Raw genomic sequence first — 60,948 nt, 5'->3', positions numbered from 1 at the left:
AGCTGCTGTATTATTTTTCCTGCAGATACTGATGCACCCACATCGGGTCCGAATATGTGTTTTCTTGCCGTCATGTACACATGGAAAGCATATACTGTTGGGTGTAAAAAGAGGAGGTGAGAGAATTCAAATGAAGAAAACGTGGGCTCTTTTCCTTTTGGAATAAGTTTGGATTTGATGATGTGGAATAGTCCCATATTGAAGAGTTTCAAGAAAGTTATAGGCTTTATAACCTATATGGAAACTCTTACACTTATTCCTAAGAACAAGAGGGTGGGATGACTACCACACACGTCTGCGCACGCGCGCCTACCCGCCAGTTCGGGTTCGGGTAATTGGCCCTTTAGGGATATATCCAATCAAGACCAATATACCTTTTTGCTTTAATTTTCTGTGATTATGGTCACGTCGTAGTCTGTGTTCGTTAACGGGTCTTGACTCTCCTCGGATTCCATAACGGGTCCCTTCCATGTTTTTGTAACCGTTCGTGGGTTATAAAAACGTGGTTAGGGCTGGAGTTATGCATATGTTGTAAACAAAGAAAGAAGAAGAAGTCTCTGATCCTGCGTTTTCTCTCTTCCTGCTGCTCTCTCTCTCTCTCTCGAGTTATCCCTAAAGGGGTTTTTCTGCAACAGCGGTTCAAATAGATTGTCTTTGAAGGACGATCCGTCGGAGTGCACCGATCCTGATCGTCGAGGCTATTGTATCATGAGGGAAGGACGTCGGACCTTGTTTGCACTGTATGTGGGGGCGAATCTTCTCTAAGGGGAGTACTTTCGTACGCCTTAGCCTTTTACATAATATTAACATGCTTTGGTTGTTTTTATTGTGTTCTATGCAACTGTTTGTTGTTTTGCTTTTGTCTGGATTTTGGTATGATGCGGAAACCGACATGTTTTCTCCCTGTTTATGTTTCGATCGACTGTCTATCATGAATATCATGTTTATACATGTTCTGATTTCGTTCATATTGTTGATTGTGAAACTGTGTGATCTGAAATATGATCCAACATATATTATATAATGTGTCTGCCTGCAATTATGTACACAGGAAGAATGCATAGGACAATGTTTTTTTTTTGTATTTACGCAGGAAAAATGCAACATTTTGTATTGGTTAGGCTTTTGAATTTTCCCTAGTACAATTAGATTTCTTTTGCATTCTACTTATGTTGTGGTGTTTACCCAGGAAAATCTATGCATAGTGTAGTATACTTGAATTTAGATAAAATCCCATGTCTGTTTGCAAATGGGTGTTACTTCCCCAAGCTGGTGGTCGTTAACCCTGTGATTAGAAATTACAGGTGATTCCAAATCACATGAACATGAGATGCAACCAACATGCTATGAGTCTGCAACCATTTGCGGCTGTAGGATTTGAGCTAGGGATGGCAGTGGACCGGGGGAAAGCGGGGCCCCGCCTCGCCCCATTTGGACCGAGGATGAAAGGTATGAAACGGGGATGGAGGCAGGGACGAAGGTTAAAATCCATCCTCGTCCGGGGGTGGAGGCGGGGATGGACGTGCACTTTTCCCCGCCCCGCCCCGTCCCCGCCATGATCTCCGCCTCATCCCCGCCCCAACCACTTTTCCCCTCAATATCCCCGCCCCGCCTCATCCCCGTTTGGACCGGGGATGGAGGACATGAAACGGGGATGAAGGCGGGGGTGGAGGATAAAATCCATCCCCGCCAGGGAGGCGGGGCAGGGGTGGAGGATAAAATTTTGAGTCGGGGCGGGGGTGGAGACCTTGTCCCCCGCCCCGCCCCACCCCACCCCACCCCACTGCCATCCCTAATTTGAGCAGATACAGGGATCTCAAGCCTGTTTCTCCCTTCATCCACATGGAAACTTTTCTTTTCCTGTTGGTAAAGCTTTGGTCTCTCCTACCCATCAATAGAGACACCAAGTTTAACTTACAGCAAAAGAATGTTTTCGTTGCTTTTGAACTCGTGATGTCCCATCAACTTGATGACTTTCACAAATGGTCTTTACCTTGATGAATGTACTATGTATAACAATCAAAATATTCTAGGAAGGATCAGGTGAGATAGGTTGCACAAGTTTAGTGTGTTGCTTCACTTGATTACCCTCCATCAAACTATGTGTTGATGCACTTATCCACTAAAAGGCATACTCTGACAATCAAACAAAAAGTGCAGCATTTTTAGTTTTACCACCAAAAAACAAAACTATGACTGTAAAAAGGTTGCGACAATATCTATGGTAACTAACCCGACTCCAAAATATGAGTGTTCCTACCTCCTCTGCTGCCTCTTGAAAGAAGAACCATAATCATCATCCCAAGCACCACTCTTGTAGCAAGAATCATTATCCTCCCATTTGTTATAGCGTAGATATCAACTTTCTTAAGCTCTGTTTCTTCTTTCACCACCCGCCTGAAGACTAAATATTGTTAATGACAATCTTGTGCTGTTATAAACCAATTTGAAAATCATATTTGGGGCAAAAACCAATTTGATATCCATATTTGGGTCAAAAATCTATATTCAGGGCAAAATCTAATTAGAAATCCATATTCGGGGCAAAAATCTAATTGAAGATCTATATTTGAGGCAAAAATACATATTAAGGGCAAATATCCAATTCGAGATTCATATTCGAAGCAAAAATTCATATTTAAGCCAAAAAATAAATTCAAGATCCATATTTAGGGCAAAAATCCAATTTGAGATCTTTATTTGGAGCAAAAATCCATATTCAGGACAAAAATCTCATTCAACATTCATATTGGGGGCAAAATTTCATATTTAGGGTAAAAATCCAATTCTAAATCTATATTCAGTGCAAAAAAACATGATTTTAAATATAATTTCATAATTAGATTTATATTCAGGCAAAAAATCATAATAAACTTGTTAAAACATGTAAAATGACGAAGGAATCAGGTCATATGATCCAAAACGAACTAATTCACTCAGTATCCATGATTGTAGTTGTTGGCACATCGTCATCAATTGAAAGATAACATTTGAGTAAGGTCCAAACAAACGTTGGACTTCGAAACAATTATTACCGAACGTTCAAAACGTGTGAGTGAACGACTTTTAACACCCTTGAAAGTCCTACTTCTACGTTGCAATGATATTGATAAAAAAATTGGTTTTTTCCCCAATAAAACTAAGTAGCTTACATTTATAACGTTGGGTTGAGTGAGAGAGAGATGTGTTTGACTTGTGACGCTGCGTATGATCGAGTGAACACCTACCAACGTGTCCTACGAAATTTACGCGAAAGATAAAAAATCGATATATAAAAATAAAAAGACTGTTTTTCTGAAGTTACAGCCGAGATGAAAAAGTTAATTTTCTTTTCAAAGTCTTGTTGATATTTGTTGCGGTGGCTTCTTTTCAAAGTCTCCCAATAAATCGGGGCGTTTTGATTTTTCATTTTTGTAAAACCCGAAGAAGTTGGAATCATCTGCACGCTTCTCGTCTCTATCCTCTTCTGCTCCCACTTTCGCTCCCTCGGAAAACCAGAGATCAAACGGCGGCCGGCACCCTTGCTCCCGAAGATCGACGGTCGACATGCGGAGGCCCTTTTTCAACGGCCAGTCATCGATCGCCGGTAGAGTTTTTCTCACTCCCATCCTTCTTCGCGAGTCACCGATCATGATCCTTCTCTCTCTTACTTCCTTCTTCGTGAATCTAAATGATTTCAACCCACCGTTCGTGTTTAGCAAAGAAATCGAGTTCTCTTTCTCTCTCTCTCCTAGTGCAGCAGATTGCCTTAGGAACTTTGTTCCTTCTTCTTTAATTTTTGAAACGAAGATTTGTTATGTAATTTGTAGATTATATTCACCGGTTGGTCTTATTTTTTATCTTCCCGCGACGAGGTTCCGTTCTCCGGTTCCAATTCGGGGCCCGGCGACGCTCCCGAACAGCCTCTACGCGCAGGGAGTCATCCGAGACCCCGGATTCCGCTTCTCCATTCGAGGAAGAGCTAGAGTCTCCCTCCTCCATTCCGTCTATTCTCCACTTCATCGGCCGGCCAAGGCCATCAGCACCGCCACCTCGGCGGCCGATCGCGACTATCCTTCTCTGACCGGCCTCGGCGGGGTTCGTCTGCATCTCAACCCCTCCCCCCCCCCACCACCACCACACACACACACACACACATTTTCGAGGTCTCCGTGATGATTCCGTTCGAGACTGTGATTTCCTTTTCCGTTGAAGCTGGACGGACTCGGCGGGGGCCGTGGCGATAACGCCGATGAAGCTTCCGTCCTCCTCCCCGGGAAATCGCTCCTATCGTCGTCGTGCTCGGAACGCTCCTCATAAGCAGCCGCGTCTGCACCTCGCCGTCGTGGTAGGTTCGTAATTTCCGCTTCTTCCTGGTCCCTTTCCCTGCGAGCGTTGTCTCGAAGCGTGGAAGAAACGAATCGACGGTGTGGATGGTCCTACAACGTTGGTAGCTATCTGGTAACGCTTAAGGGGACCTGGCAGGAGTATTTATGTAATTACACTATCTCCACTCTGACCAAAGTTTAGACTTGGTCTGTGATGACTGCTCGACACGTGCTCCGCTTTGTTGCCGTGCGGTGCGCACTTTCTCGTTTGAATCTGCGACTTGACTTGTTACTGCGAGTGCGAGGGTGTTTGGCTTTCCAAAATCTGACGGTCGTGGGATTTGGATTCTGACTGAACGATTTTGTTCTGCGTTGTGGCTGTTGGCCAGTTGTGTACAGCAACATGGTTTATGTAAACTACATAAGGCCGCTGAAGTTCTCAACCATTTGCAAAAATTGTTCATTATTTTTTCCTTTTTGCTCGTTGCATCTAACAGTCTCTTCTTTCATTTTTAATTTTATAAAATCTTTAATCACTCAATATTCTACACTATACTTTACGGAATACAACAACAACTACGCCTTCATCCCAAAACAATTGGGGTCGGCGATATGAACCAACAAAGAAAATCATTCTGGGTCTTCCACATGAATCCTTCTCCTCCAATCATTTATATCCAATGCCATGTCCTCGGTGAGGTTCAAAGCCTTCGTATCCTTTCCTATCATCTCCATCCAAGTCTTCCTAGGCCTACCCCGACCTCTTTTAACTAATATATTTTATCATTTCTCCATCCTTCTAACTGGAGCATCATTAGGCCTTCGCCGAATATGTCCAAACCACCGTAAACGATTCTCTCTCATCTTATTTTCAATGGGTGCAACACCTAGCTTCTTACGTATCTCCTTGTTCCGAATCTTATCTTTTATTGTATTTCCACACATCCATCTAAGCATACGCATCTCAGGTACACTCATTTTTTGAATATGATGTCTCTTGACAGCCCAACATTCCGTACCATATAGTAAAGCGGGCCTAATAGTCGTCCTATAAAACTTTCCTTTCAACTGCAATGACATTCTACGATCGCACAACACTCCAGTTGCACTTTTCCATTTCATCCACCCAACCTTTATCCTATGATTTACATCTCCATCAATTTCTCCATACTTTTGAATGATAGATCCCAAATATTTGAAACAATCATCCACCGGTATTTCTTGCTCACCAAGCTTCACTACACTCCCATCACTACTTCGTTGCTTACTAAACCGACATTCCATATATTCTGTCTTACTCTTACTCAACTTAAAACCTCTTGCTTCCAATGTTGTCTCCATAATTCTAACTTAGCATTAACCCTAGCTCTAGACTCATCAATCAAAACAATATCATCAGCAAACAACATACACCACTGCACATTTTCTTGAATTGATCTCGTAAGCTCATCCATCACTATAGCAAATAGGAAAGGGCTTAAAGCAAATCCTTGATGTAACCCAACCGTTATAGAAAATTTGGTTGTCACCCCTCCACAAGTGTGGACATTGGTTACTACTCCTTCATACATATCCTTAATTATACTAATGTACTTGAGAAAAACACCTTTCTTCATCATTGTCTACCAGAGAACGTTCCTAGGTACTCTATCGTATGCCTTCTCCAAATCAATAAAAACCATATGCAAATCTTTGTTCCTCTCTCTATTTCTCTCAATAAGTTGTCTAAGAAGATGTATAGCTTTCATAGTTGATCTTCTAGGCATAAAACCAAATTGATTCTCCGATATCATGACAACCTTCCTCAACCTAGACTCAATCACCCTCTCCCAAAGTTTCATAGTATAACTCATGAGTTTTATACCACGATAGTTTGTGCAATCTTGTATATCACCCTTATTCTTATATAGAGGCACCAAAGTACTCTTCCTCCACTCATTAGGCATCTTATTTGTTCATCAAATCTTGTTAAAAAGATTTGTCAACCATTCTAAACCTTTCTCTCCCAAGCATTTTCAAGCCTCGATAGGTATAACATCTGGGCCAACTGCTCTTCTTGATTTCATTTTCTTCAAAGCCTCTGCAATTTCTTTCTTTTGAATCTTGCGCATGAAGTCACGATTCATCTCATGAAAAGGAATGGACAAGTCTCCAAGATCCTGAGCATGACTTCCATTAAATAGCTTATCAAAATAATCTTTCCATCTCTCCTTAATCTCCTCATCTTTGACTAAAACCCTTTGTGTTTCATCTTTGATACATTTAATCATACCGAGATCCCTCGATTTCCTATCTCTCATCTTTGCAAGCCTATAAATATCCTTTTCGCCCTCTTTGGTATTCAACTTGTCATAAACCTCCTTATATACCTTATTCCTCACGTTTCAAACTACTTTTTTAGCTTCCTTTTTTGCTATCATATACTTCTCCAAATTCTCATTATCACGACTCTTACTTAGATTTCTATAACACTCTCTTTTAACCTTAATAGCTAATTTGACATCCTCGTTCCACCATGATGTATCCTTACCTAGCGGTGCACCGCCTTTAGACTCACCCAATACCCTTTTAACCACCTTTCTCATGCCACCCGCTATCTTATTCCACATTGATTCTGAATCCTCCTTGAGACATCAATCAACTTTCTTAACTACCTGCTCTACAAACATTCTTTGTTTAGCTCCTTTCAGTGCCCACCACTTAATTCTAGGATCTATCCTATGTCTATCCATTTTGCGGCATTGTCTAATTCTAAGATCTAAAATTAAGACTCTATGTTGTGTAACTACACTTTCTCCCGGTATAACCTTACAATCGATGCAACAACCCCTATCTCTCTTTCTAAGTAGGAAAAAATCTATCTGACTCGTATTAACCCCACTTTTAAATGTTACTAGGTGAGACTCCCTCTTCCTAAACCAAGTGTTTGCTAAGATCATATCATAGGACAAACTAAAATCTAAAATCCTTTCTCCACTTTCGTTTCTTTCTCCTATACCATAGCCTCCATGGATACTCTCAAATCCATTCCTACTAATGCCTACATGTCCATTAAGGTCACCGTCGATGAAAAGCTTTTCACCATAAGATATCCCTTGTACTACTCCATCTAAATCTTCCCAAAATTGACGCTTAATGGAATCGTCTAAACCTACTTGAGATGCATAAACACTAATAATATTAATAATATCCGTAACTAATACTAATTTAATAAGTAAAATCCTATCATACTTCCTACGGACCTCAACTACATTATCTATAAACTCACGACTCATAACAATCTCTACTCCATTCCTATTTCTATTTATTCCTATATACCAAATCTTATATCATCGAGGTTCTATCACTTTTGTCTTCTCACCTATCCATTTGGTCTCTTGTAGACATAAAATATCAATCTTTCTCCTACACATAACATCTACTAACTCTACCAACTTACCAGTTAAAGACCCTATATTCCAAGTGGCTAACCTAATTTTATGGTCTTGGACTAACTTCTTTACCCCCACCCATCCAACAAAGTGAGGGAACCCTTGCCTATTTGTCACCACACCCGGACGTCGGTGTCACGCATCGCTTCCGGGCGACGACCTAGCAACTCTTGCCCATTTATCACTTCCTCCGGGCCTATAGAGTAGAGCGCGTCGCTCAGTAGAGAACACCCCAACAAAATTCTCATATTGGTTCATATTCATAGGGTATGACTAAGTTTTTATGCTGGCTGTCACTGGCCTACCGCAACCCTCCTCCTTTATTTGGGCTTGGGACCGCAACCCTCCTACTTTACGGAATGATAGATATATAAAATATGTATATTACACTTACTATACATGGAATGCTATACTATATTGCACTATACGGTACTATACTATACTTCACCGAGTATAAATTATGTATATTAAACTATATTAATTATACTATATGAAATGCTAGATATATAAAATGTATACTGTATTTCTAACGACATGAGCTGAGCCAAGCCAAGTGAAACACTTTCACAAGCAGCTCTGGTTCAGATAAGCATTAAATGAGCGAGTTGAGTTATTAATAAGATCTAATTCAAATCTAAATTTTGTTTTTTATTCTTTAATTTTTCTTTTTGTTTTTAGCTCATGTTGGGTTTATGTCTCAAAATTGTGCGGGTTGCACCTTACTTGTCCACCTATTACATTCATTTCCCTAAGTTTAGTGTTAGGCTATGTCACACGGACTCGGCTAGGGAGGCGCCGCACCCGAGTCGACACGCCCCGACACGGGTGCGGCTTCGGACTCGGCCCAGACTCGGTCAACACCAAGTCAGACTCGGTCAAAGAGTCGAGGCCGAGTCCGTCCACATTTTGGACTCGGTCAACTTTGACCGAGTCAAAAAATGTCTATTTTTAAGATGAAAAACAAAACAAAAATCATTTTTTACATAACTTTTTAAAAATATATATATATATATATAACCAGACTGCAATGCAGTTGCACAGTCACATACTGTGCAACTGCAACTGCACAGTCTGTGACTGTGCACAGTCTGTGCAACTGCAACTGCACAGTCTATGCAACTGCAGTCCATTTGATTGGGGATGTGTGATCTTTAATGGGAAGCGTGATTCCTCCAACGAAGGGTGAGCTGCCTACTAGAAAGTTGCTTCTCAGTGTTCAGGACCAATACTTAGTAGTTGTATATGCATAATTTTATATTCTTGAAATATCTTTCAATTTATCAATTTAAAGGAATATAAATACAATACAACCAGGATTTAGCCAGAGCAAAGGTAACTGAAACATGAATGTGCCCTCTTCCTGTAAGATGTATATTTTCATATGCAAGTCATATTTTCTCTACTGAAAAACTTGATATTTTTATATATTCATGTATTGATAAATGACAATGAAATTGCTAATAAATTTTTTCTGTTGCTATGTTATTGCTTCTATATATATATATATATATATATATATAGCCGAGTCCCTGTGTCCAAATTTTTTGAAATTGCGCCGCACCCGTGTCGCACCCGCACCCGCACCCATGTGACATAGGTGTTAGGTAAACCACACTCTTTTCAAAATTGTTTAGTACTGGATTGAAGTCTTTTTGGACTCTGGTCTTACTCTTTTTGTTCGTTGACCATGCCCAACCAATAACCCTGGTTGTCTAGTCTAGCCGTTTGGGCCATTTAGACTCACTTATTGCTAGCGGTTGACCATTTATTCCTGTCAGGCTTGGGCCTATATAAACCCAATTCTCTCCCCTCATTTCCATCATTAGCTCTTCTCTTCTCTCTTGCTCTCTTCCTCCTATGCTTTGACTTAGTCAAAGCCTTCTTTGGTTCAAGTCAAAGAGGCTATCCAAGAGGTCCATATCAAGTCAACTCGATCTCACCCAGTGCAGAGCGTAAGCCAACCGTCGCGACTTGGCAAAGCTCAATTGTTTCTTGTGAGCGACGTTGCACGTAGCCCATTGCACCACGGGTTTGATCTTAAGTGAGGCAACTATCACTTTAAAGACAGTGCATCCAACGCGTGCTGCCGGGCCTACCTTCAATCCAACTCAGTTACCAAAACCACTAATTTTCCAACACTTCCTTTCTTGCATCATCAAAACGTTAGATAGTTCTTTTTTCTCGCTAGGGAATGGATTATATTTGAATTTGGATTCGAATTAATGTTAGAGATCGGTTGAAATTGGTATAATGCATCTTTCTCTTTAGCACATCAAAGTCACTTGCTGTCATTGCTTCTCATGCTGCTATCAGTCTTGCAGCTGTTAAAGAAAGTGGTCCTCATATATTGAAGAGATAAAAGACTGAGATTTGTTGCAAGCTTGATAAAGAAGTGCATGAGAAAGTTCTTCCATTTGGCAAAGATGCATCTATAGCACGAAGAATCTTCATGAGTTTGGTTTTATAAGTTTTGGTGTATTATGATATATATATATATATATATATATATATATATATATATATATATATATATATATATATATATATATGAGATTTCACTGGTATCCTTAGACATGTAATTTTCCTTTATTGTTCACCGTTATTGACAATGATCTCTTAGGGTAATTCATAGGCTATCTTGGATTAGAACTGCAATATCTTCTACATGTGAAAGATGTAAAACACCTTAAATACTACTTTAGATATTTAATGGCAGCTTGGTATATTGTCAAATGGTCACATCATCAATAAGAATGGTTGACATGACACCATTATAAGGAAATAAGAAGAGTTAAAAGAAGACTATTCAAGACTTGAAGGTGTTTGAAATGTATAAATATATTTATTTAATTATTTAGTTCAGATATGAAAGTCTAGATATCCGTGTGTTATGACCCTAGTTCTAAGAGGTGTATCCAAAAAGGAATAAGATCAAAACGTGCCCGGATTTTGGCTCTATGTTTGAAATGAATGCATTCGGGCCACAAATCAAAATAGCATGATGGATCGGATATTTCGAGATTGGAAGCTGTGACTGAGAATTATAAGGTAACCAAGTTTATGGCTCTAGACAGAACGAGGTGAAACATGACTTGTAAAGTAGACCCTATGTAATTGGGATAAGGCACGACAATGATGATGATGATATTATTGTTAAAATATGTATATATATATAATTTTGTTGTAATAAGTAATGGCCATCAGGAGCATTTTAGTTTTTTTACTTTTTTTGTATATAGGTTGTCCTATACGGACATTTTTGTATTTATTTTTGTATTTTATATTTTTTGGAATTGCCTTGGTTTTGAGGGGCTCTTTTAGTTAGGTTATTTTTGGACTAGTCAACATAGAGTTGACTAGTCAATAGAGCTGTTGGAACATTCCAACAACTCTATTTCTAGCTATTGGACTGTTCCAACAGCTCTATTGAGGCTACCTCCTTCGTATAAATAGGGGTGAAAAATCCCATTTGTTTCCAATGCCTTTTTAAGCATTCTAACTCATTTTTGAGTTTTATTATGAATAAAATATTATTATTTTTTGTTGTTGTTGTTGCTCTTGTACATTAGTGCAATCTATTGCCTATGTTGGCTCTTTGTTTTGTCCCTTAGTGGACTTGTGTATATGCACTTTGTGTTTATGTTCTTGTAAGCCCTTGGAGGCTCTTGTTGTGTATTTTCGCATACTTCATTACAATTTGATGGTAATAAAAAGCAACACTGTATCAACATTGGACTGAAGGCAACATTTAGCGACCTTGGTGCCTACTTAGGTGGAAGTATCAGTCTGCAAGCTATGACAATTAAAAGAAAACTGCTGGTCAAGAAGAACACAAAGTTTGAGGGGTAAGATTCTTGCCTCCAAGGCCTTACAAGAACATAAACACAAAGTGCACGTACACAAGTCCACTGAGGGACAAAACAAAGAGCCAACATAGACAATACAAACAGCCACTATGGGCAATACATTGCACTAATGCACAAGAGCATGAACAACAATATAAATAATAATATTTTATTCATAATAAAACTCACAAAGGAGTTTGAAAACAAATGGGGGTTTAACCCCTATTTATACACAAGAGGTACTACTCAATAGAATTGTTGGAACAGTCCAACAGCTAGAAATAGAGTTGTTGGACTGTTCCAACAACTCTATTGAGTAGTCAACTCTATGTTGACTAGTCCAAAAATAACCTAACTAAAAGCGCCCCTCAAAACCAAGGCAATTATAAAAAATATAAAAACAAAAATAAATACAAAACTGTCCCTATAGGACAAACCTATATACAAAAAGTAAAAAGACTAAAATGCCCCTGATGGGCATTACTTATTACAACAAAATTATATATATTCATTATATTACGAATATATACATATTTTAACAATTATCAGATGCTCAAAGCTATGGTGATTCTTGGGAACTTCATCTAGCTCTAAAGTCCATAAGATCATCCACTTTCTTGGGAACTTCATCTAGCCCTAAAGTCCATAGGATCATCCACTTTCATTCTGGTTTACATTTATTGATGCCTTGGGTGTTTGAGTATCAATCCACATCTGGCTGCATGATGTGCATGCACAGGGAATTTAGCAGTTCAACTTTGCATCTTGTGGGGCGCCCATTCTCCTTAGAGGTGCAACATCTGAAAAAACGATGTAAAAAATAGAACTAGCTCATGATTCAAATCCACATCTGTTTTTTTGTAGATTATATTTGCCTTGTTTCTCTTCAGGTTAGCCATCTATTCTTTTATCATTTACAACCCTTAGATGGGAGTGCATTATCTCTGTGCTTTTGTGTTCTATTTTCTTGCTCATAGCAAGTTGATTATATCAATTCGGTCAAATGACTCAAATCTCTTGTATTCTATGTCCTTCCAACTAGCAAGGCGTGTATTTCAATTTAGACAATGTCCTTCACCTAATGTTGAGGATTGCTCCTGCACTAAAAGAAAAACACTCATATGTTGTAACTGTCATTAGCTCTTTGTCATTTGTGCCACTTCTCACCTTTTGTCTATGTGTTTGTGATGTTGTTAATATTATATAAATGAACGGCACCTGATTGGAGACAAACTTGCATTTTGTGGACTTAGGTAGTTGGTTTTGGCAGTGCAAGAGGAAAAGCCTGTTCCTTTTGATTTCTATGTACATCTTTGCTGTTTGTCTTCCTTTTCATTGGTTCTGTCAAATAATATTTCCATTGTGAAGTATCATAATTTTGATTTGGTTTTATATTGTTTTTTGATTTATTTTAGAAGATTTCGTCTGGTGTCTTCTTTGAAAATGCAACATTCTAAAAAAAATGGTTTCCTTACCGTTTTTCCCATTAGAACTATTTCATTTGGTCTTTCAGTTAGATGTTTTGCTTCTCAATTCCTTTATGTTGTTTGTTCATGCTTATCTCCTAAACTATGTTAATTTCATATGATTCATGCAGATGCTCCCAAGGATAATCAGGGCCTGTTTTCTGGAATTGGGTTGCCAGCCATAGATGTCTCTGTTGCATTTCCTCAGGCAACTGCTGCATCTTCTTTTCCTCCTGTTGGTATGATCATAAGATGCCATTGACACCTGAATATGTTTACATTGTCGTATTTGTTCTTGATAGTTGTTATTTATGGATACTGGATTGTGTAAAATGGTGGCTTCTACTTGTTTGTTAAATGACCATGAGATTTAGTCCAAAACATTCAAAAGATTGCTTTAGAGTCATCTGTGTGCGTCTCTAACATGTTCTTCCTTGTCTGTCATGACACTTGCAGCCTCAGACTACTATCATCTGGATGATCTGTTGACAGATGAGGAGAAAACCATCCGAAGAAGAGTGAGAGAGGTGATGGAAAAAGAGATAGCCCCTGTAATGGCTGAGGTATCATACTTGTAGTGGTCTTCTTTCATGAGAATGTGTGTTTGGGATTTCTTTTGCTGTTTCTGTAAGTTTTCTTTTGAGTGTGTTTACTTCAACTGAAACATGCTTGCTTGGCAAGCTGTATATGCATCTTTATTTGTTTGTGTTTCCCTGTTGTTTTTTATCTATTTATTGGGTTGAACACATGTTGCAGTACTGGGAAAAGGCAGAGTTTCCTTTAGATAAGATTCCTAAGCTTGGTATGCTCAAGGTTGCTGGGGGAACAATAAAGGTGCCCTATTTTGTTATTGTTAGTTTCTTACTTTCATCACAGGATGTTTGGTTGTTAGTTATATAATCCTTTATAGTGTTCAGGGATATGGGTGTCCAGGGATTTCACTCACTGGAAGTGCAATAGCCACTGCAGAAATTGCGAGAGTTGATGCAAGCTGTTCTACATTTATATTGGTGCACTCTTCCCTTGCCATGCTTACAATTGGTAAGCCACTTGATCCTAACTCAATATATTGAATTTCCATCAATTCTTACTGTTCAGTGTCATGCTGATTTTTTGTTGCTCTTTGAAATTGTTGCGAATTAGCTCTCTGTGGCTCAGAGGCTCAGAAGCAGAAATATCTACCTTCCTTGGCAGATCTTCAAACTGTTGCTTGCTGGGTAGGCCTTTTTCCTTTATGCTGTTGACATATATCTGAACATTAGTTCTTAAATTCAAATACTAAATTTACTGTTTCATGGCATCACATATTCTAAAGATCAGAGGTGTAATGTTGTGCTGATGCCCACAGGCTTTGACCGAGCCGGACTATGGAAGCGATGCTAGTTCCTTGAGAACGACGGCGACACAGGTCTTCTGTATCTACCATGCCAGTGCATTATTAGTCCTTATGACAAGAAGCACACACATGCCTGATTCTGGACATGCTGGTTTTTAGCATGTTGCTTTTACAAATGGCGGATTCCACCTAATTTTTTTTTGTTCAAGTTTGACCTGAATCCTTGTTTCACATAATGTTTGGATGTGTTTTTGGTCTGAATTGATGACCTTAATTAGCTTTTGTTTGAAATTCTGAGATACAGGTGCCTGGAGGTTGGATACTTGATGGCCAGAAGCGCTGGATAGGAAATAGCACATTTGCAGATGTATTGGTTGTTTTTGCTAGGAACACGACCACTAACCAAATCAATGGGTATGTTGTTCCCTGCACACACATGCTAAAACATGATTATATATATAGGTACTTTTGGTCTTTTCTCTGTTGTAATAGGGACAACCTAGTAGGGGCTGTTTTGTCTTTTTTATTTTTTATTTTTTATTATTTCAGTCAATATGTATCGGGCAGTCCAACTATCATTGGACTGCTCCCAATGGTCATAAATATGACCGTTGGAGGCAGCCCAATGACTAGTTGGGCTGCCTCCCTTAGCTCCTTCTTGGCTCTATAAATAGGGCCATTCTCCATGTTGTTATGTATGTTTTTCAAAGCATATTTGTTATGTTATTCAATAAAATTTATATTTTTTTATCTTGTGCCTCTTGTGTGATTTGTATTTAGTAATTGTCTCCATTGTGAGATTGTATTTGACCCATTAGTGGTCTTTATGTATTTATGCTCTCTTGGAGCCCTTGGTGGCATTTGATTATATTTGTTATTACTTCATTTCATGGTATCAAAGTCACGGGCTGGGCTCATGTAATTAAAGAATTATCTTGATCTAGCTCTCTTGGTGAGAATCTTCTTCAAGTCATCTTCTTCATCATAAACATGGCTGAGGGGGAATCTTCCGTCATTTCCTTCAAGCTCACTGAGAACAACTACTTGATGTGGTCAATCGCTATGAAAAATCACATCAAAATGTAAAAATTATGGGGTTTTGTTAGTGGATCCACTACCAAACCTCAATTAAAGCTAACGAGGAAAGGAGGAGGTCAATTGAAGGCACTCTCCAATGAAGAGAAAAAATAAGTTCTAAAGGAATATCAAGACAAGTTGTAAGATTGGGAGGCAACCAATGCCCAAATACTCTCATGGTTCATGAACACCATGGATAACCACCAATATCATTAGATTCAAAAAGGTATGTGATGCATGGGTATTCCTAAAGTGCATATTTTTCAAAGAGACATGGCTCATTTATACCAATGTTGTAAGTATTGTATTGTATGATACATATCGTTACTATGGAAAACAACGATATGATACCAGGTTTATCGTATGATACACCTTTGGAGCACTTTAAAAAGGGCCGAATCATAATTTATTCTTTTTGAGTTTTAAAGACCTTGAGAGCTGACTCCCTCATTTGTGTAGAGGCCATTAAAAGGGTATCCACGCACCCTAAGAGTCGTGAGAGCGATTTGGGGGCCGATCCGTGCGCAAGGGTGAGGGATTTTAAAAAACTTGGTTATTTAATAACACTTAAGTATTCATAAATTGGTTACTTTGTTTTTGTTTATTTAATATGAAAGTATGAGTCTTGTGGCATGTTCTTAATTGCAAGATATTTAATATTTTTCATTGTTTTTGTGAGATAGTTGATGTTTGATGATGTCTTATACAATTCATAGAGACATAAATGCTTCATATGTGATTTTATGGTTGTATTTTGTGCAATTCATTATTTTTTCATGTGTTATGTTTTTTTAGAATTTTTGAAAAAATTTTATTCAAAAATTATGATTTTTTATTATACGATACAATACGATACGATATCTTGTTTTGGGCCTGACTGATGCAGGTAATGATACAATACTTACAACCTTGGTTTATGCTATGTCCAAGAAAAAGTGCGTACTACCAAGCAAGGTGATAAAAGTGTTGAGACTATTATGGTCTCTTATCCCCATATAGGATAAATTAGCTATGCTAAAACCCAAGTGGGAAGGTCCAACAATAAAAATGAGACAAAAACAAGTTGATAGAAAAAGTATTTTTTCCTTGTATGGGCTTAGGCAAGAATTTAGGCAATTAAGGTCATCTCTTCTTCATAGAACTACTGTACCTCCTATAATTGAGGCTCTTGCCGAAGTATGTCAAGAGAAAACTAGGCTTAGACTGCACAAGACTAATGATCAGGTTTTTGCCATTTCAAGGCCTGTGAACCATGTGAGAACATATAAACCTCCTCACTTTGAGAAAAAATTTAATGGAGGAGATTTTGAGAAAAAATACAGTGGAGGAAGAAAGATACATTTGTCATTTTATAATGAATCAGGGCATATAAAATCGGAATGCCCAAAACTCAAAAGAAAGGCGGCCATAATGAGTGAAGAGTCTTCCAAACGAGAAGAATCAAGCAAAAGAGGCAACCTTAAAGACTTGACGATCATTCAACTAACAGAGGCCGTTTCACAATACCTAAAAGTCACCCCATCTACATCCGGTGCCGCCGTGTCTACCTCTTGCCCTCCAGGTAAGTCATCTTGAATTTTAGATTCAGGAGCATCATTTCATATGACACCTAATGAGTCCTTATTGATTGCACAAATTCATATTTTTCATGTGTGTCAACCGCCGATGAAACTTCTCTAAATGTGAAAAGTGTAGGAATTTTGAAAAACTTTTCAAAAGATTCAAAAAGTTTTTTTGTTCCAAATGTTAGTCATTACAAAACCTAATTTAAACATTTTTTTGGTTTCTCAAATTTTCGATTATGGGTGTGAGGTCTTCTTCTCATGTAAGTTTTGTTGGGTGCAAGATCTCCAGTCAGAGAAGCTGATTGGGCAAGGCCATAGAAGAGTAGACCTCTACTATATGGATTCTTTGTGTCTTCCTAAAGAATATTTTTGTAACTATGCCAAAGAAATAGACTTACATATTTGGCATAAAAGATTAGGACACCCAAGTATATCCAAATGATCTCTTTCTCCGTTTTTGGAAAAATATTATAATGAAAAAGTCTTTGTTTGTAATGATTGTTTACTTAAAAAAAGACTTTGTTCGCCGAAGCCGCTCTCACTGCGGTTTATGTGATAAATAAAATGCCTTCTCAAAATTTAGAAAACAAGTCTCTAATTGAAAAGCTTTTCAAAATTAGTCTGGACTTGAAAAGATTAAGGTTTTTGGATGCAAGTGCTTTGTTCTTCTTAAAAAACATGATAAACTCTCCCTCAAAGCCATTGAATGTGTATTTTTTGGATATGCCGATAACCAAAAAGGCTATTGATGTTGACTTAAAAATAATAAACTTTATGTCTTTAGGAATGTTACTTTCCTTGAAAAAGAAAAAGGATTTGATCTTCAAGAATCTAAGGAGGAATGCGATTATGCTTTCTTGTATGATTTATTGCCCAAACAAAATGTTGTAGTTGATAATTCTATTGAGAATGTTGATGATGATTGTAGTGTTGACGAAGAACCGAGTAATGAACCAAGAGATGGTAGGGAACCTACTCATGAACTTATACATTACTCTAGGTACTCGATAAATAGTCAATCACTTAAAATAGAGAAACCTAGTCTTAGGATATCCAAACGCATATCTAGACTACCAAATAAGTTTATCTCTTATGAATCCTTCTCTCCTAACTATAGGACATGCCTTTTACCCATTACATTCATATCATGAGCCTTCAAGCTATAAGGAAGCCAAAGACATAAAAGGATGGGTTGATGCAATGAACTTAGAAGTAAAAGCATTACATAAAGCTAGTACTTGAGAAATTCAACCTCTTCCTAAGGGAAAAAAGACTATAGGATGCAAGTGGGTTTTTAAAATTAAAACAAAGAGTAACGGATCACTAGAAAGATATAAGGCTAAGTTAGTTGCAAAAGAGTACTCTCGAGAATATGATATAAATTATAAGGAGACATTTGCCCCAGTAGCTCATATGACCACTGTTAGGACCTTAGTTGTTGTAGCATCCATTAGGAGTTAGCCCATATACCAATTAGATGTTAAATGTATCTTTTTAAATGGTAATTTGAATGAAGAAGTGAATCCTCTCCCTGGTCTAACTATTGAGAAATGTATGGTTCTCTGCATTTTGTAAAGTTGTATATCAGCTTAAACAAGCCCTTAAAGCATGATATGATCGGTTCAGTAGAACTATGTTAAATATTGGTTTTAAATAATGTTATATTATCGCTGCTCTTTTTGTAAGGTCTCCAGGTTCCACGCTTGTTATTCTACTCTTGTATGTTGATGATATGATCATCACTGAGAGTGATAAGAAATGAGTTGAAGAAATTAAATTTATGTTTAAGAATCTTTTTAATATGACTGACCTTGGTTTCGTAAGATATTTTTTAGGTATTGAAGTAGCCTATTCACAAAGAGGATACATCTTATCTTAAATGAAGTTTGTAGTTGATATTATTGCCCATTCAGGAAACACAAATGAAAATCATGTTGACACTCCATAAGTGACCAATGCTAAAAGGAGAGCTGAAGATGGAGTCTTGTTAGATGATCCAACACCTTATAGACAACTTATTGGATCACTAACATATTTTTATATTACTAGACCAGATATTGCGCATGCAGTTCATACTGCAAGTCAATTTTAGCATGTGCCAACTTCGGTCCATATGAGTGGTGTGTTGAGAATACTCTGATACATTAAAAATACTATATCTAAAGGGTTTTTCTTATCTTCTTTCTCATCATTAAATATCTTTGCATATATTGAACATGACTGGGGAGGAGATCCCAATAAGCGACACTCAATTATGGGTTTTTGTGTGTTCTTAGGTGATTCCCTTATATCTTGGAGATGTAAAAAACAATAGAAGGTGTCATCCTCCACGGAAGCTGAATATGGGGCGATGACTACAACAACAACTGAGGTCATGTAGTTAAGGTCTTTGCTTAAAGATATAGGGATTGATGTTTGAGAATCTTCAAAACCATATTGTGATAATAAAAGTGTTGTATATATTGTCAACAATCATACATTTCATGAACTGATGAAGCACATTGAGATGGATTGTCACTACGTTCGGGAAGAATACTTGAAGGGGACTATTGATTTACCATATGTATCGTCGGATCACATATTTATTCACAAAAATACTTTCTTTACCACAATTTTTTTCTCCTTAACAAAATTTTTGTAATCTCACCACAAGTTTGAGGGGGAGTGTTAAAATATGATTATATGTATATATCTATATATCTATATGTATATATATTAAAGGCATTTTGGTCTTTTTCTGATGTAATAGGGACAGCCTAGTAGGGGCTGTTTTGTATTTTTGTCTTTTTTATTCATTTTATTTATTTATTTTATTATTTCAGTCAATATGACTGTTGGGGCAGTCCAACTAGCTGTTGGACTGCTCCCAACGGTCATATGACCATTGGCCATTCTCCATGTTATGTATGCTTTTCAAAGCATATTTGTGATCCAATACACTTTATATTTTTTATATTGTGCCTCTTGTGTGATTTGTATTTGGTGATTGTCTCCATTGTGAGATTGTATTTAACCCATTGGTGGTCTTTGTGTATTTATGCTTTTTTGTAGCCCTTTGTGGCATTTGATTGTGTTTGTTATTACTTATTTCAACACATTATGTTTGTTTTTTTGGTCTTCTTGTTTTAGGGTTGCTTCCCTGTTGGTTCATAACTTCATGTGCTCCCTTAAATCTAGTAGTGTGAAGTCTCAATTTAGTTTAAACATGATACTAGTGTTACTTATATGTCTAATGAATTATTTTCTCTGATTTAGAGTGATGGTATGGAATAGGCTTGTTATAAATTCCTTTGATGGACTGTTATAACTATTTCAGGTTTATTGTAAAAAAGGGTGCTCCTGGACTGAAGGCAACAAAAATTGAAAACAAGATTGGTTTAAGGATGGTGCAGAATGGTGATATTCAGTTCATGAGAGTCTTTGTCCCAGATGAGGACAAGTTGTCTGGTGTCAATTCTTTTGAGGACACAAGTAAGGTATTGCATTGATTGAGAAAGTTTTGACTTGCTACTTTTGTAAAGGGAACTTTACTGTCCAATTCAGATGTTCATTCAAGTCTTTTACAGTCCCCAAGTGTTTCTGGTTATGAGCTGGCAGCATGTGGTATTTTGGAATCTTGAACCCCAATTACATAGTAAAGCTTCAGATTTTCTGTTCCATCCAGTTGAGTTCTCAGATGCCCATAACGTTGATATAGAAGTGTCCTGCACTTGGTCTTTGGAAATTTAAATGGACTGATGGAGTAAAGCTTCAAGGTTTCCATTCGTTAAGGTTGTGTTCCCAAATGCTTCAGATGTAGGTTGATTCCTACATATGAAAACAGGGACAGATGTGAATTGTCTTGAAAATCCAACTCATGGTCCCTATCCTTACAATTGGTACTGCTGTCAGATGTGCACATATGTGTATTTAATTGTGCATTAATTCATTGCAACAGACAAGCATGTTACATTTGGAAGTTTGAATGGACTGACATAATATAGGGTTGAGATTCCAAGTGTTTATAATATAGGTAACAGACAAGCATGTTACCTATATTACATGGACATTTCTAGGCACCCAAAGTATTGGTGTGAGACATGGCTGGACACGCCATGGATACATGATTTTTGATGTGCCAGTGTCTCGTGTATGGGTGTCTGACACAGGGACAAGAAGTATCAGACACTTGGAGATGAGGCATCCAGTTTATGACACATGGTGTCCGATGCTTGGGCACTAAGTTTCCATTTCATGACACCTAGTGTCCGACACTTGGACATGAAGTGTCCAGTTTTATACCGTAGAGACCAAGTTTTAGATACAAAGTGCCCAATTCAGGAAATGAAGTGTCCAACGCCTTGGACACAAAGTGTCCAGTTTAGGACACTTTTAGGTGTTATGGACACGAAGTGTTCAACATAACACTTTTTAGGTATCTTGGATGTCCAGTTTGTTAGACATGAAGTATCCAACTAGGACACTTTTAAATGTCTTGGGTACAAACTGCCTAGTTTAGGATACACTTAGATGTCTTGGAAACAAAGTGTCCTATTTAGGATGTATTCATGTTCATGTAAATCATCAATGATAAAGTCAAATGAAATTGGATATACATTTTATATTTGATTTGACACACTTTTTTGTATTTTTTTGCTTTTCCGTCTCTCTCTCTCTCTCTCTATATATATATATATATGTATGTATATATTCGTTATGTTCATGGGTAAGGAACCCCTTAGTTGGAACTCATAGAGGGAAGTTGCTTTGACCAAATCTGATAACATGGATATGTTCAGCATGGTAAAAATAGTAGGAATTGACACTTAGATTATATTTTTTCAACGTAAATAAATTTTTTTAGGGTAGAAAATTCCATATATAATAGGCTGTTGATGTTTCAACCCTTGGAAAATCTGACATGCACGGTCTGTAAGGTCAGATGTGCAAAAAATAAAAAATTAGTGTTTTTAACTAGAGGGTTCCTTACCCATGAGGGTAGCGAAAATGATCCCATATATATATATATAATGTCTAGTTTAATACTCGCCGTGTCTGACACTGTCACCCGTGTCAGTATCCAAGTAACATAGTCCTAGTTATTGGATCTTGGATATCAATCTCTGACCCAAACCAACCCAATCCAATTTCCTGCTAACCTGCTGTTCAATATGCATATATAATTTCAACTCTGCAATCATCCATTGCATGCATGTGCGTGTTGTCACCTGAGAATGTGTTTGCCTTTGTATGGTCTTTCTTGAATGTAAAAAATGGAAAACGAACCCATAACAAACCAAATGTTGAATTTGAAAAGCTGTAAAGCATGTTTTTTTGGGCGGTTATCTCTCTTTTGTGAACCTTTTGTTTCATAACAGTCTAGAGTCTCTAGATTGTTAGTATTTGGTAGTATTAGACAATTAGATTACCTTATATTTCCACACTTCTGGTCATAAAAGTTGCATGGAAAGTGGGCTCATTTAGTGTAAGGTTGACTATTTTTTAAACAGTAGATGAAAGAATCTAGTATTTCACTGGACTAAATATAAGATCACATATTGGATGATTGCATATTGATTTGTCTTAGAATGTCATGCCTGTGTTTGTGTGTTCGTCCATATATCTGTGCATGAGTGAATGTGCATCCTTTAATGCATGTTCCTCTTTGCTAAATCCCTGTGTCATATTACCTGTACCCACATCCAAGTGACAGAGATGTTGGAGATTCAGAGGTTAAACAAAATTGACATATGGTGCCTGCAGATAAGGTTAGTTACTTGTTATTGAGGTGTAGGGATTTTCGCATCTTTCTTCTGACTTACAGTGAACAATACAAATTGCAATGTGTTCTTACCATATTTTTCTTTTCTAATAAGTTAGTGCTGGTGGCAGATGTTTCTTCGTTTCTGATTGAGGTCATACATAAATCACAACTGTTGTTCCTTATCATTTACACATTCATTCCTGAATAAAGCTTGTTCAGTTTGTCATGCTCATCACAATAAACCTTTCCATTTTATCTGTACAGGTACTTGCCGTATCACGTATCATGGTAGCTTGGCAGCCTATTGGGATTGCTATGGGTGTGTATGATATGTGCCACAGGTACAAAATGCATATACTTTTATAGGCTTCTGCTGGGATGTAAGGGGTTGAATTTGCTTGAAATGTGAATCTAGATCTGACCTAATCCAAACTTGGGTCTAGGACAATTTTATATCTCAGTCTTGGGTTGGAATTCGTCCAACTTAATCAAGTCCAATTAGTTTTCACATTTTTTTCCTTTTTTTCTTACATATTTGGATTGTTGGGATCCTAGTAACCATGTTCTGTATCTTGAGTGTGGGCCATGCATAGAGCTGTATGCTGACTCTGTAATTAAAATGATCTTAGAAGCTGCAACCATGTCAATATTATGAACAAAGCCTACTGTGTACATCCATATGCATGCATTGTTGTGATCATTAGGACAACATTTCTTGATATCCATATGCTCACAGGTACTTGAAAGAGAGAAAACAATTTGGTGCACCATTGGCAGCATTTCAACTTAATCAAGAGAAACTTGTCCGAATGTTGGGTAATGTTCAAGCAATGTTCCTTGTTGGTTGGCGGCTGTGTAAGTTGTATGAATATGGAAAGATGACACCTGGTCATGCAAGTTTGGGGAAGGTAATTTTCATTTATGATAAAGTTTTTAATGGCAAATTCTAGTGGATCCACTGAATATGATGTTCAATATTTCAAATCAGGCATGGATTTCTCTGAGAGCAAGGGAGACTGTTTCTCTTGGTAGAGAGTTACTTGGTGGTAATGGGATACTAGCGGATTTCCTGGTAGCAAAGGTATCTAAAAGAATTATTTTCTATTACATTCTTTGTTGGTTAAGGGAATTGACTCTCACTTAAGTGACTGACAGATGGATGAATTCATGCTAAACTAATGACTCTTTAATCGATATTTCATGTTGTTAATTGATTCAAACTCTTAGATGCTGCGTTTTTCTGAAGAAGGTATATCCATGGATTTTCTTCTCCCATGAAAAATTCTAAGTGATATGAGAGCTTTGATAATGAGAATGGAATTCTGTAGTGGAAATTCTAAATTATGTAAGGGTGCATTTGGATTCAATCAAAATTGAGGGAAATAGAATTTGAATTACCAATCCCCTTCTTGCCACGCCGGATTCACTTGTTTGGATCCATTTTCTGATTTGGTAATTTGAATTCTAAGTCCCTAACATTCTCTGTTTAGAGTTCCCACCTCCCTAGGTGGGGAACTCTAATTCCTGCACCCCTCAAGGAATTCTCTTTGTGTTTAGGATTCCTCTCTTTTTCTTATGGCATAGGACTCTCACTTGCTTTGATGGAAGGCATCACACCTCTCTCTTTCTCTCTCTCTGAATCGTACATCAGAATCTGATCAGTAGAGATGGCAGTGGACGGGGGACAAGGTCTCCACCCCCGCCCTGTCTCAAAATTTGGACCTCCATCCCCGCCTCCATCTCCTCACGAGTTTGGATTTTAACCTCCATTCCCGTTTCATGTCCTCCATCCTCGGTCCAAACGGGGCGAGGCGGGGTGGGACCTCATTTCCCCTCGGTCCATTGCCATCCTTTAGAATGATTGGGGACGGGGCGGGGCAGGGCAAGGCGGGGATCAGGATGGGGACGGGGCAGGGTGGGGGAAAGCATAAGTTCATCCCCGCCTCCATCCCCGCACGGGTTTTGATTTTAACCTTCATCCCCGCCTCCATCCCTGTTTCATGTCCTCCATCCTCGGTTCAAACGGGGCAAGGCGGAGTGGGGCCCCGTTCCCCCCCCCCAGTCCATTGCCATCCCTACTGATCAAAACTTCTGGCTGGCCGAAAAGATTTTTGGGGTTTTTCGGTGGGAGCAATGGTGGACAGCAGAATTTCCTGCTGAAAATATTTTGGGGGTTTTCTGGTGGGACCAATGGTGGGCAACAGAGTCTGATCAAAATTTCTGTCTGGGAAGATTTATGGGGTTTTCCGGAGGGAGCAATGGTTTCTAGGGAGGCCTCCATGTGGTTCTCGGCCATTCATGTAGATGATGTGAATGATTTCATAATGGATTTTTTGGTGACAACATTAGCCGGATTTTACTTGGTGTTGGGTGCCTTTTTAGAGATCGTGTAAATGGAGGATCTCTTGAAGAATTGAGATAGAATAATCTTGTGGTTCAAATTTTCTAGGAATTGGAGTAAATAATTAGAGCAGATCAAGTGATCTGCCAAATCACTTTTAGAAAAGAAAATGGGAGAGGGAGCAGAAAGAAGACGGCGACAGGGGCATTGCCCCTGCCAGCCGGTCGGAAGGAAGGTGGCGGCAGGGGCGACGCCCCTGCTGGCTGGCCGAAAAAAAAGAGAAGGGAAGGGGGTTGTGCCCCTTCCCGCACCCTGGTGGTCAATGTTAAAATATATAATCTCATATGTAATCTTATATGCATGTAATCTTTTCTTTTCTTTTTCCTTAGTTAGCTTTAGTTAGTCTTAGTTAGAACTTAACTAGAAATTAGGTTTAGTTTTTACTTTTTGGACTGTTATAGCCATTTCCTTTTTGACTAGTCAAAAAAGTGCTTTTTGACTAAAGTCAAAAAGCAAATTTCAAGAGAGTCGTTGGACTCCCAATGGTTCTAAATAGAGCTGTTGGGAGTCCAACAACTCCCTTGATGGCTCCTCTCCCTTATCTATAAATATGGGGTACTATTCCTGTTAAAATATATGTAATACCTATATTTATATATATATATATATATATATATATATATATAGTTCTCATTCACTACCCGATAAGGGGTAGTTTTGTAATCTCGCCCAATAGGGGCATTTTAGACTTTTTCCTTTTCTTCTTTTTTTCCTTTTTCTTTTTCTATTTTTTCCTTTTTCTTTTTTGTCTTTTTTTATTTCTTTTTGTGCATTTAATGCACAGCCATTGGGGGCCCCAACAAAGAGTCGTTGGGCCCCCAACGGTCACAATTGTGACCGTTGGGAGCCCAACGACTCCTTGTTGGGACTCCCAATGGTCCCTCTCTCTTGCTTTTCTCTAACTCTCCCTCACTCCTCTCTTGCCTATAAATAAGTGGGGTCTCCCCCTTTGTAATGTGTGGCTTCTTCAAGCCCTTTTGTGCACTTATAAGATTTTATGCTTTCTAGCCATTATTGGCTTTTGTGTATGTCCTCTTTTGGACTTGTTCTTTGATTTCTATATGTGAATGTCCATTGTAGGACATACATTTCTTTTCCGCATATTTCATTACATGGTATCAGAGCTTTGGTTGTGCTCTTGATTCATATTGCTAGTTGTCTTGTTTTATCTCTCTTTGTTTGTCCTCCATTCTTGATTATATAATGGAAGGAGAACAAAAGATTGATCTCTCCTTCAAGCTCAATGGTACTAACTACATGATGTGGGCCGCCGCCATGGAGAACAACCTCAAAGGTAAAAAGCTTTGGGGATACGTTATGGGCACCATTAGGGAACCTCAACTTCAGCTTACGAAAATTGATGGTGATCAAGAAAAAGCTCTAGAAGGAAATGCTCGCATGAAAGCTATTGAAGATCACCAATCCAAGGTAGAAGATTGGGAAAGTAAGCATGCAAAAATTCTTGCATGGTTCATGAACAACGTGGAGTTAAAGATTTGTGCCAACATTGCTAAATTCCGCCTAGCAAATGAAGCATGGTTCTTTATGAAAGGTATGTATACCCAAAAAGACCTTGCTCGTCAATTCTTCATCCAAGAAAAAATTCGTACCATTAAGCAAGGTGAAATGAGTGTAAGAGATTACTATAGCACTCTTGGCCCTTTGTGGGATGAGCTATCCCTTCTTGAACCCAAATGGGTATCAAGTGAAGATGTTGAAATGAGGAGAGAACAAATGGAGAAAGAACACTTTTTCCAATTTTTACATGGGCTTAGGCCCGAATATGAACAAGTTAGGTCCTCCCTCCTTCATAGATCCAAACCACTTCCATTGGAAGATGCCATAGCCGAAATATGCCAAGAAGAAACACGTCTTGGCATGATTAAAGGAGGAGATGAAGTTCTTGCCGTGTCTAAACCCGGCAATCATATGAAAGCATATAAGCCTCCACACTTTGGGAGGCAAAATAACTATAATGGCAATTATAGGAAAGCCATTTGCCATCATTGTCAAGAACCGGGTCATATAAGACCTAATTGTCCAAAGATAAATGAACCTCCAAAAGGTAAAGTTGCTATTATTGAAGAAATCCCACAAAAGGAGACAATGAAAGGGAAAGAGTCCTTCTCCCTTGCTCAACTATCCGAAGCACTACAAATTCTACTCAAGTCGCCATCAACTTCGGGAGCCGCCATTGCCTCTTCTTCTCCTCCAGGTACGCCTTCTTGGATCCTTGACTCTGGAGCATCTTTTCATATGACCCCTATTGAAAATGGACTATCCAATGTATGTAGCAACTCCAAAAATTCCTTTGTTTCCACCGCCGATGGTACCTCTTTACAAGTTAAAAGTTTTGGAACCTTAGATTTTTCAAAAGATTTTTTTGTGCCAAATGTAAGAGTAGTACCTCAACTTAATTTAAATCTTTTATCGGTCTCCCAAATATGTGATCATGGATGTGAAATCTCCTTCTCAACCAAGGATTGTTCTATACAGGATCTCCAGTCCGGGAAGTGGATTGGGCAAGGCCATAGGAGGGGAGATCTCTACTACATGACCCACTTGAAACTTCCTACTAACTCATTTTGTAATCATGTCCAAGATAAAAATATAGAAACTTGGCATCAAAGACTTGGACATCCAAGCTTCTCAAAAATGTACTCCTTTCCCTTTGGAAAGAAATTTTGTAATGAGAAACATTTTGTTTGCAAGAGTTGTATTTTTGGAAAAATGAAATCCACCCCATTTCCAAAGAGAACATTTGTGTCAAAAAGACCCTTTGAATTAGTTCATTCGGATGTTTGGGGTCCTTCTACGGTCATATCAAAAGGAGGATACTCATATTATGTTACTTTCATTGATGATTTCACTCGATATGTGTGGATCTATTTTCTCAATCTAAAATCCGAAGTTTTTAACTTCTTTAAAAAATTTCATATGATTGTCAAAAATCAATTTTCAACTAATATCTCCATTCTTCGATCCGACTCCGGTGGAGAATATCTATCAAATGAATTTCAAGAATATTTGGAAACCAATGGAATTTGTCATCAAAGGTCATGTCCTAGGACTCCCCAACAAAACGGTCTAGCCGAAAGAAAGCATAGACACATCTTGGAAACCACTAGGACTCTTCTTATTTCCAAAGAAATTCCAAAATGCTATTAGGCCGAAGCTGCCTTAACCTCCACGTATTTGATAAATAGAATGATATCCTCATCCCTACAAAATATATCTCCATATGAAAAACTTTTTGAAAGAACACCCGATTTTAATAGATTAAGAATTTTTGGGTGTAAGTGCTTTGTCTTTACACACAAAAGAGATAAGTTATCTCCCAAGGCTATCGAATGTGTGTTCTTAGGATACGGAGAAAATCAAAAGGGTTTTAGGTGCTTCGATCCCAAAAGCAACAAACTATATGTATCCAAAGATGTTACATTTTTAGAAAATGAGAACGGTTTTGAGAAAAATAAAGATATTGATGAAAGCGAATATGCTTTCTTATTTGATCTTCTCTCTCAAGAAGATGTGACTCCTCACGAAGAGGATGTTCCTAATGATTTAGAGGATACTCCTCTTAGTAATGTTGAAAATGCAAGTAATGATGTTGAAAATAGGTCCATTCAAACCTATGCTAGGCGTGGTCAAGAAACTCCCATTAGCGCTTTAGAAAAATATTCTCAAAATTCCAACATAGAAGAAACCTCTTTAAGGAGATCTAGCCGGATCTCCAATCCTCCTAATAGGTTTGTTTCCTATGAGTCCCTAACACCTAAATATAGGGCATGCCTAATTGCATTACACTCTTATCATGAACCGTCACACTATAATGAAGCCAAAAACATTCCTCAATACGTTGAAGCCATGAAACTTGAACTTAGTGCCCTTGAAAAGGCTAAAACTTGGGAAATAACCTCATTACCCACTGGAAAGAAGTCTATTGGATGTAGATGGGTCTTCAAAATTAAAACTAAAAGTGATGGGTCATTAGAACGTTATAAAGCTAGGTTGGTAGCCAAAGGATATGCTCAAGAGTACGGAATAGACTATGAAGAAACCTTTGCTCCCGTAGCTAGAATGACTAGTGTTAGGACTCTTATTGCGGTTGCATCCGTTAAAAATGACCTATCTATCAATTGGATGTTAAGAACGCATTTCTTAATGGCGAACTAAGTGAAGAGGTCTATATGGATCCTCCACCAGGAGTATCTATTGGTGAAAACAAAATTCTTAAACTAAAAAAGGCACTATATGGGTTAAAACAAGCTCTGAAAGCTTGGCATGACAGATTTAGTACTGTAATGACTAGCTTAAATTTTCGTTCATGTTATACTGACACTGCGTTATTTGTGAAAAGTGCAGGGTCCTCTGTAGTTATTCTACTACTATATGTTGATGATATGATCATCACTGGAAGTGATGAGCAAGGAATCCATGATATTAAGAAAATTTTAAAAGAAAATTTTGACATGTCTGACCTTGGTTTCTTAAGATATTTTCTAGGTATTGAAGTTGCATATTCACCTCGAGGGTACATCCTCTCTCAGATGAAACTTGCTGCTGACATCTGTGCCAAGTCTGGAATTTCGGATGATAAGAAGACAGAAACCCCTGAGGTTATCAATGCAAAGCTGAGACTGGAAGATGGGACACTTCTTGAGAATCCTACTCCCTACCGTCAACTCGTTGGGTCTCTGACATACTTATCCATCACTCGGCCAGACATAGCTCATGCAGTTCACTCCGTCAGTCAATTTCAACATGCTCCTACAACTGTGCACATGAGTGCAGTCTTAAGAATCGTCAGATATATTAAAAACACCATAACTAAGGGAGTTTTTCTTTCCTCTTCATCATCCCTTGATTTAATTGCTTATACAGATGCTGATTGGGGAGGAAATCCCAATGATAGAGTCTCAACCACTGGTTTTTGTGTTTTCCTAGGTGACTCTATGATTTCTTGGAGATGCAAGAAGCAGCATAAAGTATCATTGTCCTCAACTGAAGCGGAATATCGTGCAATGGCCACTACAACCATGGAGCTTGTGTGGCTTAGAAGTCTCCTCTGTGATATGGGCATCGTCATCTCAATTCCTTCGAAGATGTATTGCGATAACAAGAGTGCTATCTATATTGCAAGCAACCACACCTTCCACGAGCGTACTAAACACATTGAGATGGATTGCCACTATGTTCGAGATGAATACCTAAAAGGAACCATAGCACTGCCCTATGTCACATCCGAGTACCAGTTGGCGGACTTTTTCACCAAAGCTCTTGCTGCTCCTCGTTTCATGTTTCTTCTCAACAAGCTTTCCGTTGTATCCCCGTAAAGCTTGAGGGAGGGTGTTAAAATATATGTAATACCTATATATATATATATATATATATATAAATATAGTTCTCATTCACTACCTGATAAGGGGTAGTTTTGTAATCTCGCCCAATAGGGGCATTTTAGACTTTTTCCTTTTCTTCTTTTTTTCCTTTTTCTTTTTTGTCTTTTTTTATTTCTTTTTGTGCATTTAATGCACAGCCATTGGGGGCCCCAACAAAGAGTCGTTGGGCCCCCAACGGTCACAATTGTGACCGTTGGGAGCCCAACGACTCCTTGTTGGGACTCTCAATGGTCCCTCTCTCTTGCTTTTCTCTAACTCTCCCTCACTCCTCTCTTGCCTATAAATAAGTGGGGTCTCCCCCTTTGTAATGTGTGGCTTCTTCAAGCCCTTTTGTGCACTTATAAGATTTTATGCTTTCTAGCCATTATTGGCTTTTGTGTATGTCCTCTTTTGGACTTGTTCTTTGATTTCTATATGTGAATGTCCATTGTAGGACATACATTTCTTTTCCGCATATTTCATTACAATTCCCCTTGTATAGCATTCGGTTGTATGGGATTTTCTCCCAAGTTAATGAGATTCATTTTTTGTTATTCCTTTTGTATACCCTTTTTTGGGTATTGTGTATGTTCTTATGCTTGAGCTCTCTTTGTGAGTATTTGTTGAGAGTTACTTTGGTTGTGGGTTTCATTTTCTTACATGGTATCAGAGCCATTGGTGGAAGCAATCAAAGGTTTTTTGTGTGCATTAGGAAGCGTGCCACTCAAGTTTTCCTCAAGAGAGTGAAGTCCCTTTAAAGTAGTGGGCGTGTGAAGACTTGGAAGCTTGGAGGTTTGCTTATTTTTGCCATTTTGTGGTAGAGTATCTTCCTCTTTTCTCATTTTTTAAGTTTTTTCATCTTCTCCTTCTTTCTCTTTCCATTCACAAGCTTGTAAAATGGATGACAATGATAATGTCACCATTATGCCCATAAAACTCAATTATTCAAATTATGTAACATGGGCTTCTATCATGAAGGGAAAAGGATTATGGGGATTAGTAGATGGAACCGAGGAGGAACCTAAACTAATTCTCACCAAAGAAGAAGGAGAAAAAGAAGTACCTCTCTCGAAGGTAGAAAAAGTCAAAGCTATTTCCACATATGAAAAAAAGTGAAAAGAATGAAGAATGGGACATGCCAAAATCATGTCTTAGCTTATATCAAGTGTTGATATAAAAAAGTGTTCTAGCCTAGCCAAATTTGAACACACCAATGATGCGTGGGATTATCTTAAGAGAATGTGCTCTCTCAAGGATATTGCCCATATATGCAACCTTCAAGAAAATGTTCGTAATATGATTCAAGGGGACAAAAGCATTAGGGAATATTACAATAGTTAATCCTAGTTATGGGAGGAATTAGCTCTCCTTGAACCAAACTGGCATTGCCCACATGACATAGAGCTTCACCAAAATCAAGTAAATGCAGAGCATTTCTTTTAATTTATCAATGGTCTGAGATCGGAATTTAAGACAACCAAATCCGCTCTTCTTCATCGGAGAAAAGTCCCTTCCATTGAAGATACAATTGAAGAGTTGAGCATGAAAGAAAACAGACTCAAGAAAAGAATTTCTAAAAGTGATGATGACTCGGTCTTAGCAGTATCTAGATCGAGAAATCATGTTCGTCCATATAAACCTCCGCATGTTGGGAGGACTAATGATGAAAAGCATGGAAGTGAGTTTAAAAGGAGAAAGATCATTTGTTATTATTGCCGTGAACTGGGACATGTCAAAACATATTGTCCAAAGTTAAAAAGACCTTATGAAAAGAAGTTGCCATAGTCAAATCTCTGCAAGAAACAAGCAAGACATCCATTGGGAATATGTCTCTAACTCAATTGGTGGAGGCACTTCAACCTCTTCTCAAAGGAGCTTCGTCATTCGCTGGAGCCGTTCTCTTTCGTAGGCATCTCTGATCCTGGTAAATCTCTTTGGCTTCTTGATTCTGGAGCTTTTTTTCATATGACACCCAATTTAAAATTGTTATCCCAATATCATAACTCAAGTGGTTCAAACGTTTTTACCGCTGACGGAACATCTCTTGAGATTAAGAGAATAGGATATTTTGAAAATACCTCTCAAAACTCAAAAGGATTTTGCATTCCAAAAATTAGATATATTCTCAAACTTAATTTAAACCTTTTATCCGTATCTCAATTAACTGATCATGGGTGTAATGTTTCCTTCTCTTCTCGTGATTGTCGAGTACATGATCACCAGTTAGGGAAGCTGATTGGGGAAGGCCATAGAGAAGAAAGCTTGTACTACATGGATTTTTTGAAAATTCCCAAGAATACACTATGTTGTAATGTTCAAAAGTTAGATTTGGATCTTTGGCACAAAAGATTTGGACATCCTTGTATATCCAAGATTCAATTTTTTCCAAACATGGAAAAATTTTGTAATTTTGAAGCTTTTACATGTGAAAAATGTATTCTTGGAAAAATGAAAAGACTACCTTTTCAAGAAAGAACCTTTGTTTCTACACGACCACTTTAGTTGATTCATTCTGATGTTTGGGGTGCCGCACTTGTTATATCAAAAGGTGGGTTTATGTACTATGTGATCTTCGTAGACGACTTTACATGACACACTTGGATTTATTTTCTTAAATATAAATCTGAAGTTTTCTCTTACTTTCAAATATTTCACAATATGGTCAAAAATCAGTTTAAAGAGGATATCTTGATATTTCGTACTGATTCAATGGGAGAATTTTATCAAAAGAATTTAAAGATTATTTGAATCTATATGGGATTTTACATAAAAAATCATGTCCTTACACCCCTCAACAAAATAGTTTAGCTGAAAGAAAGCATAAGATATTATAGAAACTACAAGAACCCTTCTTATTACACATCAAGTACCAAAAATTTTCTGGGTTGAATCTGCCTTCATTGTTGTTTATCTCATCAATAGGATGCCTTCTTCCTCGATAAAAAATATTTCCTCAACTGAAAAGCTTTATAAGCAAACTCCAGATTACTCTAGGTTGAGGGTGTTCGGACGCAAATGTTTTGTGTTCACATATAAAAATGATAAATTCTCTCTACGTGCTATTTCCTGTGCCTTTTTAGGTTATGCAAGTCATCAAAAAGGGTACAGGTGTTTCGATTTCAGAAATAACAAACTATATGTCTCAAGAAATGCATCCTTTTTGAAAAATAAAAGTCCCTTTGAAAATAAAGATTCTACGGAAACAGACGAGTACTCCTTTCTATTGTACTTAGTTCCGAGGAGTAATGAAAGTGATATTGGTCAAGATGATCAAAATGATCAAAATGATATCACTAACACTGAACTAGTTGATAGCAACCAAGATTGTATTCAATACTCTAGATGAGGAAACTTAGAAAGACTATGTGCTTTTGAAAAGTACACAAAGGAACAAGACCCTGTGTCTTCAACTAGAAAATCCACTAGGATCTCGAAAGTCCCTAAAAATTTGTGTCATATGAGTCTTTTTCACCAAAATATCAAGCTTTCGTTGCCTTAATTCACTCTTATGGCTAAGGATCAACCTGAATGGGTCAAAGCTATGGAAGTTGAATTAGAAGCTTTAGAAAAAGCAAACACCTGGACCTTTCAAGATATCCCACCCAACAAAAAAACTATTGGTTGTCGCTGGTGTACAAAGTTAAGACCAAGAATGATGGCACTCTTGAGAGGTTCAAAGCTCGGTTAGTTGCCAAAGGCTATTCTCAAGAATATGGAATAAACTATGAAGAAACCTTTGCCTCAGTAGCTAGAATGACCACTGATAGAATCTTGATAGCTCTTGCCTCTATAAAGAAATGACATATTTTTCAAATAGATGTTAAAAATACATTTCTAAATGGAAGTTTAGCCGAAGAAGTATATATCGATCCACCACTAGGAATTAATGTCCCTAAAGGGAAAACTCTTCGCTTAAATAAGGCTTTGTATGGTCTCAAACAAGCTCCGAAAGCTTGGTATGATAAGTTTAATAAGGTTATGCTTGATTTTGGTTTTCAATCTTGTCTTACAGCTTTGTTTGTTAAGAATTCTAATGCAGGTATTATTATCCTTCTTCTCTATATTAACGACATGATCATCACTGAAAGTGATAAAAAGGGAGTTTATAATATTAAAAAGTTTCTCAAAACACATTTTGAAATGAGTGATTTAGGTTTTTTAAAATACTTTCTTGGTATAGAAGTTGCATACTCTTCTAGAGGATATTTACTAACTCAATATAAGTTTGCCTTGAATATTGTTGTCAGGTCAGACATTTTAGATGAAAGATACATTGACACTCCCGAAGTTGTAAATGTCAAGATGAAGATTGATGATGGAGAACCACTTGAGAATCCAATTCCTTATAGACAAATCGTTGGGGTACTATTGTATCTTTTCATTACAAGACCTGACATTGCACATGTTGTCCATACAATCAGTCAATTTCAACATGCTCAAATTTCTGTTCATATGAGGGCAATTTTACGAATTATTAGATATATTAAAAATTTCATTTCTCGAGGGTTATTTTTGTCTGCTTCTTCCAACCTAAAACTACTTGCTTATACTGATGCAGATTGGGCAGGTGATCCAAATGATCGCCACTCAAATACTGGTTTTTGTGTCTTCTTAGGAGAATCTTTGGTCTCATGGCGATGCAAGAAGTAACAAAAAGTCTCTCTCTCGTCAACAGAGGTTGAATACAGTGCAATGGCTACAACTACTATGGAAGTATTCTGGCTTCGACGACTACTCTCCGACATAGGAGTCGAAAGTTCAGGAGCATCAAATCTCTACTGTGACAACAAAGGCTCCATATATATTGCTAGCGACTGGACATTCCATGAGCGCACCAAGCATATAGAAATGGATTGTCACTATGTACGAGAGGAATTTCTACGCGGCATCATCAATCTTTCCTACGTCTCTTCAGAATATCAGTTGACGGATTTCTTTACCAAACCTCTCGCGGCTCCTAGATTTCACTTTCTCTTAGACAAACTTTCGGTTATCCAACCGTAAGTTTGAGGGAAAGTGTTAAAATATATAATCTCATATGCATATCTCATATGTAATCTCATATGCATGTAATCTTTTCTTTTCTTTTTCCTTAGTTAGCTTTAGTTAGTCTTAGTTAGAACTTAACTACAAATTAGGTTTAGTTTTTACTTTTTTGACTGTTATAGCAATTTCCTTTTTGACTAGTCAAAAAGGTGTTTTTTGACTAAAGTCAAAAAGCAAATTTCAAGAGAGTCGTTGGACTCCCAACGGCTCTAAATAGAGCTGTTCCAACAACTCCCTTGATGGCTCCTCTCCCTTCTCTATAAATATGGGGTACTATTCCCCTTGTATAGCATTCGGTTGTATGGGATTTTCTCCCAAGTTAATGAGATTCATTTTTTGTTATTCCTTTTGTATACCCTTTTTCGGGTATTGTGTATGTTCTTATGCTTGAGCTCTCTTTGTGAGTATTTATTGAGAGTTACTTTGGTTGTGAGTTTCATTTTCTTACAGTCAACAAGGGGTGCAGCCCCTTCCCTGTCATAAACACGCAGAGGGAAGGGGCACAACCCCTTCCCTGGCTTCAACGAGCAAAAGGAAGGGACACAACCTTCCCCAATAACTGAGAGTAGAGGGAGTAGGGAGGGGCCGAGCCCCTCCCCTGCGAAAAAAAGGAGCAGGGAGGGGCTCGACCCCCTTCCCTGCCAACCCAACAAGAGAGAGCGAGGGGGAGGGCCGAGGCACCCTTCCCATTGTCGCATGTTGAGGAAGGAAGAGATAGGGGTGAGGAGGGCTTACCTGCAAGGTGAAGGGGGTCGCCGGCATCGGGGTAGCCTCCAGCGAACTGAAGAGGACAAGGGAAAGGGGATGGCATCGGGGTTCGGCCGCGGTGAGTGAGAGAACGCAGCGGGGAGAGGGGGCGTTGGCGGTAGGGGAAGGCAGCAGGGCTGTCGGCGGCGGGTGGCCGGAAAAGGAAATGGGAGAGGGCGATTAGGGTTGACCCAGGTCGGATCCGGGTTCAATGAATATATATATATATATATTGGGTTTTTACAAGAACCACAACTAATTGTACAATTGAGAGATCCTTAAGTTCTCCACCTTTGTTGATATATCATTGCTTGCTTTGGTGTTGTCTCTAACCGAAGCCACCTTCTTTAACTTTAGGTAAGCCAGCTTTATGTGACCCGACTCATTGCAAAAATAACAAATAATTTTTCTAGAATCTCTATTGTTTTGCTTTCCAAAATGTAGAGGTCTATATGTTTTGGTAGTGACACTAGGTTTGGAGGCAACAAGAACGGCGTCACTAACTTTGTCCTCCTTCAATCTTCCTTCCTCCATGCTCAAATTGGTAAGTCTCACCAAGAGAAGGAATCTTGGATTTATGAAGCAACACCATTCTTACTCTTAATTCAGGCCTTAGACCATTAAGGAAAACAAAGAATTGTTCCCTCTTTAGTTCTTATCTAAGGCAGAGATCCACGGTGCTCTCCCACTTAAGCCCCAAGACAGCAAGTTCCTTCCATAGAATGATCATCTCATTGTAGTAGTCTCGGATGGATTCGTCACTTGCTTTAAGGACATCATCTTATAAAGGTCCCACCATTGAGCCATGTCCTTCATAATACACGTCTTTTAAGAATTCTCATGCTTCCTTGGCCATTTTGAATTAGGTCACACTATCAAGGATGAGAATACAAGGATTTTTGCATTGTCTATCTGCCACTCCATGTGTCTTCTTTCAAACTGAAGAGAGTGGCAATGGTCTTCTCATCTTCTTCAAGAAACCTCAAGTTCCTATCCACAATCTTTGTGAATGAAGGTTGAGGTTCCAGGCAATCTCTTTCAATGTACTTGATCAGACCTTTGGATAATATGTGGTTGTCCATAGTAGAGGCCCAAATATGGTAGTTGGATCTATTCAACTTGATGGGCATGGCGAACATGGATTCCTTCTCATTAATTAGCAAGAGAGGGAGAGAGTTGATGAAGAAAGAGAGTGATGAAGATTTGAAGCTTTGGCATGTTCTCCAAGAAGCTCGATCAACATGAAGGTCCACCAAAAGAAACAAGAGCCTATTGGCTCTGAAACCATGTAATGAAATTGATGAGAAAAGTGCACACACAAATCCACTATGAGATAATGCACATAAGCTAAGACAAGCACTCGAGCACTGACAAGCCACTAATGGGCTTAACACAAAATATAAAAAATATATTTTTATTAAATAACAATGCTCAAGAAAAGCATAGTAGAGCAAGGGGTGTAACCCCCATATATATACAAAATGAAGAAAGGCTAGCCATTGGTCTAGTCCCAATGGCTAACTGGCTAGCCATTGGGACTAGCCTAACGGCTAGTCTATGTTGACTAAAATACCCCTTGTAAAAGGGGTAATTACAAACTATTAGAGTACTAAAAAATAAAAAAACAGAAAATATACACATTTCCTGAAGTATAAATACATGCTAAAGTATATATGTATAAATACATATTCATATGAATATATATACACATATTTAACAGTGGTCAAGTTTCATCCCCTTGTAACTTTCATAGATATCAGCATATTCTCCATGTGTGCAATTACATGTCATGGTCATCTATGCTTAAAGCTGAGCAAAAGCATCATTACTATGAGTTGTGAGACAATTTCTTCTGTGAAATGTTAACAAGTTCTGAAAAATTCTTGCTGGAGTTTGAACATGTCTCTGATTGCTGTAAAGTTGATATCTTACCCAGGGGATCTTGGTTTGAACCTCAAGGTAGTGGAATCTTCTTTTGGTTATACGAGCTATCAGTATTTCCTGAAAAATTTGTACTTTGTGAGCAAATAAACTGAAAAAAGGTTGGTTTTACGTTTGGAGGACAGGCAGGTCCCTCTATTAAGGCCACAAATTTGTTTTTTTCATGCATGCATTTACGTTCATCGTCATCACTATTATAATTATCATGATAATTATTGTTTTGAAATTCATTTCTGATATTAGTTTCATGACTGTGAAATCCTTTCTCACCATTGATACCGATGAAATATGTGCTTCAGGCCTTCTGTGATTTGGAGCCAATTTATTCATATGAAGGCACTTATGATATCAACAGTCTTGTGACCGGCAGAGAAATCACAGGCATTGCAAGTTTCAAACCAGTTGCGCTTGCTAAGAGCAGTCGACTATAGAGATGCATGCAGTCTTCGTTAAACGTGGCGGCATGCAGATCCTGAATAAGCACTCTGAGGATTGTGAAAAGCAACCAACCGATAATGATGCTATCAGTGGGCTCCATGAACTCGCATAATATGATCTTTGTGGCTTTTGGAACAATATGTTAGAACAGTGTTGCTTTAATTCTTATATGGAAACAAAAGTTCTGTGCTATTCGTCTCTGTTAACTGAATGCAGGAACGCTTGTTTGTCTCAGCAGAAATCATACTTCAGGTTCTGCTGTGAGATCCACGACCTTTCTCTTTCCCCTTTCCATATATGCGCATGGGCGTCTGAATGTGTGCCAATTATGCTGTATTGCAGTCTATTGGAGCCAAACCTGCTTTGGTGATGGTCCTGATAACTGATGGCTGCCAGATCTCGCAGTAATTCGCTCTTCAGACCAGCAAAATGCTTTGGCTTAATCCATCAGACCCAGTGTTTTGAGTGAACTGGGCAAAGCTGCCGTGGATCCATTTATGCTGCAAATCTTGTTCTCGGCAAAATATCAGCGAGGAAAATATCACATTTTTTTTGAAAAATCTAACTTTTTTGCGGGTGAAACTATCAGTTACTGTATAATAATATAACATTCTATAAAAATATAAATAAAAGCATGATAATATAAGAAACTCTACAAAAAGTGTTCTATTGCAATTAAAATATGATATTTTCAGAACAGTCTATATTCTGAAAATGTCATTGTTTTTGGATATAATATATGCCTTGAGAGGATTGTCGATAACATGATGTTATCAAATATCGGTTATATCTGTGTCCATTCAGTCGGTTGGTTCAAGCAACTGCGTACTTTTCTTTAGGGGGTGCACACAGACCGGATACAGTATGATACTTTTATGATAATTGGCTGTTCCAACCGGGAACAGATCAGGTGATCTGCCAAATCACTTTTAGGAAAGTGATTTGGCATCCTCACCGTCTACAATATGAGATGAATCAATGGACGGTGAAGGTGTCAAATCACTTCCTTACAGTGATTTGACAGATCACCTGATCTGCTCTCGTTCCAACCCAATCCTGAAGCGATCTGTTTGCATTCCTACCTTTCTTGGGCATTGTTTGACCCAGTAGGTATATGACTATTCAGTTAATTTAAAGAGCCAAGTTCTATCATATCTGGACTTGGACGTACCTGCAGTCAGTTGACTTGCTTCAGAAAAGTTGTCCAGTACAGACCTTGAGAAAATAGCCAGGAGGAGAGAGTTTGAAATGGGGATTTTCTTTTACTAAAATCTAAACGCGTATTTAGATTGGATGCAAACTTATATAATTGGAATTTTTCGGGTGCAATTAGGATAAATTGTTTTCATTGGATCGGAGTTCAACTCTACTGCATTGGATCCAGAACCGATCCATCTCAGATTCAGACATTTTGATTAAAAGTCGTATCCGGGTTCAATTCTATCATTATCTGGACCATATCCAAACCCCTGTTCCAGCCCGACGTTTGGAAATGCAACAGGAGGCATTCGGAGATGTGGACCTTGAAAAACATTGAAATTGGGATGTTTTGAAGCAAACCAAGGCAGCCTCTAAATAGTTGCCACTAAAGATGGGCATGCTCTTAAAACACCTTTGGATCATTTACCTTGAAGAAGCAGAGGTGCGTGCTTCTTAAGGCACTGTTCTAACCTAATCTACTCATGTCTTAATCTAATAAAACGATGTTTTATTGAGTCCAACCAAAGCCCAAATTGATCTCACATCATGGCTAATCAAACAGGACTGTAGTAGAGAAACTGTTGATGATTTGGTGGTTTGTGTGTGTGTGAACCCATCCCATTGATGGATCCATTTTACATTTAATTTAATTCTAGTCATTCAACCAGGATTAGTAAATATTCCACATGTTTCCCTGGATGCCAATCAATGTTTATCTGTCAGATGCATCAGTTTGGATCACCAGATCGATATAGATCCTCTGACATCATATAGTGAGCATACCTCAAGCCACACAAAACACAGAAAATTGTTATGCCATTATCTGCTTTTTGTGTTTGCGTTCTAACCAAAAAGCCAAAAACAGATTAGTGATTTTTTTGTGTTTTATATGGCCATGAGTATTTTTTGTGTTTGAGACCTAACCAATGTTGTCAGTATCGGAGTGAATCGGGGCGGCCCGATACCGATACTCAAGTGAATCATTTTGAATCCGCCAAAAAATAATTAAAAAATATTACATGTCAACACGTGTTAAAGTCATTAAAATAATATAAAAATAAATTTAAGTATTTTTTATATTTATTTAAAAATAACCGATTCAGGGTGGAGGGCATCGATTTTCTGCGACAGGATAGGTATCGGACGGTACAAGCCCCTAAGCATCGATACTGACAACATTGGGTGCGAGAAGAGCCACGGTCAGGTGCCATCACATGGCAGATGCCCTCCGTCAGTTGTGGGGCCCAAAAGCAGATCGGAGGGCAGCTAGGTGAAGCAAAGCAGGTTATATGTTCCCCCCCGATGATTCACTGAATCCCACGTCTGTGTTCGGGGCTTTGAATGAGCACCACGTATACAAGCACATGGGGCTCGTATTCCCGTGTATGTTGACATAACTTTGCATCAGACTCTGGTGTTGTTGCAAAGACTTAAGTACCCTTTATTGCTATTCTTCTCATAAAGTGATGGTTTGAGAAAATGACAAAAATGTCTTTCATTCAAAAAAGAAAAAACAAATAGTTCAAAAAAAGGACAAACATGTCCTCTATCCAGAAAGTCGAGGATGATGTTGACTCTTCATAGTCTTCTTCTTTTTCTGTTCAAAAAAAGGACAAACATATTTTCTTCTTCTTTCTCCGTAAAACACTGTAAAACCCTTTCTCTCTCTAGAGAAGAAATCAAGGGAAACAAAGAGTTCTTCCTGAAGAAGGCCATGAACATCAACCCTCTCACTCTCTCTCCCTTCTCTCTCTACTTCTGTGCACATCCAACAGACGATCCTACATTGCTGCATCGTCATCTTCTTCTTCTTCCTTCTTCGTAAAACACTGTAAAACCCTCTCTCTCTGTAGAGAAGAAATCAAGAGAGGTAAAGGGTTCCTCCTGGAGAAGGCCACGAACACCAACCCTCTCACTCTCTCTCCCTTCTCTCTCTACTTGTGTGTCTGATTTAGAGTTTTTGCCCTTACAGGAGGGGGGTCCGGGGGCTCCCCCCCGGCGCGGTCAGCGGGCGGGGGTCCAGGGGGGGCCGCCCCTGGCGGGGGGCTCGGGGGGCAGCGCCCTTCGGACCAAATTTTTTTTGGGCCTTCCAAAAATGATTTGTAGTATTATCGGGCTTTCCTACAGCAATTTCTAGCATTTGTAGTGTCTTCCGTAAATCGCGAAACGCTATAGCGATTTGTAGTGTCTTCCGCAAATCGCTATAGCGATTTGTAGTGTCTTCCGCAAATCGCTATAGCGATTCACAAATCGCTATAGCGATTTGTAGTGTCTTCCGCAAATCGCTATAGCGATTTGTAGTGTCTTCCGCAAATTAGGACCAACTTGTCAGAGTCATATCTCCCTAACCGGAGGTCATATTCCAAATTCGCGATTTGTAGTGTCTTCCGCAAATCGCTATAGCGATTTGTAGTGTCTTCCGCAAATTAGGACCAACTTGTCAGAGTCATATCTCCCTAACCGGAGGTCATATTCCAAATCCGTAAAAAGTAGTGTCTTCGTTATTGAGTCTAGTTTATTTCTGTAAATTTTCATCAATTTCTATTGTCATTTCATTCCCCATTTTAACTTCAACGATACATTACAACCACAATCATCAAAAGAAAGATTGCCCAAGCTAAGAGTCACCGTTCTCGCTCTCCTCCTCGACAACAACCCAGTCGGTGCAGTCGCGCTGAGGATGGCCAGCAGAAGCTCCACCACGTCGTCTTCTTCTCCCTAGCGAGGAGGTCTCAGCGGAGCCGTCGTTCCGGTGACGGGTGTTCATCTCGTTCCCTGGAGTTGAAGAGTTGTGGAGTCTGATTTAGAGTTTTTACCCTTACATAAAGGGGGGTCTGAGAGCTCCTCCTAGTGTGGGTAGCATCATTCAACTTGAAGAGTTATGGAGTCTGATTCAGAGCTTTTACCCTTACAGAAGGGGGGTCTGAGGGCTCCTCCCAACGTGTTCATGGCTTTTTGCCCTTACAGAAGGAGGGATTTACATTTCGTAGAACACCTGTCACCGGAACGAGATGAACATGTTTCTTCTCTAGAGAGAGAAAGGGTTTTACAGTGTTTTACGGAGAAAGAAGAAGAAAACATGTTTGTCCTTTTTTTGAACAGAAAAAGAAGAAGACTTTGAAGAGTCAACATCATCCTCGACTTTCTGGATGGAGGACATGTTTGTCCTTTTTTTGAACTATTTGTTTTTTCTTTTTTGAATGAAAGTTATTTTTGTCATTTTCTCAAACCATCACTTTATGAGAAGAATAGCAATAAAGGGTACTTAAGTCTTTGCAACAACACCAGAGTCCGATGCAAAGTTATGTCAACATACACGGGAATACGAGCCCCATGTGCTTGTATACGTGGTGCTCATTCAAAGCCCCGAACACAGACGTGGGATTCACTGAATCATCGGGGGCGAACATACACAACCCTCTCTAGGTGAAGGGGAACAATCAAAGTGTGCCATGTGATTCTGGCTCCTGCGAGTAGGCATATGGGAGTGACAAATTTGACTTCTTGAGGCACTCAAAAAGCAAAGCAGCCAAGTAAATTGGGTGACCGGATACAAGAAACAGAAGAATTGGTTCATACCAGAGAATACAAATTAGGTGAGAAAGAGAACCAGCTGAACCCAGCAATCCACTTCTCTTGCAGAGAAGGGCACCTTGGGAACCAATGCCATGTCCTCCTAGAGACCATGTAAACCACAACTTCTGGCCAAATCGAGCAATACACGCACACAAAATCCCCATGCCCAATGCAGTGAATGTGCTGATAATTGTGGTAACAGATCCCCAGCAACTTCCTGCACATCACATCTGGCAACCTCTGCAGCTCTACCACCTCCCTCCCTCCTTCCACAACCTCCCACACACCCAGACTCCTTGAGACCCCATGATCTCCCACCCCTCCCACCATGTACAGCTTCTCATTGCAGCTAGCAAGGCGGACGAATGCCAGTGAATCAGGCATCTCTGCAACCAACCTCTCCCACTTCCCACTCTCCACTCTGAATCCCATAATTGAGAAAGGATCCGGGCCTACGACGACATAGAAGACGCCGTTACAGAAGACTGCTTGCTGATTAGAACCGCTCAGCAATGCTGGATCAAGACCCCGAATCGCGCTCCATCGACAGCGGAGAGAGTCGTATAGGTGGAATCCTGACAAGGAGCCAGCCATGATCGTGTACTCAAAAGGACTTGAAGCAACCATGGATGCACTGGTGATGGCGGCATCGGAGAAGAACCGGAGAGATCGGAACGATTTGGTGAGCGGGTTGCAGACGAAGAGGCGCGGAGAATTGCGAAATGTGAAGAGGATAAGACCTGATGAGGAAGCAGAGAGGATCAGTGATGGGGGAGAAGGGAAGGGGAAGGGGAAGGGGAGTGATCTCCAGTGGCCACGGAAGAAGTCATAGAGTTGGAAGTGGGATTGGAGACGCGGGTGAGAGAGGAGGAGGTAGGTGGTGGTGGAGAGAGGGGGAGAGGAGGCTTTGAGCGGGGAGTGGAGGGAAAGGAAGGATGGGGATTGAATGAGGGAGCTGAAGTGTTTGCAGGTTGGTCTGAGGAGGAGGAAGAGAGGAGGGGGCAATCGAGCTAAGACTTGTTCAAGGAGCTCAATAGGCAGCTGGCCCCATATGACAGGGTCCATTTTTCCCCACAATGGACTCGAGGAGAGGGATGTATCGTTTCGTGAAGGGGGAGCCCCCTGGCGTGTTGGTGTTGAAGAGGAGGAGGATTTTTGCTGCTGGTTATACCAGAAATAGGGAAGCTGCAGGGTTTGGTATTCTAGGGTAAGTTTATCTAACCTAGAAAACCTACCCACAAACATGCCAAAATTTTGTGTTTTTTAAAAGTTCTGATTGTACAGCATGATGGGTTTAGGATCATGAATTTTGGATAGAAAAAATGGTATTTAAATCTTAGAAAATTTATGAAAATTGTATGCCGTTGATTTTTGAAATTTATAAAAACCTATCCATGCATCAGAATCAAATGCTCCGGGAAATTCCTATAAAAACAAGCATATATAGATCACATCTCTAATGTCAGAATTTTGAAAAGAACATCAAAATTCTAATAAAACGTGTAGTGAGTAGGTTTGGCATATTTTTTAGTGGGTAGGTTTACATTCCTCTCTCTCTCTCTATATATATATATTTCAATTTTATTGAATTTCATAAATTTTAAGAGTAATATATATACACGCCGTGGTTCAATACTAGCATATTATGGTGGTACCCATTTAGTAGTCGTTGGATCATACAGGATCCAATGGCTGGTGTTTCTGTCAATAAAGTTGTTAAACGTGGAAAATGAAGCACATTCTCTGACCCGCTTGGCTTTTAATGAGGGCAAATCAGGTGCAATCATATTGCACACTTTGATTGTGCTGCTGCACCTGGCTGCCCTCCATCTGCTGTTGGGCCTCACATTCTAGCTTTTAAAAGTCAGCTCATTAAGGCTCAGTTTGAAAACTGGCTCTCAGAGGGAGTTCATGCATTTGAAACAGATCTTGGTAGCTACCACCTCCCTAGTGGTTACCAAATCCAAGATTTGGTGCAAGTAAAAAGGAACAAAATCTCACTTTGGTTCCTCAATGCATAAGCTCCCATCTTGGGATAGTATACCAACAGAGCAGCTCGTGATTTAACTTGGTTATCTTGTCATGAACTCATTTATGATCGGCTTGTATGGTTGTAGAGCTGAGCAACGAGTAGCTCATGTAGCTTAAAAGCGTCGAGCTTGAACACAAAGTGTTTGACTCGCTTGGCTTGGCTCAGAAGAGGTTATATAGATAAAATATATATATTTGTTATGTATAATATATAAAAAGTTGAAACATAAAACATATATATAAAAGAAGGATGAATGAAAAATATATACATGACCCTCAAGGAGTTTTGTGCAGTGGAGGGGGCCTTGGCCATTAGACATGGTCAGGGTTCCATTCCCATGAGTGTTAAACCACTTGCATTAATGAGGGTAAGGCATAAGTATTTGATCAGTCAAAGCTCAGTGACTTGTTATTCCAAACTTGTGAAAAATGGATTTCAGAAACGAGATCTCAAGCCTAAAGGCACGTTCTTAAGATCACTATCTTTAGAACTTCAATTGTCCCACTCCGAGAAGTTCGAAGAAGCGAAAAGGGGTTTGTTGCGATTGAGTTCCCAGGATACAACTATGCTTGAACCTCAAGAGAGTCACTGCTTCGCACAGACAAATGATCTCTACCACACTTGTACTTAGCAAGCCAAATCGAGAAGAAGGAAGAAGAAGATTAGAGAGTCAGAAAATTCTTATGTTCTCAAAAGACGAAAATAGAAGATATTTATAGACTTTTAGAGAGGCCAAAACGTTTTGCGATAAATGAGATTAATGGTCATAAATCTGACGGTTTGAAAATAGGACGAAAAGGTACATGAACGGTCACCAACCTTTGACTGTCAATCAAAGGCCTTCAAAACCGTCCAACAGTCACAAAGCGACATAAACTCAATATAAATGTTATTAAAACCTTTCAAACGGCCAGATATCTCAAAACTGAAAAATCAAAATGGACATTTGTGCCTCATATGCACCTCGCACCGCTGCGAAGTGCAAAGTGCGCCATCAAAACACCACATTGCGCCTCAAGCGCCCTTGCGCACACACGCGCGCGCGTGCGCACGAACGACGCGTCCATTGTTGCACGATGCGCAACAACGTCCGCAAGCCACCCAAAGACACAAGGCTTACCAAAGTAAATAATAGAGAACAAAGCCTATATTTAAACCACTAGAAAAACTGATTTCTCTTAGATATGGGATTAAACATTTTTAAGCACTTTTGGTGGAAAGAAATCACCAATTTTAAAACTTTCCTAACAATCCCCCATTAGTTTTAAAATATATTTGGCTTGCATAGAAACTTATGCATCAGTGAGAGTGTCTGCATGACTTGAACCCCCACTATTTGAAAGAAAACCTAAATTAACCAAGGTGCTAAGTGGACTTACCTTGAACTTAGCTCCTTATATTGTTAACGGAGTTTTCAATCATACATAGGTTTCCAAAAGTTCAATTGTGTGGATTTCAAGTTGGCACATTTAGAGTATTGTGCTTCCCTGGATTCATGAGTGCTCTAGAGAATTGTCAATTCTCATACGAAATAACTCACACTTCTACACTCATATAGGTGAGTTTGTCTAGGTGTATTGTAACACGCACCCTAGCCTTAAGGCTTACGAACTCATTAAGAGCTATTAGCTCAACCCTCATATTAGTTACAGCTCATGAGCATACATCAGTAATGGGCTTACATAAATGTGCTCAATATCTGTCATTCACCAATTTGTTTCCCATTGAACCTATGCATGTGGGATCTCCAGCGCTCTAGGTTGGGTATCCTTAGGTGATGACTTAATTGACTTAATTCCCATTTCCCTCGATGTTTTATTAATGACATCTCTCGAAAGGCCTTTCGTAAATGGGTTTGCCAAATTTTGACATGACTTCACATATTTCAATAAAATAATATTGTCATCAATCATTTATCTTATAAAACTGTCTTAGACTAATATGTCTAGACTTTCCATTGTATTTCATATTACTTGTTTTACATATAGCTGATTGGCTATCACAAAACATTGAAATAGTAGGTATAAGCTTCTCTCCTAGTGGAATATCCACTAGCATATTCTTAAGCCATTCAACTTCTCTACAAGTAGATGCCAAAGCAATAAACTCAGATTTCATTGTAGAATGAGTTATACAGGTCTGTTTCTTAGACCCCATGCAACTGCTCCTCCACCAAGGGTAAAAACTCAACCACTCGTAGACTTAGAATCTTCAAAGTCGGTATTCCAACTTGCATCACTATACCCTTCAATAATAGCAGGAAACTCGGTATAGTGAATTTCATAGTCTAAAGTATGCTTTAGATATCTAAGAATCATGTTCACTACATTCCAGTGTTGATGACCAGGATTATTAGTGTATCTACACACTTTACTCATTGTATAGGCAATATCAGGCCTTGTACAGTTCATTGCATACATAAGGCTACCTACAACACTGGCATATTTTAATTATTGAACACTTGCACCAACATTAGGAGTCAATTTCATATTTGGATCATATGGTGTGCATACCGGTGAACTATTCATATATCCATACTTTGTAAGAATTTTCTCAATATAATGTGATTGACATAGTGCAATGCTATTATTATTTCTTACAATTTTGATTCCTAAAATAACATATGCCACACCCAAATCTTTCATACAAAACACTGAAGATAAAAATCTTTTTGTTTGATTTATGCATTCACTATTGGAACCCAAAATAAGCATATCATCAACATATAAACAAATAATGATAATTGAGTTACAATCTACTTTACTGTAAACACATTTGTCAGTATCATAAATTTTAAAACCATTATGTACCAGAGAACTATCAAACTTTTCATGCCATTGCTTAGGGGCTTGCTTTAATCCATATAAGGATTTCTCAAGTTTGAAAACTTTGCGCTCTTGCCCTAGCACTACAAAACCTTCAGGTTTCTCCATATATATCTCTTCATCTAATTCTTCATTCAAAAAGCCCGTTTTCACGTCCATTTGATAGATTTGAAGCTTATATATGGCAGTCATGGCAATCAAAATTTCAATAGTAGATATTCTATTTACAGGAGCAAAAGTATCAAAATAATCAATACCTTCTTTTTGTTTAAAGCCTTTTGCAACGAAACGAGCTTTAAATTTATCGATTGTACCATCAGTTTTTAATTTCTTTTTGAAAATCCATTTGCAACCAATAGTTTTGCAACCAATAGTTTTGCAACCAACAGGTAAATACACTAATTTCCAAACATTATTAGACATAATTGATTCTATTTCATCTTTAATAGCTTCTCTCCAAAAGGCAGCATCTTGAGAAGACATTGCCTCTTGAAAAGACAGAGGATCATTCTCAATTAGAAATGTATAAAAGTCAGAACCAAAATTAGTTGGTTTTGTAATGCGTTTACTGTGTCTAACTTTAATTTCTGGTTCATCAGCACAATCATTAGAATATTCAATCATGTCATTAAGGGGATGTTCATCTACTGTAATGCGATTGCCATCAAGAAGAGAATCAACTACATTTTTATGTTCTATGGAAGTTGCATCTCTAGATTCTATAATAACATCATTAACAATGTCCAGAAATCTATATGGTTTATTATGTTCAGCATACCCAACAAATGCACATTTAAATGCTTTAGGTCCAACCTTCTTCTTTTTATTTTCTAGAATTTTAACATATGCTAAACAACTCCAAACACAAAAATAACTAAGATTAGGTTTCTTACCAAAACACAATTCATAAGGTGATTTTTCAGATTTGGAATAAGGAACTCGGTTAAGAATATAACAAGCAGAAAGTATAGCCTCTCCCCATAAGTTGGAATGCAAACTCGTATTAAGAAGCATAACATTCATCATTTTTATAAGTGTTCTATTTTTCCTTTCTGCTATCCCATTTTGTTCAGGAGTTCTAGGTGTTGAAGTTTGATGGATAATGCCATTATCTCTACAGAATTTATCAAATTCTCCTCCTAAGTATTCACCTCCTCTATCTATTCTTAAATGTACAATATTTGTTTTAAACCTATTTTGTACTTTAGCAAGATAAAGAAGAAATTTGGAAAATGCTTCAGATTTATGTTTCAACAAATAAACATAACAGAATTTCAAGTAATCATCTATAAAGGTAATAAAGTACCTATTACCACCATGACTCAAAACATTATCCATCGTACACACATCAGAATGCACTAATTCAAGCAATTTATAATTCTTTTCTACACTAGAAAACAAGAGTCTAGTTAGCTTAGTTTGAATGCATGTCTCACACTTATGTTTATGTTCTATTCTAACATGACAAGGAAGAAGACCAAAGTTATTCATATTATGAATGCAACGAGAATTTTTATGTCCTAATCGTGAATGCCAAAGAAAATAAGAGTCAACCATATACACAGAAGTAGTAGCTTCATTTATGCTCATCTTGAACATACCACCAGTGGCAAACCCTTTTCCTATAAAGATTTTTTCTTTGGTCACAGTTACAATCTCAGACTCAATAACAATCATAAAACCATTTCGTGACAGAAGATTTGCAGAGATTAAATTTTTTTGAACTTATGGAGCATAGTGGACATTCTCAAGTGTTAAGACTTTTCCGGAGGTGAACTTAATTTCCATACTCCCTTTTCCCAACACTTTAGTTGAGGAAAAGTTTCCCATAAAGAGATTGCATCTCTCCTCCACTACATCATACGACTTGAACAAGTTCCTGTCGTTTGCCACATGAACAATGCTTCAAGTATTCAGGTACCAGTCCTTATTTGCAGTCACCATAAAGGTTTCAGAGATTACAACAACAAGCCTCTCTTCTGACTTATTTGGCTTAGGACCAGTTTTCTTCTGTTCTCTACATTCTCTAGCAAAATAACCAAACTTGCCACAAACATAACAACTAATTTTCTTTTTATCAATTGCCTTTTTCCCTTTCACAAAATTCTTTTTGATTTTCTGGGTTTTCATGATTTTTTCACCCTTGTTACTAACAAAATTCACTTTAGGATAACCTTCTTTAGGACTCGAATTCTTTTTGTCACGAAGACGAGTCTTCTCCTCAATTCGGATGTCCTTAAGAAGACCATATAAAGTGATTTTCTCATTTTTATGTTTTAGGTGATTCCTATATTCTTTCTAGGAATCCGGTAGTTTTCCAATAATGACAGCAACTTGGAAGTCATCAAGGTCTGACACTGTGACAGGTACGTGCCCTTGGGCAAAATCGCGTATTTTAGGGTTTTATTCAATTTTCATATTAAAATAATGTTAAAAACATATTTTTTTGAATGCAATTTAATTTTAGGTTTATCAGAACTATCATTTTTTACTGATTTTTGAATTCATTTGATATATTATTTGATTAAATCATGAAAACAGGGTGCTCGCGGAGTCTCAGTTTGAGTAAAACACTGGCGAAAATCACTATTTTTGTAATATTTCAATTTTTTTATAAAAAGTTTTATGTTTTTAATGTTTGATCATGTTTATAATCATGCTAGGGTGCTTCACACCCGATTTGGTGTTTATTTGAATCCATTTGAGCCCTAAATCAAAAGTTTTACCAAAATCTTTTATGAAAACCCTAATTTCAAGGTCATAGTCTTGTTTTCAGGGGTATTTTTATTATTTTTTTCCAAATTCTGAATTTCAAAATTATTTATCTTTATTATTTATTCAATTTTATATCAGCTTTTATTATGTTTATCTCAGGGAAACATGAAAAAAGGCTTATATCCAGATAAATTCATCAATTTTCAGATATTATTGGATAAATCCAGAAAAGCCGACATATCTTCACTAACAAGTTTTAGTTTTGCAAGGATATTCAAAATTGTATTTTCTTTTATTTTCTTTTATTTCAATTTAATTAGTGATGTAAATTGTAAATTTGGAATAAGAATTTAAATTGCTGCTTAGTTTAGGCCGCATTACATAGCGTGCGCGCGAACGGCGCATCCGTTGTTGCACGATGCGCAGCAACGTCTGCAAGCCACCCAAAGACACAAGGCTTACCAAAGTAAAGAATAGAGAACAAAGCCTGTATTTAAACCACTAGAAAAACTGATTTCTCTTAGATATGGGACTAAACTTTTTTAAGCACTTTTGGTGGAAAAAAATTACCAATTTTAAAACATTCCTAACATGACTTTCTAAGGGGCAAGGGATGTGCCACGTGTTTACACCGTTGAAAAGGCGAGCGTAAGTATGACAGGCTGAGCTAGCGCAACTAGGTGTCTGATTTCGAGGGTGATTTTCTCATTCTTCATGAAAAAAAGAATGAAAAATATATACATAAAATACAAACTATTAAGTGTAAGATATAAAAACAAATATTTTAAGTGTTATATGTATATTCTATGTATAAATAGCATATAATGTTTTTACACGATGAACCAGCTCGTGTTCGGCTCGTCTCATTGAGGGACAAGCCAAGCTTGAACTTGGCAGTGTGAATATGAATATTTGTGCATTAAGTACATGATCACCCTCCATCCTGGGGGCAAGACCTGATGGAGGGCGATCGGGTGCTTAATGCACAATTTTTGTGCAGTCATGTTGCACCCGATCCAGACAAGAATATGACTTGGTAACCTGTGTCCATAACCTAAAGCAGTCAACGTAACGTGTTTGGATCGGTTCGTTACCTAGGTTAAGTCCGTTCAGTTAGACCTGATTTCACTCTAAGAACTGGCCTTAATTATTCTAATATTGAACTAATGTATTCAAGTCGCCATTAATTTCCTAACTATGTTGGCCAGATTTGATCCTTCTTGGGTTTGATCCAGACCCAAGGCTTTATGAAAGTGTCAATGGATTTGGACTAGGACCTTGTGAAATGGATCCAATTTGGTAAGCTATCTAATTCAAATCTGGCACTTTATTTTATTATAAGGACAAAATTAAGTAAATCTGAATAAGTATTCAAATCAAATTTAGTTTGACAGGATCGGACTGGTTCATATTTGCGCTCAGATTTGGATCAATATTTTCTATTGGTTTTGTGCCTGCATCCAAATCAAATTTAGTTTGACAGGATTGGACTGGTTCATATTTGCGCTCAGATTTGTGCTTTTGACATGAAAAGCCATTGTTTCCATCACAAGAAAATTGGATTCGAATATAATTAGGGCTGGTAAACGAACCCAGCAGCTCGTGGCTCGGCTCAGTTCAGCTCACCTGAAGCTTGTTCGTGATCATAAAGTTGGCTCGGTGAGGCGAACCACAAGCAGCTGGTATAGTGCAACTAAGCCGAGCATGAACAATTGGTGTTCTTCTAGGCTCGGTTGGTTTAGGTTCTTTTAGATGAGCTTATATAGGATTTTATATGTGATACATATTATAGAACATATGTAAGCTCACTTGGTTTAGTTGGGTATGTAGGAAACCAAGAGGTCAGGGTTTCCATTTTTCAATGCGGACCCTATAAAAAATGGATTTTTATTTAACGGGCCACTCATAACCCAGCTCATATGGCTCGGGCTCATATGAGCTCGAGCTTGGCTCCAGTCGCACAAGCTAACCGAGCCGAGCTAAGCAGTGTCTTGCTGTAAATGAGCAGAGCCCGAATAACCCTTGTTCAGTTGGCTCGGCTCATTTACCAGCCTTATATAAGTCTGTTACATCATTTTTAATTCAAACCTGGATCTCGCGGCTTACGTTTTTGATATAGATTCATAACCTATGTACGACCTGTATAATCCTCCCGGCAGTACATATGATCAAATCAGGTAGGGTACCTAAGCTGATTCTGAACACGGGTCATTCTTTATTTGGATCTGGCCCCAAATCCGACACCCTGACAGCACTAGGAATAAACTTCAGTTTTAATAAGTGGGCAATGAACTTGTAGTAAATAAAAAAAACAGTCATAGTAAAATTTTTAATTTTCTAAAAAATATCACCGTATGTTGTTGACTAAATTTGTATTTATGGCAAAAAAAAACTTTTTTTTCTTTTGTTTCGGTGATTCCTCATCACTTTTACTTTTATTTTTAAATTGATTCACGTTTCTGTAAAAAACAAAAAAAAATAGAAATCTCGTTGACACAAGAAAAGTTAGCATGTTTGCTTTGGTCACAGGTGGTGAGGAAAAAATCGCAGCTGAAGAAAGCAGATCAAGAGATCTTGGCATCTTCACCGTCCACAATGTACACAAGGACTTAGTGGTCCTTTGGAATGAAGCAATGGATGGTGAAGATGTCAAATCACTTTAAGAAAATGATTTGACAGATAAGCTGTGATTGTTGGTCACAAGGTCAAATCTTGAGACCAACTTTCAAAAGATTCAAGACAAAAATAACTAGGGCTGGCAATCAATTTCACAGTTTGTACTTTCTCATGTTTCACTAACCTGAGAAAGTGTAGTCACATTCACAGCAGCTTGAACAAATTCAAGACACACAGGGCATTGCATTTCTCCCATGGAGCCTACGTTTCTGATGAATTTATTAAGGGCAATATCTTTAATGCACCAGGGAATATGAAATCCATTATTTAATGCGAGAGAGAGAGAGAGAGAGAGAGAGAGAGAGAGAGAGAGAGAGAGAGGCGTTGTGGCTGTTTCATTCCTTGCAAGGGTCAAGTCAAATTCGAGCACAGTAACCCCCCACAAAACTATTATGGTGGTCAAGAGTGCACCTTAAATGAGCGAGAGCCCTATAAATTGGTGGGATTGATAATCTGCCACAAGAAACTTGGTGTGCCCTCTAACCCACTTGTGATTGCAATTGCAAAGAAACTATCTTACAACAATGAGCGCGCACGGAAGGTTTCTAACAGCATTGGCTCTATGCTTCTGTTTCACGTTCAACCTGGCGCATTGCACCAGTGACGTATGCATAACAGCGCAATCATACGGCTATGAGTGTCACGAGTATAATGTATTGTATTTGTTCAATCTTTGATGTATATGTATATATGTATATGTATGTGAACCCGCACATAAGTGCATTGGTGAAATAATCTATTTAAATCTCATGAATGTGGCCTTGTGCATGGGCAAGGAACGTAATAAAAAAAAGAAGGAAGATGAGTTCTTATTGATCAATTTATATATATGTCGTGCCCATGCAGGTAAGTACAGAGGACGGGTACATCCTTGGCTTGCAGAGGATCCCTAGAGGACGAGCACGTAGTGATATCGGGATTGTGGCCAAACAACCGGTCTTGCTGCAACATGGTATACTAATGGTAAGGTATTAAGCATTAGGTGCTATGCATACATGTTGAGCCTCCATACGTACGCATGGAATTTCATTTTGCTACAACTTGTTATAATGGATTTGCTGCTGGGTGTTAGGATGGACTGGCTTGGGTGGTGACTCCTCCGGGCCAAGGCTTGGCGTTCGTGTTGGCCGATGAAGGGTTCGATGTATGGATCGCCAATGCACGTGGAACGAGACCTAGCAGACACCACAAGTTGCTGAATGCCGATATGGACCCTGTCTCTCTCTCTCTCTAAAAAAAAATGCCAATATCTTAAAAATGTAGTGTTTTTATCACATTTCCATAGGCCGAGATAATAACAAAAAAATGCAATATGTTCAAAACATTGCATATTTTGAAAAAATGTCATGATTTTATCCAAATATTAACACAACAAAAGAAATTTTATCTTATTTATATTTTTGCTTATGTATCTTCCATGTATTATTTGCCAACATTTTCTTGGATTTTCCCATGAAAACCATCCCTCAAGGTGATTTGTGATATTAATGCACTCAGCATCCTGAAAGAACTCTTCATGCAGGCCTACTGGGCGTGGACATGGGTTGAATTGGCAAATTTTGATCTCACTGCCAACGTTGATTTCGTGTCCAATCTCACCAGGCAAAGAGTAAATTATGTTGCCCATTCATTCGTAAGTAAGAAAAACATGTTACTTGCACTCCTTTTAGGTAACGACTTGTGTAAAACATGGGAGTCCTCTGTTCATGTAGGGAACTTTGACTGCCTTGGCATCCTTCTCCCAACATAAGTTGGTTGACAAAGTGAAAGCTGCTGCTCTCTTGTCCCCAATTGCTTATCTGAGCCATATGACCACGGCAATTGTCCAAATAGCTGCCAACCTCTATGCTGATGAAGTATGGTTTCATAAACTAGACATGTATATTGACTAGGATTATATATAATAATAATAATAATAATAATAATAATGGGCATGGTGCCAAATGAAACATGCTAATGAATTTTGATGTTTTCTTTCAATTTCTAGCTGGGAAGGTGTGATTTATATGTTTTTTTTATAGGAATCACTTCTTAGAGCATTTGATTATGATGCATGGATGTGTTTTTATAAGGTTTCAAAAAACAATGGCCTACAATATTTATAAATTTTTGAGGCTCCAAACACCATTTTTTTTCATCCAAAATGCATGATCCAATTGTTGATTTCTAGTAAATCAATCATGCCGAACACATCTATGAGGTCAAAATATCAAAAATATACCGAAACATATGTGCTCATGTTGTAGGTTTTCATTTTATATATATATATATATATATATATATATATATATATATATATATATATATATATATATATATATATATATATATTCTTGCATCATTGTCACTGATATCAGACATATTTTGAAAAATATCGCAAGAAATACCGATATTTTAAGGTAGCCGATATTAAAGGAAATATTTCACAATATTTTTAAAATATCGCCTGAAGACAAAATATCATGATATTTTTGAAAAAAAATCATTTTTTTATTTTAAGTTTGTATTTCTCATTTTTTATTTTTTTTATTTTAAAACCTTTAAAACATATTTCTTTATATTTTTGGAAGAAAAATATTACAAAACTTAATATTTTTTAAATTTTTTGTTGTTATTTATATTTTTTCCATTTTTTTAAACTTTCACAATATTTTCAAGATTTATCAACCTTTGAAAATCTCTCCAAGAAATTACCTTTAACATACAGGTGACTATGGTTGCCATATAGCAATTAATGGTTGGTACTGACATACGATGCAACTCATATTTCAGCTAGTTAGCATGTTGGGCATTCCAGAGTTTGTTCCACAAAGGTAAGCCTGACTCTTATTTCTCCTCTAGCACCTTCAGAGCTAGCTTTTTATGGTCATGCCAATCTTATTTCTCATTTCTGCCAACCATGTTACAGTGAAGCTGTAGACCTTCTGCTGAGGACCATATGTTCATTTCCTGGATTAAATTGCAAGGATTTGATGTCTGTCTTAACAGGTAAGGATACGAGTCATATATGCTGGAGAAGACTGTCTAGTTCATGAATAGCTTAGTCTAGAAGCATGAAAAGGCTGTCTAATTCGTCAAACTGAATTCTTTTTTGTTTTTTGCAAGGATATAATTGCTGCCTCAAGCCGTCGGCATTGGACACGTTCTTGAAATATGAGCCTCAGTCAACATCCACAAGGAACATTGTGCACTTGGCCCAGAGTAAGTACGAAATCTGAGTTATCCATCTTCTGGTTCATGCAGTCTAGAGTTGTCAACGGGTCAGGTTTGATTCAGATATCCAATGACTGATTACCATTTAGGAGGAGGCTGTAAAGGCATTCTAGGCATTCTCAATCTGGGGTTTTACATCTGAATTAGAATTCAAATCCGTAAAGGTGTTCTGGTTGTGTGATCCAAATATGTATACATGTTCGACCCTTTTGAATGGGGGTGGGAGGTGAGGGAACAATTGCACACTTTTGATGTTTTGCTGCACCTGATCACCCATCATCTGCTGTTGGGTCCCACAGTTGACCAACTGTATCCTAGGTGAACAGGTGCAGCAGCGCAGTCGTTTGTTTCATGCAGCTTTTATGTGAAAGTGTTGAGATCATAACCCTTGTATAGTCTTTTCTTACCATGAATGAAATAAGCATCAAGTGTGAAAGTGTCATACTGGTACAAGTGAGCCCTAGTTTTTCTCATCACTTACCACTTTTTATGTTTAAATTATTTCATCTCCCTCTTATCAAAGCTTTTACATGGAAAGGTTAAGCTGACATATTTTTCTTTTTCTTTTTAGAAATCTGTAATTATACTCATGTAAAGCTTTTTCTTTACCTGAGACTAAGTCATGGCACCTTATCCTCCCCTCAAGAGCTTGAGACATGCCCCCCTTAGGGATGACAATGGGGGGGGGGGGAGCAAGGTCTCCACTCCCGCCCCTGTCTCAAAATCCGAACCTCCATCTCCTCCTTCATCTTCCCATGGAGATGGATTTTAACCTACACCCCTGTTTCATGTCCTCCATCCCCGGTCCAAACGGGGGTGAGGGCCCCGTTTCTGTCTATTGTCATCTCTTAGAAGAATTGGGAATGGGATGGGGGCGAGACGGGGCAGGGCGGCGGAAATCGTAAGTCTATCTCCGCCTCCATATCCGTTTCATGCCCTTCATCCCTGGTCCAAACAGGGTGGGGCCCCGTTTTCCCCGGTCCACTGTCATCCCCAGCCCCCCTTATTAATTGATGGAGGCAGGCACTAAGTGTCGCATTGTGGTTTGGCATGATCACTGAATCTGCTTTCATGAAAAGAGATCGGGTACCATGTGCTGCACACTTAAGTGTGCTGCTGCACCTGATCACTCATCTTTTGTTGGGCTCCACGGCTGATAAACTGTATTCAAAAGGTGGGTGGTAATCAGGCTCAGCAGCAGATTGAAAGTGTGGAATCACATTGCACTTGAACTACCATCATCTCAGGACAAATCGAGCCGCCGCCTAGCCAGGTGTGGGGAACCCATGTGAGTAGCTGTGCCACATTTCACTTGAACAAATTTGATGCACTCATGCAGTGGTTAGAAGCGGCAACGTAGTCATGTACGACTATGGAGATCCCACCACCAACATGAAGAATTATGGGAAGGTGCAACCACCATCCTACAACCTCTCCAACATCCCGGCGGATCTTCCTCTCTTCCTCAGCTACGGTGGGAGGGATGCACTTTCAGACGTTCAAGATGTGAGGCTCTTGCTCGACGATCTCAAACTCCATCAGAAAGGCAAGATCACGGCTCAGCTTGTCGAGGACTATGCACATGCGGACTTCATCATGGCGTCCAACGCGAGGGAAAAAGTTCACACACCTATCATTGCCTTCTTTCATAATAATAGTGCTGTTCTGTGATTGATGCTATGTAACAATCCTCATCCTCATCCATGATGAGTAATTGATCCATTTTCATTTTGTTAGAACCTAGAAAGTATCATCTTCAATTGTTGACAAACCTCTCTCTCTCTCTCTCTCATATATATATATATATATATATATATATATATATATATATATATATATATATATAAATTGAAATATGAAGGCAACTGTTGACGATGAAAGGTTTTGGAATAACTTTGCAAAATATTTAGATAAGTGTTCAAATAAGACCCAAGTATGCTTTGCTTTTCAACTTAGTTTGGGTGTATTTAGGCAGGTGTTGACAACTTCAGCTAAACAAAGTCGCATTAAATTACTGTCTAATAAGAGTTCACTACAAGGAAGAGGGTTAATAGCAGTGATTTTTCTAGTTGCTATTGCTCTATTTGTCGCCGCTATTGTTTTGTAACGGTGAGCATAAATCATAGAAAGAAAATGACATTTATTGGCCAATAACAGTGACATTTGTAAGGCGTTAAATGATGAACCAATACCAACAAAGAATCTCGCTGGAACTGGAAACACTAATGCTAACGAAGTATCCTATAACAACGAGGTTGTTTTAACGGTGAGCCAAAGATCTTGTTGTTATAGGCTACCTATTGGTTATAACATTCTTGTCTAACGGTGAGCATTAACTCGCCGTTGTAGACAATAATAGCATGACAAGATCTGGCCTGTAATGGTGAGACAAAAATGTCGCTTTTTAGACTATAAATTGAAAACTAAAAATTAGTTTTAAAATTTGGTTTTTATATTTAAATACATTTACTTCAAATATACTAAAATTAGCCACTGAAACATACATTCAACAAAAATTAAATAAAAACGTCAAATACATTGGATGCTCTTATATCCTTGAAATTTATTAATTTTTGAAGAAATAAATTTTTTCATTGGATTATGAATAATTTCTCGTATATTCAGGATTGTATCATGACACTCACGGACAAGATGAGCTCATCCGAAAATTGATATATGAAGTGTCAATTTGGACATGTGAAAAAAAAACTAGCCTTAGATTTTAGTTACACAATATTTTGTTGTCATACATTAGAATGTAGTGTGCTTTTGTTTTTTGTCGAAGTAATAGTAGTTGTAACGTACCAAATTTTTATCTCAAAGTTCACAGATTTTTTTTTTCTTTAAATGGTTATTAGAAATCACAACGAAAATTTGAATTTGGATAAAAGATTTGGGCGAGTGACCGATCCATCATTCCATTCAACATATCAAATTAAATCTCAACATCCACATTTTAATAAAAGTTTATTACAAAATTTAAATTAATAATATCAGAGTCTCTTCAAAGTCTATAAAAAAATGTGAATGTCCTTAATCCAAAACACTAGCACAAGTGTAAAAGATTTGGCTTAAGTCCCGCCGCAACCTCCCGCCATCGCGTTGGTCATCTATTCATTACCTAAAAAAAAGTTTTCATAATAGGGTCATAATTAACAAGTCCTTATTAGAAAAATGTTATTCAATACACGTAAATTAAAACATGCATGCAAAAGAATATTCATACACTCACACATGCAGATATCAATAATCACTTTAAAGATGCATACATTGCAATGCTTCACACGAATACCAATCATACTCACTTGCATATCATTTTAATCATAAGCAATTACATATCCATGAACATTTAAATATGCAAGAGCACCTAATAATACATGTACTTGTCATTACAGAATGATCAACCCTTTATGCATGAGTGACTTTATTATCTTTAACTAGATTTTCTTTTGGCATGACATGACTAACTAAATACACAGTCAATTTAGGTTTCACTTCTTAGTCCTGTGGGTATGAACACATGCTTAAACCTTGATCAAAGCTATGGCGCATGAGTATTTTTATATAATTGTAGATTTAGCCTGGCTAGACAACTTTCACTAGTCCTACAGGCGAATGATGAGCGTATCGAGAGAGCGCTCCCAACACCGTCATTCCAATGCATCAATTTTTTACTCATGAGTATCTTATCATCCACGCTTCCGTCTATTGTGGAGGCTTTTCCTATCTTCATGGCTAGAGAAGAGCAACCATCTGTGCTAAAAAAATTAGTATTCAAGAAGTCAGACATACCACTTACCCTCTCATTATATGCATTTATCTTTAATGTTACATGATTAACCTCTTTAATTCATTAAGTCCATGCATTTCACACTATGAATCTACTTTAAAGATTTGACCTCTTTTGAGCTCATGGATGCACATACTTCAAATATAGTTTAGCAATCATGTATCATTGCACATTTTTACATTTTTTACTTTAGCATT

At 38.1% G+C, this 60,948-nt stretch overlaps 4 protein-coding genes across 4 annotated transcripts; 3 read left to right on the top strand and 1 right to left on the bottom strand.

Moving 5' to 3' along the window:
* Positions 1-3,384: 3,384 nt before the first annotated feature.
* Positions 3,385-38,916, top strand: LOC149842244 (acyl-coenzyme A oxidase 4, peroxisomal-like). Its single transcript, XM_089999025.1, has 13 exons — positions 3,385-3,586; positions 13,181-13,288; positions 13,506-13,612; positions 13,806-13,883; positions 13,967-14,090; positions 14,193-14,266; positions 14,398-14,457; positions 14,690-14,799; positions 20,344-20,503; positions 23,035-23,111; positions 23,507-23,678; positions 23,759-23,851; positions 38,586-38,916. The coding sequence occupies exons 1-13, from the start codon at positions 3,547-3,549 to the stop codon at positions 38,715-38,717; spliced, it is 1,335 nt and encodes a 444-aa protein (XP_089855151.1). The 5' UTR covers positions 3,385-3,546; the 3' UTR covers positions 38,718-38,916.
* A 4,581-nt stretch (positions 38,917-43,497) lies between these two features.
* On the bottom strand, positions 43,498-44,565 carry LOC149842243 (F-box/kelch-repeat protein At5g43190-like). Its single transcript, XM_090000618.1, has one exon. It carries the CDS (start codon positions 44,563-44,565, stop codon positions 43,498-43,500), a length of 1,068 nt encoding a protein of 355 aa, XP_089856744.1.
* An 11-nt stretch (positions 44,566-44,576) lies between these two features.
* Positions 44,577-55,640, top strand: LOC149842242 (triacylglycerol lipase 2-like). The gene is made up of 6 exons (XM_090000617.1): positions 44,577-44,707; positions 54,350-54,406; positions 54,600-54,711; positions 54,821-54,964; positions 55,271-55,381; positions 55,461-55,640. Exons 1-6 carry the CDS (start codon positions 44,577-44,579, stop codon positions 55,638-55,640), a joined length of 735 nt encoding a protein of 244 aa, XP_089856743.1.
* Positions 55,641-56,502: 862 nt separating this feature from the next.
* LOC149842241 (triacylglycerol lipase 2-like) lies at positions 56,503-58,679 on the top strand. Its single transcript, XM_090000616.1, has 4 exons — positions 56,503-56,561; positions 56,657-56,736; positions 56,854-56,949; positions 58,301-58,679. The coding sequence occupies exons 1-4, from the start codon at positions 56,503-56,505 to the stop codon at positions 58,630-58,632; spliced, it is 567 nt and encodes a 188-aa protein (XP_089856742.1). The 3' UTR covers positions 58,633-58,679.
* Positions 58,680-60,948: the final 2,269 nt, after the last annotated feature.

The sequence above is a fragment of the Nuphar pumila genome, chromosome 3 (genome assembly GCF_984573655.1).
Source record: "Nuphar pumila chromosome 3, dmNupPumi1.hap1.1, whole genome shotgun sequence".
NCBI classification, from domain to species: Eukaryota; Viridiplantae; Streptophyta; class Magnoliopsida; order Nymphaeales; family Nymphaeaceae; genus Nuphar; species Nuphar pumila.
This window is presented reverse-complemented; position numbering and strand designations above follow the sequence as displayed.

Excerpts from the sequence above, each read along its gene's own strand:
- LOC149842244 (XM_089999025.1), top strand. The coding sequence starts at position 3,547 with ATGCGGAGGCCCTTTTTCAACGGCCAGTCATCGATCGCCG. Across the intron at positions 13,884-13,966 it reads TTGCTGGGGGAACAATAAAG|GGATATGGGTGTCCAGGGAT; the intron begins GTGCCCTATTTT and ends TATAGTGTTCAG. Across the intron at positions 14,800-20,343 it reads ACCACTAACCAAATCAATGG|GTTTATTGTAAAAAAGGGTG; the intron begins GTATGTTGTTCC and ends TAACTATTTCAG.
- LOC149842243 (XM_090000618.1), bottom strand. The coding sequence starts at position 44,565 with ATGGACCCTGTCATATGGGGCCAGCTGCCTATTGAGCTCCTTGAACAA.
- LOC149842242 (XM_090000617.1), top strand. The coding sequence starts at position 44,577 with ATGGACTCGAGGAGAGGGATGTATCGTTTCGTGAAGGGGGAGCCCCCT. Across the intron at positions 54,712-54,820 it reads TGCAACATGGTATACTAATG|GATGGACTGGCTTGGGTGGT; the intron begins GTAAGGTATTAA and ends GCTGGGTGTTAG. Across the intron at positions 55,382-55,460 it reads ATTATGTTGCCCATTCATTC|GGAACTTTGACTGCCTTGGC; the intron begins GTAAGTAAGAAA and ends CTGTTCATGTAG.
- LOC149842241 (XM_090000616.1), top strand. The coding sequence starts at position 56,503 with ATGCAACTCATATTTCAGCTAGTTAGCATGTTGGGCATTCCAGAGTTT. Across the intron at positions 56,737-56,853 it reads TTTGATGTCTGTCTTAACAG|GATATAATTGCTGCCTCAAG; the intron begins GTAAGGATACGA and ends GTTTTTTGCAAG. Across the intron at positions 56,950-58,300 it reads CATTGTGCACTTGGCCCAGA|TGGTTAGAAGCGGCAACGTA; the intron begins GTAAGTACGAAA and ends GCACTCATGCAG.